The sequence below is a fragment of the Chelon labrosus genome (genome assembly GCF_963514085.1).
Source record: "Chelon labrosus genome assembly, chromosome: 15".
Classification (NCBI taxonomy): domain Eukaryota; kingdom Metazoa; phylum Chordata; class Actinopteri; order Mugiliformes; family Mugilidae; genus Chelon; species Chelon labrosus.
The window spans coordinates 27,180,785-27,252,873 of NC_140348.1; the positions used below are offsets into that span (position 1 = coordinate 27,180,785).

The 72,089-nt window shown below is 42.6% G+C and overlaps 1 protein-coding gene across 1 annotated transcript; it reads left to right on the top strand.

Moving 5' to 3' along the window:
• The first annotated feature begins 7,795 nt into the window (after nt 1-7,795).
• On the top strand, nt 7,796-52,548 carry hectd2 (HECT domain containing 2). The gene is made up of 22 exons (XM_084561358.1): nt 7,796-8,292; nt 14,812-14,947; nt 19,985-20,123; nt 20,213-20,315; nt 20,495-20,584; nt 21,705-21,769; nt 22,099-22,144; nt 25,296-25,405; nt 26,760-26,908; nt 27,005-27,128; nt 28,836-28,932; nt 29,030-29,137; nt 30,742-30,874; nt 34,380-34,468; nt 38,251-38,315; nt 38,545-38,638; nt 41,148-41,222; nt 43,131-43,218; nt 43,697-43,803; nt 48,499-48,614; nt 49,718-49,861; nt 50,322-52,548. The coding sequence occupies exons 1-22, from the start codon at nt 8,209-8,211 to the stop codon at nt 50,440-50,442; spliced, it is 2,283 nt and encodes a 760-aa protein (XP_084417484.1). The 5' UTR covers nt 7,796-8,208; the 3' UTR covers nt 50,443-52,548.
• Nucleotides 52,549-72,089: the final 19,541 nt, after the last annotated feature.

Sequence of the window (72,089 nt, forward strand, 5' to 3'; positions counted from 1 at the left end):
CATTCATCCTACAGCCTTATTCTAACCTCCATTAACTCCTGGACTAAATCTGTAGTCCTCAGCCTCAAGGTCTCACTGGAGCTCAGAGAAATACAATAGAAGAGGACACACACAGAGAGACAAACACCTACTGTGAAGCTGCATGTCTGGACTGAACTGGGTCACCACACACACACAAGATAAATGACTGGAGACACGTCAGGTGGAAACCTCGTGTCTCCACAGTGTCACCTTTTAGGATGACAGAGCAGGTCTGGGTTTATCCTCCTCTCTGGTCTTGTCACTTTCCATCAGCCTTAACATTTTTCTTTCCATCTTCAAAAAGATCCTTGATTGCAGATTAAGTCTTTCAGACATTTTAAGTTGGCACCCTGAGGAGGAAACGTGGCGTCTGAATGTCCTGGATTTACTGCAGAGATGTTGTTTCCTCTTGGAACCACCTCTCTACTGAATGTCTATGAGCTCATGCAGTCTTAATTTTATTTTATTTTTTTATTTTTTTATTTTTTGGCATCTTTTTACTTTTGCTAATTGAGTCCAGTCTCTGTCTGGCAATAGATCAGGGAAGGGAAATGGTCTGGTCACAGTAGCTCAGCTGCATGTAAAAAAATACTCTTGAATTAAAATAAATAAAATAAAATAAAATAAAATAACAAAAATAAAATAAAATAAAATAAAATAAAAAGTAAAATAAAATAAATGAAATGAAATATAATAAAAGTAAAAATCTAGCAAAATAAAATAAATAATATAAAATAAAATAACAAAATATAAAATAAAATAAAACAACAAACAACAAATAAAAAAAATAAAAATAAAAATAAAAATAAATGAAATGAAATGAAAATAAAAGTAAAAATCTAGCAAAATAAAATAATATAAGCAAAAAAATTACATAATTTGCATATGAACAAATGTACAAGAAATAGAGACAGAACTAAATATATATTATAAACACCTAATTTCCCCACGGGGATGAATAAAGTCTTATCTTATCTTATCTTATCTTAAAAAGATGCAATAATGTGCATTAACATTAAGTTATCTGTTACAGAAAGGTGAGCTGCTGTACGGCTGGAGAGAGTTTGGTATGAAAGACGTTTAAAAGAAAACGACTGAGACCAAACCACACCTCAAGAAAATATTTTCTTTTGGACGGGAATCCTGCGTGGATGGAGAAGGAGCAGCGACACAGAGAGCTTCGACAATTAAATGTAATCACAGTCCAACGTCCTCCACCCTGCAAAGAGCTGAGCAGGTCCTCAATCACAGCTCTAAGAGTCACAGAAGCAAAACCTGAAACATCTAAAACAGACTTTAAATGTCCCTGAGAGATCCAAAGAGTTTATTGTCACACACACACAGTAGAAACATGTTTCCCTGTGCAATGACATTCTTCTTCTGTCATCCACTTAAATAACTAACAATATAAAAAATGTTATAGAAATAGAATAAAAAAAGATGCATGTAATACAAAACAGAAAAGAACTAGTGCAGATATCCATGTAAACAATGAAAAGCATTGCACACTGCACAACATAAAAGAAAGTAAATATTATTTCATGAACTCCCTCGTCTTCCTCTGCAGCCTGGAGGAGAGTCAGACCACAGGGATTGTGGGTAAACAGCACCCTCGTGTGTTAGGAGCAGATATTACAAGAGACTTGAGTTAAACATTAATGACAGAGTAAGACAAAAAAAAAGCAGCAAGAAAAAGAGACTCTGTTTCACTCCGTTTAATTTTTACTGTGTTATTTTGTTCTTTACTTTTCTATTATTTATTTATTTATTGCATTAATAGACGGCTGTGCGTACAGTAAGTAATGTAGAGTCTAATCAGACTGTCCACTGTCTTGTAGACGTCCCTCTGTGTCCTCTGTCTCTTCATGTGATCTGGACCGTCTACTAACAGCTCTTACTCTTCGCTCTCTGTGATTGTGGCTGCATGTTTGAGGTCGTCGTCATGGAGACGGGTGATGGAGAAGAGCCTGAACACGTGCAGTGTTTGTCCTCTCCTTTTATTTCCTCCCTGCTCCTCAGACAGACTCCTGTGAAGCCGAGTGTTCAGACCGGATGCAGGAACACACCATCAGTGTGCAGGAAATGTGTGGACCATTCACCATTCACCCTCCTCCTCCTCCTCCTCCTCCTCCTCCTCTTCTTCTCTCTCACTTGAACTAGAGTAACCTCGCCCTGCTCCACTCTGGTTTTTGAGGAAAGTGTGTGTGTCGCTGCCAAAAAGAGGGGAGGGAGAAAAAAAGAGAGACTCTGCTCCTCTCGCTCGCTCGCTCTCCCAGATGTTCGTTCTGTTCTCTCTCTCTCCCACAGTTTTGAGGCGTTGCTATGAATCAAACCAAATATTCCTCCTGACGACGGACGCCTCTCCTCCCTCTCAGCTCCTCTGTGATCTCACATCAACAGACAGCGATGGGATGAACAGAGTGTCCCGAGAAAGTGGGTGTGTCCATCAGTTCACTTTGTTTACAGCACATGTGTCCATCTAAACTTTGCACATTTACAGAGTTCAGGTGGATTTAAAGGATTTAAATAAAGTTGCTGTGAGTTGATCTGATTTGTACACCAGCTATTATTGCCTAATGCAGCAACTTCTGGCTTAAGATAGATTACCATTGCTTTGAGCCATCTGGACCTTGTATAACCAGACTGCTGCACGCTAACTCAAGCATGTCTCTGACGGGTGTTGGACTCCATCAGGGTGAGGACGGTGTCCGTTGTGGGAACCCTCAGAATCACATCCCTGGTTCTTGTAGTTTTCATCAGATCGTGACCTTCATCACACGCTGGGATGGTTTGCAGCCGAGCGTGAAGTGGTTGGGACGAGAGTCAGAGCCTCAGAGTCAGAGCCCGCGGTGCTCTGCCTGAAAACGGTGGAGCGCTCCCTCTGAGATGGGGTTGAGTTCCTGCCCTGAGAGAAGGAGTTCAAGTATCTTGTGGTGTTGTTCATGAGTGATGGGAGAACGGAGCCAGAGATGGACAGGAGGTCTGCAGGCGATGTCGATCTACACTCCAACCCTCACAGCTAAGGCTCATTTAAGGTACTACGGGACATAGATGCCTTACCTTACATACGTAGCCTATGCTGGTGTGATCCGCTCGCTCTGTAACAACTTCACTCAAACACTAGTCGGCGCTGTGTCTTTTTTGCCAGTCAGGTTCATTTTTGTTTCTACTTCCTGCTTCACTTTGAACAATGGAGACTGAAAGACGAGTCGTACAAATGTTTGTGTCTCTGAACCTCCTCAGTTAACCTTTCCTCCATGTGTTCCATCTTTATTGATCCAAAACCATCAGTTTTGCAGAGAATTGCAAAATGTGGAGATGGAGAAGCAGCCGGAAATACTGAAGCGGAAACACACTACTACCAAGACGTGTACCATGACATGAAGCTACATTTCTGGGGAGGTGCACGTCAGGCTACTACAATTAGGGGTCTGACTACGGCGTCAAATTGACTCAGAGGTCTAAACTGCCTATTAGGGGTAGTGGCTTAAAGAATGGCATTGTGGATACAGGCAGCTGAAATAAGGTTCCTCCATAGACTGGCTAGATTTTAGAAATAGGGGGAGGAGCTCGGAAATCTGGAGGGAGTTCACGTTAGAGCTGCAAGTGATGGGGAGTTCGGCTCTTTTCTGAGAGCCGGCTCATTTGACACGACTCCCAAATAACAGCCCAACACAACAAATACATGTGGTTTGTGTGTTGATAAGCCCTTTTGCATTCAATGAGAAGCCTAATAATTTTGTCCATTTATTCTCTTACAAAAGCATTCTTACTTTTGTTTAAATCAATAAAACTTTAATTGAACAAAACTCAGTAAACAAACGGTATAAATGTCCTTAGTGCATACTGATTGAGAAAAATCCAATGCCTCAGCTTTGATGTGATTTCTTCTCTCCATGAGTATCTACCCTCTTCACCACTGTCTGCTGTCTTACTCAATCAGCCACAGCGTCTGTCCCCCTCTCTGCTTTCACATAATGGTATGATCCTCTCACATGTGATTGGCCACATGGCGTGCCCATCAAAACAAAGTTCTACCCTGTCCTCATAAAAGAAAACAAAATAGTGGGGAGCCGGCTCTCACTAGATCACAATCGACTCTTCTGATTCACTACCAAGCATCAGCTCTTAGAGACGGCTCGTTTACACATGACACATCACTAAGAGCTGCTTCTCCTTTGTGTTGAAAAAGGCCAACTGAGGTGGTTTGAGCTTCTGGAGAGGGTGGGAGTAGACCCCGGGGTAGACCCAGAATTCCCTGGCGGGATAATAAAGCTCACGTAGCCAGGGAACACCTACAGACACCCGGGAAGAACTGGAATGTGTTGCTGGGGAGAGGGATGTCTGAAATCCCCTGCTTAACCTGTTGATCTCGGATTCACAGAAGACAAAGGATCAATGGATGTTAAGTCAGAACTAATTATTTTCACAATAAATCATGTCATTTAGGTGAGAAATGTCCATTTTCTTGGCTGATGTTTCCATGCATCTGTTAACAGCTGCAGGTTAAGGAAAACTAATCTTAAAGGTTCAGGTTTTAATTTTAAACTCAAACATTTCAGACGTCTGAGCGTCTGCACTGTACAGGCCCTTCTTTAGGATCAGGGTGGAAAGGTTTCTACATTTGTTTTATTTTGTTTTGGGGAGGAGGTAATTTTCTCCAGAAGTGCCCGAGCTTTGAAAAGTTGTATAGGTCAGCAGCTCTGACGCTGGCGTGGGTTAAAAATACTGCACCGTTTCCTCTCTGCCAACTGGTCCCAGTCTGCACAGACGTATCCAGAGAACGGTTCTGAATGAGGCTGTGTGTCAGTCGCCAGTGGACGGGGTCTGCTGTTCTACTTCTGCAGAACCTTTTTAAAACTGGTCCAGAATGCTCAGAGTAAACATGATCAGGGACCTTTCACTTTCAGTTCACCTCAAACACACAGAGCTGCTCCTGTAAACGATTACAAGATGAGTTTATTTTAATCCTCCTGGCCTGGATCAAGCCTTTATAGCCTTTATTTTACTCACTTGTTCCACAGCAACACACGATTGTGCTCCTTCAAAGAGGTCTGAGGTCGACCACAGCGTTTGTGAAGGATCACCACCTTGCTCAAGAGCATCTGGACGAGAAGAGAGAATATCTCCACCCTTCAGTCTCTCAGTATACAGCCTCAACTGGGGTACACCCACGTGTCTGTGGTGGAAATCAAACTCGTCCAGTTGCTGTTTGAGCGACTCCTTCATTTATTTATTCACCTCCTCTCTCCTGTGTTCTCTCTCCGGCTATCGTGTCGTATCCTGGGCTCGTTTGCAGAAGAAGCCCGCAGCCCATAAATCTATGAGTCAGCCACCACCCAACTGCTCTTACGTAACACTCCCACAATGCAACAGCGCCTGGTGCCTCAGCGCGCTGCCTCGGCCCTGCAGACGATGAGCGTGCGGCTTTGAATCTCGGCTCAGAGAGAGTTCTGTTCTAACGGATCCTTGCAGCCGAACCTCAAACCCTCCGCAGGTTTCTGAGCCTCTACATCAGGTACACGCGACAGCAGAGAGGCTGGACTCCAGGTTTGAGGCCCAGGAGCCATGAAAACTCACAGCTGACGTAAAACACATCTGCTGTTACAGCAGCGCCGGGCGTCTGAGCTCCAGCAACAAGCAGAGCTCGAGCTGACGGCCGCACAGAGACGAGTTTAGAAAAGAAAACTCTACTCTTAGGTAAAAACATGAGATTCCTTTTTTATTGTCACTGCACGCTCCATACAAGGAAATTCATGTGCACTGCTTGAAACGGAGCTCAAGTATAAAAGAAGAAAGGAAATAAACATCTAAATCTGTTATGTTCTACCCTCATAGTTCTCCCTGTGTCTGCGTGGGTTCTCTCCAGGTTCTCCAGCTTCCTCCCACCGTCCAAAGACATGCTGGTTAGGTTCATTGGTGATTCTAAATTGGCCGTAGGTGTGAGTGTCTCTCTGTGTTAGCCCTGAGATAGACTGGAGACCTGTCCAGGGTGGACCCCCCCTCTAGACCAATGACAGCTGGGGTAGGCTCCAGCCCCCTCCTCTCTGACCCTCCAAAGACAAGCAGTTACAAAAGATGAATGAATGCATGAATATATCATCTCACTGCTGCATCTGCACACTTCTGCATCAGTGTGATATTTGCATAATATTTGCACATTCTGGCAGGTCCTGTTGCTGTGACAGTGTTGCACACTTTCTACAGTTAGAGTAATTTGTTTTCCTTTATTTTAGCTGAGCTTGTTTTAGTTGTGTGAAGGGAACTGGCAAAGTAACACCAACAAGGAACAGCGAAGGAATACGAGTAAGAGACAGGACTATATTTATACATGAAGGCTAACATAGTCCAGGTGAGACTACTGAGGTCAGGAGCACACAAGGAGAAAGAAAACACAGACAGGATCACAGAAAAGACTCAACAGCTCAATAGGACGACATTAATTAGTATTAATGAGGAGCCAGAGGTAAGGATGTAACACCAGGTGATTCTATGAAGTGGATTCAGTGCAGAGTTCATTGTCGTGACAACAAACCAGTTCTAGAAACCTCTTCCAGTCCTTTACCAGGCTGGATTTACTGGAGCTGAATGCATCCTTGAAAACACACATTAATCAGAAACGCTCACCCTGAAGCCCTGAAGCCCAGGTAGTCACAGGTACGGCGTCGTGTGACCCCTGAACAGTAACTCCTCAGCTTTGCTCCATGCAGAGATGTTTAACTTCATATTGGCCTTGAAACAAAAGTGAAGAAACAAAATGCAGAGCTGTCATTATGAGGATCCACGGTCTAAAAATGTGTTCAAGGCTTTTCCAGGACCTGCAGGAACACTGCTTTTAGAAAACCAGACGGAGAGCTGTTACCGAGAAACCACACACACACACACAGAGAGAGAGAGAGCTGCTACATGACTTTCTCTCTGTTCAGTGAGAGCTGGCCTGCAGCCTGGATCCTGTTTCTCACTAATTATGGACAGAAGTTAAATTGTGGCTGTGACGCAGAGTCTGCAGCAGCAGCAGGAGGAAGAGGAGGAGGACAGTCAAGAGAGGAGAAAACACAGCTTTAACTTCCTGTTGAAACCTTCAAAAGAAAGCTCCATGAACAGAGAGGAAGGAGTCCTAGAAATCTAAAATGAGTTCAGTTAAACGTTCATTAATAGAAATGATCCTCAGAGACTCAGAGGTGATTCATTCAGCCACTTTACTTTTTACACATCATCATAAATTCTGCAAAATTTGCACTGAGTAATGTAGAAATAAAGAAACTAAAGGTTAGCTATTATTAAGAGATGATCAAATAATGTCAAATTAAAATGCTCTGAGTCTTTTTTCATTTATTCTTATTTTTGGAAACATTTAATCTCACATTATTATTTCATTTTTTATTTTATTTCACTTTTTATTTATTGATTATAAATGTTTATATTTTTAAAATACATTTTTACATTTTATTTTATTTTATTTTATTTCATTTTATTTTATTACTTTTATTTTATTTTAAACTTTGCACGTTTTTCTTTCTTTCCATCTAACCTTTTACTGTGAATCCAGAAGCTCTTATTTCCTTTTTCCCGTTATGTGTGCGCCCCTGTGTGTGTCTGTGTGTGTGTGTGTGTGTGTGTGTGTGTGTGTGTGTGGTGTGTGTGTGTGTGTGTGTGTGTGTGACGCTGCTCTCTCCGAGCTCTGCTCTCCAGGCGCCTCCTCCTCCTCCTCCTCCTTCTCCAAACATGGCGCCGGCCCGTAGCTGTGCTGCCTCCCCGTCAGACGACGCAGCGAGGGAGAGAAAGAGGAGAAGACGAAGCGGCTAGAAACTCTCCCTGAACGTGTTTTAAAAACTCTTTTAAAACCAACAGAACTCGGCGCGCTCTGCGGGACCCGGCGGAGACTTTACGCGCAGCTTTTGGACACGTTTACGCGTCGGGTCTGTGCGCGTAACGGGAGAGCCCACCTGTCCCGACGAAGGTAGATTTCACTCCGTTTCTTTTAGGATGTGAATCTCCCAGATTTCTGTGACTTAACGGAGCAGACAGGCGGGAGACTCTGGGTCAGAGCTGGCTCTGGTACAAACATCAACAACAACAACAAACATCAAAAACATGTGCAGCCATCTGAGGAGCAGAAACACGGACTGAGTCTTTCCAGGGGAAGAAGAAAAAACAACAAGTTTTCCAGTCTTCCACGCAGAGAGGATGGATGGAGAACATTTTGCGCTGTCAGGAGTTGAGAGGGAGAGAGAGAAGCTTCCACCAATCTACAGCAGCTCCACTCCTGCTGTAAGAAAACCTTTTATTTGATCTTTAACAAACCGACCTGTGCAGAAAAACATGTTTTATGAGGTTTAAGGTGTTAATGATGGTGATGATCAAGTAAATAAAAAAAATAAAAAAATCATAATTGAACAAACACATTTTTAAAATCCTCTCTAAATATTGAGAATGAAGAAAACATAGTATATGAGAGATACATGATTCATGCAGATTCTTTTTTGAATCTTAAAAAATTAATAATAGGTAAAAAGAAAATGTAGATTTTTAGAAAACAATAATAATTAACTGAAGTCTTTTCTTTTATTCTTTTTCCTAATTTTACTGCAACTAAACTCTTCATTTATTTGATTTAACAGAATTTATTTGATTACCTGTTCGTGCATCTAATTTTGTTGCAGATTTCTCTTCAATCTAAATAATTTCTGAATTAATAAATCCGATTTCTGCAGGTTTTTTTTATAAACCCTAGACTCTCTCTGTTCTTGCAGCCAGACCAACAGAGATTTAAAACATAGGATTCACCAGAAACTACCAGAGGGTTTAGTGACAGGGAGCTAATAAAGAGACATCAGCTTTTACTGTTGTTTGGAAAAAGTGATGCCCTGTCTTACATAATGTCTCGTCAGCCTCCCATGATGTCATCGCTGTGTGTTTAAAGCAGAGCAGGAAGCTGTGGTGCTGTCCGACTTTTCTTTTTTTTTTCGTTTTAATTTTTCTGCCTGGGTTCTGTCGGAGCAGACCGTCGGGCTTCGTGGGCCCGCTCTCGGTTGATGTCACCTCCATTGTGTCAGGGAGCAGGAATGTGCAGATCAGACGGTTCTGACCAATAAACACTCTGTCGTTGCTCTGACCCACTCTGCCTGCGTCTGGAAATGCCATAAAGCGGCTGCATGAGTTTCCTCTCCGCAGCTCGACTGTCTTCAGACCCAGCTCTGAGTAAAGGCTGGATGAGAAGCTCCTCCAGACTGTGAGCTGGTACTGTTTTAATAAACCGATAAAGATGGAGAGATCAGGGAACTGAAAACTGTCCAGAGATGCTTGTTGAGATGTTTCTGTCAGTGTCCAGACTGTCTCCAGACCTTCACCGTGACACAATGCTCAGGTTACGTTGGGCTTTCTCAGGTGTAAAAGCTGCTTTTCTCTGTTTTATGTTGTTATCATTGAACATATTTTAGTTTGGAAAGTAGAGGCAATTCTGAAGAAATCGTCTTTGGACACGTGTTTTATTGGGAAGAGAATATCCTTCAAACATTTGCCGTCCTCTGATGTACGACCTGTAGACTCCATACAGATGAACACATTCAGGTTCCACCACAATCCTCCTGCTCAGCGTCACAGCTTTCATTTGTTGTCTTCTTTTCAATGATGGAAGTAGAATAAACCTTAAACCAACGCGTCATGTTGCTTCAATCTCTGCTGGCTGCCTTCTTTCAACTCGTCTTCGTGTCTTTTGTGTCTGACAGTTTGTGTGACTGAACAACTTCTGCTGCTAGATCATCAACCCTCAAATGATGATGGTAGATTTGTGATTCTCCTTGTCTGACTGATACAGATCCGTCTGATGCATCTGTGCACAGAGAGAAGTTTAAACTCTGCAGACAAGAGGCTTGGTTGTTGTTTTGTTGATTTCTGCCAAACAGAGAGTGTTGCAACTGAATCTCATCTGTCAGCTTGTTTTCTGATTCAAATAGACATGAATCCACATCGATTCATAAAACTCTCTATCGACGTTTCCTGCAGCCTCTCGTTAGAAATCTCTCTGCCGCCTCACTAGACTGGTTTTTCCGTGACAGACATCACGCGCGATGGAGATCCAGAACATGGCAGAAGCTCCAACTCTGAGAGCAGCGTCAGGACTGAAAGATTATTGGATTTAAGAAGTTCTGGCGATGACAGAGAGGAGCTGGACAAAAGCGAAGACGCATGAAAGATGAGAAACTGGAGGGAGAAGATTGTGGAGACACCACAAACCTCTGGAACCAACATTAGTTAGGGGGAAATCACTTCAAGAACTAAGTTTGGAAACTAAAATATCTCTAAATGAATCGACGCTGACTGGAATCAAAGCAGTGTCTCTTCTCGTTCTCATCTTCTTTCTGTCCATTCATCGGGCAGGTCCTCTCAGCTCTGTCCTCTCAGACATCTTCAGTTCTGTCTTGACGTCAGTCTGATTCCTTCATTCGCTCTGCTTCATTCTACCCTTTCATTCATCGCAGTCCCACATCCAGATAACCAACCCTGGCCTGAATCTGTCACAGCCCATCTCCAGACTCATTCCAGACGTGTGGTGAATGATCCACCATAAATGAGCTCAGACCTACTTTAGACGGATCCAATGAGCCGTCTTGGACCAAAAAAACGGGAGCTGATTTCTCAACCCAAATCTGCCAGACCTGAACCTGAGTCCAACTCGGCGACCGCATCGCAATCCAGCGTGGGCTCACATCTGGTCCCGCGCTGCCAGGACTCCGCCAACGCTCCAGCCATGCCCACTCAGAGCTGATGAGGGATAATGGCCGTGAAGAGAAGTTTGACCCAATTTAACAGGAGCGGAGCTGCACGTCGCTGATCGGCTGCAGCGGCATGAAACCATCCACTGAAATGTTCAACGTGAAACCATGAGATGAAGAAACGCTCCGTTCTCGCCCTGAGCTACCAGATGTGATTAGAGATGAACAGAGCAGTGTGTGTTTGTGGTGGGGGCTGTTTTTGGTGTGGTTTCTCTCTGGATGACAGCATTTCCTCTCAGACTGAGTGACTGAGCCGAGCTGGACAGAACCAAAACCCCAGACTCATTTAAAACAAAACAAAACAAAAAAATCTGCCGCTAAAACTGTTAATTGTTGCCAGATGTGAAGCAGCGAGTGTTTATCGGGAACAACTACGACCAGAGATGTTTGTGACGTACGGTTTGTGCTCAGAGCTCACCTGTCAGTCAGCCTGTGTGGGCGGCTCTGTGACGCTAGTAATGAAAGAGGGAGTTAGAGTGATGTGGCTTCACCCAGAGAGGAGTGTAATTATCCACACATCACTTATACAGGAGGTACCGTGGTGGCGATGGAGGAAACCAGCTTCAGATGAACGGAGCTTAAAGGCTGCAGCCGTGCTTGGGTTTCTGAGGTTTTTATTTTGGCACGGTGGTATTTTGAGCTAAATGCTAAATGCCAGCATGGCAGCGAGTTGATATATGGGACGTTCATCGGTGTGTGTTCCAAAGAACACGTCTGACCAAGTACAGTCCAGATACCTGGATGTGTTTCTGCCCTGCCCTTTTATTATCGAGGACACATTGGGAGTTAGCTTGTGCAGACTTGGTATCCCGGATTGAATTTTTCATCAAGTACGCTGTGTTTCAAATTCTTAAATGACTGTCCTACAGCCTCCAGAATCAAGTCCAAACTACAAAGTTTGCAAGTAATCAATAAACCAAAGCGTTTCAAAGAGCTTAACTAACACATGAACCTGATAAAAGTTATCAGATGAGGGTTTCTCACCAAATATTAATATGTTGAAAAACAATCATTTATGTAGCTTTATTAACAATACAGACATTCACATCTGAGGATGAATTCATCTTTTAATTCAACACAAACATCAGGTTAAATTGTGCATGTGTTTCCAGACTGATTCAGGTTTGTTAGGATCAGCTAGTCAGGCTAATTTGAACAAGACTGCTAGCTCTTCCCAACGTTTAGAATTTAACCATCCCTTATTTATGCTGCTATAGGCCTAGGCTGCTGGGGGGGCACCCGTCCTCTGGCCTCTGTCTCGACCTAAATCAGATGCCTCCCCCCCCCCATATGAGCTACTTGCTCAGAGAGTTTCAGGCTCTGGGTTCCGTAAAGCGTCAACGTATTAATATTTGTTGAGAAACCTGTAGTGGATTAATATCTGATAACATTTATCAGGTTGATTTCTTAGTCAACCTCTTTGCAACACTTTGATTTATGATGAATACAGAAAAACACACATTTTTATGCTAATTAGCATGCTAGCATGCTAAAGTAAGATGCTATTGGGCCTTTATCAATACCAAGTACGCAAATTTCCAACTTGTGTCTGTTGGTAGTTCGGATTAGACAAGTTTTGATTCAGAACTACAGATTCTGGAGAACGGGAGGACGGTCATTCATTAGCAGCGTTAAATGCATTCTGGGATATCAAGTCTGTGCAAGTTACCTCCCAGTGTATCCTCAATAAGAAAAGGTCAGGGCAAAAACACATCCAGGTCGACCAGGTAGAGACAGAGGACAGATGCTTAGTGAAGCGTGGGAAGCCCCCAGCAGCCTAGGCCTATAGCAGCATAGATGAGGGATGGTTAAAAGAGGGTCCTGGTAGCTGAACGCTCTACCCCCCCATTCTACTTTTGATCTATTGGGATGACATGGTGTATGAGGTGTTTGAGATAAGATGGAGGAGGATTCTGTTTCATTTTACAGGGAGCTAAACACTGGGAATCACAAGCTAGCTGATTAGCTGATCCTAACAAACCAGAATCAGTCTGGACACACATACATGTTTTAACCCGATGTTTGTGCTTAATTAAAAGATAAATTCATCCTGAGGGGAACGCCGACATCTGTGCTAAATGTCACGGCAAGACATTTTAATTAAAACTACAAATGTTAACGTCCTGGTTGAGCTAAGATGAAAAGTCAGAGGACGGACGGAGCCAGCAGGACTCAGGTCCTCTGAGTATCCTGAACTTTAATCATAATCCTGAAGAGACATTTGAGTGTGGACCAAAGACGCTTCTTCGCTGCCCTGCTCTTTAATTCCAGTCCTCTGCCACATGAATTTCATATGAACTCATTGTTGATGTCACAGCTGTGGTTCTCTTTTCTTTTTCATGCATATCGGTCTCGGTCCCGTCACAGTTTGTTTGATCCGACCTGAATGAGGAAGCCGTCGTATCTCATTAACGCTCTGCAGCGTCCGTCCAAAGAGACGAGATGAAAGCGATCCTGTGTTCCAGTGTGCTCATGTGTCCACGTCCAGGTTTTTAGTTTTTGTGTGTGTTGCAGAGCAGACGTGGACACGGACGCAGTGAAAATGTTCCTAATTAGTTTGAGCTGCAGATGAACCGTCCCCCTGCCCCTTTTTGAACCTCGGCCCCTGAACACAACACTGCTACTGTGTGTGGTCCTTTCTTTAAAGGACGTCCTGGTGGGGAGGGAGGGCAGTACTAACCTTTTTAAGGGTTTCAACCTGCTTGGACCTGGTTTTAGGGGAACGATGAGGGTTGGAGACGTTTAGTGTCGGGGGCTAGGGAGATAGAGACGTGAGTTTGGGTTTGTCATCTGTCAGAAGCGGCTGCTGAGCATCTGTTGGCCTCTCCACCTCCTCTTCCTTCCACCTCTCATCCCTCCTCTTCTCCTGTTCTCTCGACTCGTCAACTCTTTAATTTCCGTCTCTTCCCCCCACTTCCTGTCCTCTCTCTCGTCCAATCCTCCTCTGGGTTTTTCCTTTTATTCCTTATCTCACTTATCCCTGCTTTCCTGCTCTCTTCCCTCTCTTTATTTTCACATTCTTCCCCCTCCATCTTTATTCCCTCTTTCTCCATTTTCTCGTCTGCTGCTCTCAGGGACCTTAAACTCATCAGAGGAGCCGTGGGTGATTAATCACGGAGAACGTTTTCAGTAAATGTTATGTTCCTCTGTTCGGGTCCTGGTCGTGTTCTCATTGTCTGTTCATGCAGCTCAGAGCCTGGATTTATTTAACTCGCTTCCATTCTGCAGAGAAACCTCAACATCTGAGAGTGAGAGTTGGTTTTTAGTGAGTTTACTGGTCAGCTCTGGGAGATGGGTTTGTTTTCCAGGGAGGTGTTAATGTGTTTACTCACTCTGAACTACCATGGCTGAGTTTTAGCTCTACATTTATAGCTGCTCGTAATGTTTTCATATTTAAATTACCGTCAGTCATGATGCTGATCAGATATATTGTAGATAAGCTGGTGATAGTTTAGATGCTGCATCTTCATTTAACCTTTTATATTAATCAGTATAAAAACGTAATCACACTCTAAAGCAAATAAAATGATTAAGTATCAAATGATTAAGTCTGAATTTAAATTTAGAAAACAAAGTTGAAGCATCCGTTCTAGAAAAGTTTCTTCTGATGCACCAACGTTCACTTGGACTCAAAGATTAAATTGCTCGGGTTTTGATGAGCAAAGATCACAGTGAACTCATCTTGTTGCCATTAATTTATAATCTAATTATGACGTAACGTTGCACAAATATCTCCTGAGATAAAATGGTGATGTGATAAAGGTCCGAGATCAACTTCACTGCAACGTTCTGCAAATACAGTTGTGGAGAATCTAAAATATAAAACATCTTCTGGTTTTTCCTTTACTACATAATTCCATATGTGTCTTCAGTATTAATCTATGATGCAGAAGGTGTGTCCAAACTTCTGACTGCTACTGCTGGTGTCCATGTAAAGAAAAATAAATTAATAATAATCAAATAATAATCTAGACTACAGACAGAGAAGCTGAACGTCTTCTTCTCTGCTCCTCAGGGTTTGGGGCGAGGAGCCAAGCAGCCGTTTCCATCTCTGGGCACCTTCATCTCCACGCTGAGCCAGAGGAGGGACGCAGGGGGGCGGGGCTTAGCCGGCAGCTTCACCCTGAACAGCATGGCGGGGCTCCGACACGGTGAGTTCACAACCAGTAGCCTGTGACCAGGAGGGGAGGGGGGCAGTTTGAACGTAGCCGGGAAGTCGGGACAACTCTCTCTGCTGGGAACTGATTCTGCTCCAGCAAAGATCCAATCAGATCTTTTGGGGGCGGGGCTTAATGTGGTGATGAGTTGGTTGGTTGGTGGGTTATCCATTGATGCAGAGATATTTTATTTTCTGTATCGGTTGAAACACGTCCCAGACATCCCAGACATCCCAGACATAGCTGAGGTCAAGATTAGAGCTGTTGGACTGAGAGATTTACATAAAGAGAAACACTTTTAAATGATAAAGGTCAGATCTGGAATTAGCCAGGCCTGTTTGAAACCAATTGTTTTTCTTTTTTTGCACATCAAAAATGAGGAAAACTTCATTAAACTCCAAAATAACACAAGCTTCCTTTGACATTCAACTTTCAGGACTATTTTTCTGCCACTCCCTGTAAAATCTCCATTGAAACAACACCGGACTCAAACATTCTCACAGCAAAATGACTGCTCAAGGAACACATTTGAGCATTTTATGTTTCTCTAATAACTGAAACTTGCTTTGATGGATGTTGTACAAGGATTTGTTTGGCTCTAGAAGAAACTCTGTGGCCTCTGTCCAATAAAACCTCCTCATGTGTGCAGGTGAAAAAGTTTTGAGGCTGAAAACTGCAAGAAAGAGAAGTCGTTGCTGCTGAATCACCAAACCAGCTACGATCAGACTCCTTCTGCTCCGTCTCTGAGTCCGTTTTCGTTCATTTCCGAGCAGACGTTAGCTGTCGGGCGGCCTAGCGTTCCTGTCGGAGTTCATTGTCTGCCTTTGTTCTCTCAGAGTCTCCCTCCATCTCGTCTGCGATGTAATGATGTGTTACTTCCTCTGTTTACAGTACGCTGGATGTATGCGCTCAGTCTCTGTTTATGCTGCGCTGCGAGGAGACGACTCAGAAAACTCAGATCCAAAATGGAAGGTTTAGAAAAGAGGGGAGACGAGGGAAAGCTGTTCGTGACTGTTCATGGGTTTTTAGCTTTTAACAGGACGCAGGCAGTCTCCTGTCCTCTAATCAGACACTATCAGGCTCTGTTACGTGTCTGACTTTAAATCTGAATCTGATTCCAGGAGCTTAAAGTTCCTCACAGAAGAGAACAGCTCTGGAGAGGAGACGGTGAGGATGTTGTTTTGACATTAAAGCCTCTTCCCGTTAAAGGCGAGGTTATTTCTGACTGCCGTGAGAACAGAGACCCAGCGGAGCGCTCACCAGCCCACTTTGTCACCACGGCTACTGATGCCAGAATAATTATGCAAACCTCCACCCCAAATGAAAACCATATGAAAGCGAAAACACACACGCACACACACACACACACACATAGAGATACTGCAGCATTCCTCGGGCCCGTTACAGCCGTCCGGCCCGCTGGATAATCACCGCAATTTGCTGTTTCATCTGTAAAGTATTACAGGAGGTTTATATTTCCTTTTTAATATTGTCAAATATGGTTTGCTGTGCTGAGGCTGAGCTGAGAGGCCGAGTTTCTTTTCAGGATCAGAAAACTCTGACACCTTCTTTGGGAAAACTCTGGCAGGAAGGCGCAGGAAATAATTATTAATAACTTTATTAGCGCCAGCGGGGACGCGTGGTGCACGGCAGGTGGACATCGTGAACGGACGGGGTGTAGAAGACATCTTGTTTCTCCTTTAAAACATCTTCCACTTTTAAAACGTGGAGCATTAATTGAGTCGTCCCTTCACTCCTCATCAGAGGACATCAAAGAGAGCTGAAAGACAGAGGAGAGGAGGACGAAGGTGACTCTTGGGATTAAAGGGTGCCATGGCAACAGGTGATAATTAGGACGCTGTGGAGGGGGGGAGGGTGAAGTGAACATGGAAGGAGGAGGATCTCCTTTGATCAGCTGTTCTGTTCTTCTTTTGTTGTGTCAGTCGTGGAGGGTCTTCGGGTTGTCTCTCCATCCACACATATACGTTTTTTATTGTAGGAACTCATTAAGAGAACGTTCACTTGGACTCAGACTCAGGTTTTGGTTGAGAAAGGTCACAGTGAACTCATGAATTTATAGAATTTTGCACAAATGTCTGATAAAGAAAAAATGATGACTTCACTGTGAAATGTTCTGCAAAAACTATTTTATTCAAGGCCTGTACAGTAGAGACCTGCATGGCATGGTTAGCTCCCAACCAGCCTTCTGTGGCCCAGATGGGGACGTGGTCTTCAAACAGACCAGCTTCACTGGACCAGGATGTTATTTTTTGTGGGAAAGTTGGTCTGGAGTCTCTCTGTTGGGAACTGATTCTGCTACTACAAAGATCTGCTGGGCCAGTCAGATCGTTTGGGGGCGGGGCTTAATGTGGCGACGGACAGCCGCCATCTGGACATCGTGGAGTTGGATTAGTTCAATTCAATTCAATTCAATTCAATATTATTTATATGGCGTCAATAACAATACAAATCGTCTCAAGACGCTTTACAAAAACACACAGCAGTAAACATTCTACATAGTAATAGCACAGAATTGCATGACTAGTAGTAGATAGGAAATTAGAGGGCAAGAGCTCTGTGCCAGAGAAAAGAAAGTGGAGGATGCGAGAGAGTAGAGAGAAGAAAGAAGGAGGACATGTGCTCAGTGCATCGTCCCCCGGCAGCCTAGGCCTATAGCAGCATCACTAAGGGATGGTTTAGTCCAGCCCTAACTATAAGCCTGATCAAAAAGGAAAGTCTTAATCCTGACCTTAAAAATAGAGAGAGTGTCTGCCTCCCGAACCCAAACTGGGAGCTGGTTCCATAGGAGAGGAGCCTGATAGCTGAAAGCTCTACCTCCCATTCTACTTTTTGAAATTCTAGGAACCACAAGTAGGCCTGAGTTCACAACTAAGGGTGTATTCACACCTGCCTTGTTTAGTTCGATTAAAACGAACTCAAGTTCGTTTCCTTGCTTGGTTCGGACCTTTTTGACTGGTGTGAATACAATCACTCGAACTCTGGTGCGGACCAAACAAGCGGACCGAGACCCAGCTGAGGAGGTGGTCTCGGAGCGGTTCCTACCGAACCCTGGTGCGGTTCCTTTATGGTGTGAAAGCAGCCCGACCTCGATCCGACCCAAGTTGCAAAAATCTACCTTTTTGGATTTGACGAGCTCCCGTAGTTTCCCGTAGTTTTCGCGCATTATGGGAAATGTAGGATAGCCCAGTGACAAACACAACAGAGAGAGACACGTGAAGCAAACAAACGCAGGTAGGTTAGGTAGAGATGAGCCGTGGCTTAACCTGGAGCTCTGAGGAGACACGCTGCCTCCTAGATATCTGGGCAGATGTCCAGATATCTCAAATGCTGGAGAAAACACATAAAAATGCAGAAGTATATAAGATTTTTAGTAAACAAATGAGAGAGAGGGGATTCCAGCGCTCAGCTGAACAATGCCGTGTTAAAGTGAAAAAAAACGCAAAGTCTCCATTGTAGCCTATTTACGTGGGACATTTGGCTTCCTTCTTTACCCCGCCCATACGTTTACCAGCCAATGGCTGAACGACCTTAGCACATGTGTTTTTGTTTATAAATTCTGGTCCGGTTGCAATTAATCACAGTGTGAAAGCGAACCGCACTAAAAAAAAAATTGGTCCGGACCAAAGCAAGTGAACTAACGGACCTTCCTGGTGTGAATACGCCTTAAATGTCTCTGATTGGTTGGAGGACTATTTAAAAGACCATTTTAAAAATTGGATAGTTTTTACAGTGTGTTTCCACATGTAATTTTATTCATGTTCTTCAGTTACTATCTTGCAGCTATTAGATCTTAATTCCCATTGACAACAAGCGTTTTATGTGTATTTTAGGCAGTTTGAACTGGATAGACAACATTTCTACTTGTATTAAATTTCAACACTGATTCATATTCCATATTTTCTGAAAATTCTCGCTCCAGAGACTGATCTCCTTTAGTGTCTCTAGGACCTAGAGGACAGTCTTTTAAATGTTCAGCTGCTCTGCTGGCGGACGAGATGAGCGCTTGGCTTTCCTTGATATCACACCTGTTCCCGGCATCGTTCATCCGTCTGTCCGCCTCTGTGCTTTGTGTCCCCTTTTTTTTTTTTTTTTTTTATCTTCAGCTTGAGCAATCGGTCCACGCCTGCAGAATGAGCACCCACAATGCACCTGGGCCAGGCCCGCTGCAAGACTATTGTTACAGTGGGGACAGAGACAATAGGAGGCCAATTATTGAGAATGGATGGGTGGCCGGAAGAGTGGGTGGACGGATGAACGGGTGAATGTGTGCGTCTGCACCGCGGCGACGTGGTGCAGCCTGGACTCTGTGATTACACACTGATTGAGGTTAACAGCTGTTATTTGTATGAGTTTGTCTGGAAGCAACAATATCGGTGACGTCTCTTTCTCGGTTTGGCTGTCTTCTGTCATTATCTTCCAGTTTCCATATCTGTTTTTGCAGTTGCATAATTTTTTCCTCCATATATCGTTTAAAGCTCTGCTCAACTGCAGATCTGCAGACAGTCAACAGCAGTTTGATGTTTTTATAGATGTTCAAGGATCTTTGATTGTTCTACTAATGCAAGATTCAACATTCAAGTCTTGTGTCTTTGAGGGGAGGGGCCTCTGTGGATCATCCCACAGATACTTGATCAGTTTGGGATCTAGTGAATTTGGAGGCCAGGTCAACACCTTGTGCTGTTCTTCATGTTTTTTTTTTTAGTTGTTCCTAAAGTGTTTTTGTGTGTGTGTCTGTGTCAGGCTGCATCCTGCTGGGGATGGCTGCTGCCATCAAGGAGTGTCATTGCTATGGGGTGGGGGTGCCTGGTCTGGTCTAGGTGGGTGCTACATGTCTAAGTAACATCCACACCAATGAATGCCAGGTCCAGAAGTTTCCCAGCAGAAGATGGTCAATGTTATTTACTGCTCCTGTCAGTGGTCATAATGTTGTGGCTGATTCTGTTGTGCACTGTGCAGCTCTCCCCTGATTCCTCCTCCAGAGCTGACGGGGTGATTTCTGTTCTCATTCAGGGAGGGAGCTGCCACCGATCTGCAGCGATGTTCGTCAGAAGCAGCGGTTCTCCATCGACACTCTGCCCCCAGAGGTCAAAGCTCCGTTCCCCTCGGACCCCGTCATTCCCCTGCGTACCAAGACGACCAAAGAATTCCAGTGAGTCTCCGTCCCTGATCCTCAGATGATAAAACTAACAGTCTGTCAGATGAAACGTCCTGAAAACATGTGTGTTTGTGTCGCCTCAGGGAAGACGTGGAGCGTGCCATCCACTCAGGCGACTGGAGGGAGGTCCGGGAGTTTTACCTGACCACCTTTGACTCCTTCATAGAAATCAACGCTGCCTTCAAGGTACGACACGCAAACCCGAACACGCCGGCTCTCGGCCAAATTCCTGTTGTGTTTTAAATGCTGCTAAAATTTCACCAGACGCCATAACCGTTTTACGATGGGAAAGAACTTTTTCTCTGTTATTTTCTCTCACGCTCCCTCCTCGTGTTCCCCTCCTTCCATTTTCCCTCGTTTTCCAGCGAGAGGCGAATGGATTGTTCAACACAATAGAAGACTCGGGAGTCAACGCCAAGTTTGTCAACGCTGTTTATGACGCGCTGCTCAGCACAGTAAGCGAGATACTCACTCACAGAAGGATGTATTTAATATTTATCAGATTATTTTCAGAGACTTAAGTACCTTATTGTGACGTTAAGTCTGTAAATGAGTTTACAGCCTCTTTATGAGTTTACATACGTTATATAAAACTTAATGTACTGATTTGTTGAGCTGCCGTGTTCATTAATGATGAACTGAAAAGCAGCAGAGGATCTTTTAAACACAAAACAGCGTTCAGACCTAACATTAACATCCATCCTGAGAGATCTTATCTCTAGTGTCCAGGTTAAACAGGTCCAGGTGTGAACACTGATCTGGTGTCAGTCCACATGTGGAGGTGGTCTGGGACACATGTGACCTCCTTCCTTTGGTAGTGTGAACACACAATGAGTCCTGGGTCACATTAAAGACCAGCTACTCAACAGGGCTGATCTGAGGAAGAGGAGTTTAACTCATTCATTCAACCACAGCCAATCTTTCCATCTTGTTCCAACATCTGGATCATGTCTCCAAGTCAACCAGCAGCTGTTGATGGTTCTGATCCAGCGGTAGGTAGAGATCCATTAGAGACAGCAGCTGGTACAATATTCTACTGACCACATGATGGCGCTGCTGATTTACAGACACACAAACTGAGATCAGATCTCAAGTGCTGGCTGGGGACGCATGTCGAGACACGTTTTACTTGAAGAACTTGTATTTCTGGCGTGATTTCACCTTCTACCAAGGTGTGTGGAGGAGGAAAAGAAATATAAGAAGGTCACGTTTCCAGAAACTCCTGTAGTATATGGAACAACTTTATTAGACCGACACATTCCGGTTTGTGTCCTTAATCGGGTCATCGAGAAACAAACTGCAAACAACACTTTAAAAGAATGTATGAAGTAAACGCCATTTTAAATGGAAAAGAAAAGAGACACATTTGAATGCCAGGTGTGACCTCAGGTACTACAAGCTGGACAGATGTTAATGCGAGGTCTGACCGGGGCCAGACTGCCCTTGGTGGTGGGGTAAAGGTTGGATAAAAATGGCATCCCGTGCTTTCGTTTCTCTTTGCGGGTCACTGACATTCAGGGATGTTGATTCAACCTTCTGTTTTGGACACTGACCGTGTTTTGGTCGTGTGTTCAGCCACAGGACATCCAGAAGTCGGTGCTGAAAGGGATCATCAACAGCCTGCTGAGGGAGTGGAAAGGGTGAGACGAACTTCTGTGACACGCCCGTGAACTCTGCACAAACACAAAGTCGTGAGGATCACTCGTTAAAAGGATTCATAATGAAATGGATATGATTTCTAAGCTACGCTTGAGTCAATACAGTCGTTTAGCTTTAAGGAAGACTTTAGTGAATGTACTTGATCTTCTAGAGTTACATGAAGAAAGAATCTGAGTGTTTGTCCAGTACAGCTCCTGAATCCGTTTAATCTGGCCCGGCTCACTGAGTAGATCTCGTCTGGCTTGCTTTTGTTTTGTTTGTTTTGTAGTGTCTCATTGACTTTCTGGCTTTTGCTCTGTTTCGTTTTCAGGCCTCGGACAAAAGATGACCTGCGAGCGTATTTTATTCTTGTTCAGGTGAGATAAAAAAAAATCATAGACACAATTAAAATGTCAGTCATAACACAATGAGCTCACGTCTTAGATTAAGTGTGATTTGTCTTTATTTATCTCAGATCTCAAACAGAATATTCTCGTTTTAACTTTTCTTCTGTTTGAATAAAATGTGTTTTGGCCTCCATTTAAATATAGATGAAAAAACTGGGTTCATGTGGTTGGTCCCAGCTGCATTATGGGAAAATAAGAAGCTTATTGCACACATTTAAAGTAGGACCAGTACTGTATATGATGCAGGGACAAAGGGGAACAAACAAAGCATTTCTAGTTGCGTCTCATGATGTTTCAGTCTCATCTCATGTTAATGTTTCCAGTAGCATATTTTCTACATGTTGCTGTTTTGTTTTGGCATTCTGTCTTTATTGCATAATTTCCAGATCTAGTGCACACAGAAGCCTCCTGAGTTCAGCTACAATCTAAGCTTAACCCGTATGCTACTAGAGATACTTTAAAGCTTGTTGCAAAATATGGATCATCTCCATGTTTGTGGTTCTGATCCAACAGTAGGTGGAGATCCTCTAGAGCCGACAATAACTAACATCAGGGCGGAGATCAGTAAATGAATAATAACTTGATGTGTAAGAGTCTTTCCATCTTGTTCCAACATCTGGATCAAGTCAACCAGCTGTTCATGGTTCTGAACCAACAGTAAGTAGAGATCCATTAGAGACAGCAGCTAGTACAATATTCTACTACGACCATAAATTATGTTTTTTTACAGACTGAGATCAGATCTCAAGTGCTGGCTGGGGACACATGTGGAGACACATTTGAATTAAGACCAGGTGGAGACAAAGGGACTTAGAGATGGACAGTTATGATTGGATCAGATTGCCTAAGTTAAATAGGTCTTAATGTGGGGGGGGGGGGGGGGGGGGGGGGGGGTAAAGGTTGGATTAAAAATGGCATCCAGTGTTTTTGTTTCTCTTTGCGGGTCACTGACATTCAGGTATTCAACCTTCTGTTTTGGACACAGGACATGTTTTGGTTGTGTGTTCAGCCACAGGACGTCCAGAACGTTTGCCCCTTGTTAGCCCCGGCTGTGGAGCAGACGGTTTTAATCTAAAGCGACTCTGTCCGTGCTGCCGAACAGACGAATGCTGTCAGAATCAATATTTAAAGCTTCTGACTGCTTCTCGTTCATATCTGCGGTCCTCTATAGCTTCATGCTGTGCGTCCGACGTCGACCCGCTGAGTTAGAATAAGCCCAGGATCACAGGTGGCTTAGATTTGTGAAGCTGAATCTGATCCTAAATATTAACACGAGCCCGAATCTGCAGGTCAGCTCAGGACTTCTTCTCTTACCCTGACTTAACGGAGCGACTTTGCCTTTTTTGGCTTTTTTGTCTCTTCTGTCTCTTCTTATCAAGGCTTTCTCTTGCACCCTCTCTTCTCCTTCACTTGTCTTTTTCTGTTCCTTGGTCTCTTTATTTGATCCAGTTTCTCTTTTCTTTGTCTCTCTCCTTCTCCTTCTCCCTCCAGTCTGATTGCCATATATGGTTTTGGGAATTAGAATCAGATAAAGACAGGAATCTACAGTAGTTCCACTGTGGTTCCATGCTTCATCAGCGCACACACACACACACACACACACACACACACATATACATACATATATATATATATATATATATATATATAGGCCAGACAAATTTCCCATTTGAATGTGAGGACTCTTCTTCCAGCTCTCGTGAGAACAAACCGCACACACACAGAGACACACACTGGGTCTGGGTGAGGTCATGTTGTAGCTGAGGGCCGCTGGTTTCCTGTCTGATGACGACTCTCCCTCTTTTATTGGCTCTTCAAGCTACAGCTTCTTCTTCTTCTTTTCCTGCGTTAAACCTTTGCACAGCCTCAACAGAGCCCTTCTCACTAACTAGATCATTTGTTGTTACTTTTACTGCATCCCAGCTCATAGTGTCGAAGTGAAAGTGAGTCATGCTTGAGGAAAAAAATAAAACAACAACAAGCTTTTACATGTGGCTGCAGAGTTTCATCACTTTCTTAGGAACACTTGTAAACCTTGTGCCTGTCAAGGTTCTCAGTCATCCAGGTCACGGTTCAACCAAAGAAAACAAGTTGAAATCTGGACTTGTAGAGTTTCTTGAAGATGTGGTGAGGTGTTGGATTTAAAATAGGAACATTTGTGGGTGGTGTCCACCTGAAAGTCACATGACTAGTGTGTGTTAATGACCAGATAGTCACCTGGAGCTGGAAGAAACTGTTAGTGTACTCTAATGACCCGTTATCGGCCAGTGTGAACGTTCAGAGAGGGGTTTTCCAGTTTGACATGGATGTCTTCTTTTACTCTTCTTTCAAACCAAATGTCTTCTCTGGCCAAATTGTGGACATTGTTGTCCTCAAACTAGCGTCCTTTGTCCTTCAGCTGTAGGTGGACAGCTGAATCCTTTAATCCATCGTCTTCTTCCATGTGTCTCATACTAACTCCTAATTCCAACCGTCTGTTGAGCAGAGGGAGAAACCTCTCTCTGTGTACTCGAACATTAATTCAGGTTTATTTGAACTTTCGTCTTGTTTTCGTTGCGTTATCCGTCATTTCTCCCCGTTACAGCCTTCCACTCAGCGAGATAATTAATAAAGTTCTGAGAAAACACCAGGCCGTGATGAAGACCACCGGGGCTGCTTCAAACATTTGTTTTCATCCTCTCGTCCAAATAAATGTGCAGACGGGGTTTGTCGCTGGATTGTTGCAACCAGTCAAACTAATAATAACCCCAGATCAGACGTATTAGAGTCGAGTTGGAGAAATATAGAATTTAAATGAGATTTGAATTAGTTTGTAATTGTGTTTTTGTTAGGTTTATTGTTTTAATTGTTTTTATGGATGGATGGATGGAGGGAGGGATAGAAAGATGGAGATGCAGATATTATTATTAATTTCTGTAATGTTGATTTTCAAAGTGCTACAGAAATAAAGGTTATTATTTATTTCTTTATTTCTTTGTTTCTAAGTAGTCTTACAGCCCTGTGTGATGTTGATGGACACTATTTTTTTGTCACAAAAGAAACAAAGACAGTTCAGATGTGTCTTTTAAAGTCTGTCTCTAGACTAAATCTAGAAGTTTCTTTTTATTTTCTGTGTTTCCAGAACCCCCAGTATTCCAGCACCAGCACCTACGTGATCTACGCTCACCTGTTGAGGCAGATCGCTGCGCTGTCTGAGGCTGACCTCCACTTCCTGGTTCACTGGCTCAAAAGGTCAGTCTCTCATCTCTTCTCCGGTTGTACTTGTGACGTTGTTTGATTGTCTTTCACTGTTTTTGTGTATCTAACCTGGGTCTGAGGAGAGAGCACGTATGTTCAGCAGATTGTAAAGTCCTCTGTGGAGGAAAGAATACGATTTGAAGGTCTTTAAATAACTTTGCGACGTAGAGGCAGATTGGGCCTTGTCATCTGGTCTTTGCAGGAGGGTTAGCCAGTGATTGATAGTGGGATGAGAACATAAATTTGAAGCGTTTCCATCTCTGGCAGGAGACTTTCTCCTCTGGCTAACTTTTTTTTTCCTTCTAAATCTCACTCACAGCATCGAGACTTGATGAATCTCTCTTGTCATTCGGGCGGAAAAACCCCAAGATTCAGACAAAATGCAGCCGTTGCGTTCTTCTTTTTTTTTTTTTGCGACCAACTTGTTTTTCATCTGCATCTTTTGTTTTTGCTTCTCTGATGTGGCTTCACTCTGTTCAGTGTGCCAGCTCCTCCAGCCCGGAGTAAGAAGTGTCAGGTTTGAGCTCGTCTTTGGGCTCCGAGTAAAGAGACCGGTTCTTGGTCAAAGTTTTAATCTAATTCACTTGATTTTTACATGAATAACTTACACTAATCAGCCACAACATTGTGACCACCTAATATTGTGCCAAAAGTCCAAAAGTTTCCCAGCAGAACATTGAATTGTCACAAGATGGTCAATGTTGTTTACTTCTGCTGTCAGTAGTCATAATGTTGTGGCTGATTGGTGTATATCCCTTCTTTAGTCAATATAAATTGGAAGGCTAACTAATTAGCTCGCTAGAGTTTTAATAATGCACCACTGGGATTTTGTTATTGCCTGCACGCAATTGAGGTTTCTGTCCATCGCCATGTAAAGCCCCGCCCCCAAATGATTTGATTGGCCCTGCAGGTCTTTGCTGGAGCAGAATCAGTTCCCAACGGAGAGGCTCCAGACCAACTTTACGCCACAAACTCTCTGCTTTCCCTCAAAGCTAAAACACATTTCACAAAAAAAAAAAACAACTTAAGGTTAATCCGTTGTCCAGTCAGATTTATCTTCTTCTTCCTCAGCTTCTTAACGTCTCTCTCTCTCTCTTAGCCTGAATGAGGAGAATTTGGATTTGTGCTCTTTGTGGTTCTGATTTACGACCAAGCTGCTTCAAATTAGAAGTTCTGTCTAGTTCTGCTCAGATCCAGAAACCAAAACCTCTCCGTAAACACTGCTATTTTTTTTTAATCCTCTTACAGTGCGAGCGTCTATTCTTGTGCATGCAGTATATTTCAGGGTTTGTGGAGCTCACACTGTGCCAGGCTACCAGTATTAACTGTGTGTGTTTGTGTGTGCCAGGCTGTCAGCGAGGCGTTTCAGGCAGCTGGTAGAGCGCCTCCTGCAGTTCATCTCCACTCGCCTGTTCCCTGCCGAACCAGACGAACTTCCTCCTCTGGCCAAGTGCTCCTGGTGGATTCCTTCCGCCACTAAAGTGCTCAGCCTGTTCAGTGAGTCGCTTCAACAACTGGCAGCACATGTCTGTCTGCTGCACATGATTATTTCTTAATTTTTTTTGGCTTTCTCTGTCCCTTTCTTCTCCTCAGATGCAGCAAACAGCGTGTCCTCTCCTCCCATCATGCCTTTCACCGACTTCTACAACATCACCCTCGAGCACATTGATTTCATGGAGGAGTACAGGACCTGGCAGAACTACGGCAACTCCAATCGGTCAGATATTTGTCCTTTACCAGCTTTCTTAAAAGCTGTTGCTTGCAGGCTGCCGTCATGTTTTAGAAACAGTTAATTTGTGTGTGAATGGAAGCAAAGTGGACTTTTACATCTGGGAACCAAGAATTTATTTCATCCAAATTGAAAGTTAAAACATTTTAACTCTCAAAGAAGAGAATTTTCTTGGTTGAATTGTCGGCACAAACCACGAGACACTCAGATATAAAGATTCTGCTTCATTAAATACAAGAAAAGCTTCAAAAATCAGGGTTAGATGTTCTTAACTTTGCCAACGATATCAACTTTGAGTCCCAGAAATCTTTGCTGTGATAAATGTCCGTCAGGATGAAGTTAGAGGTGTGACTTGTCGAATGAGTTCAGAAATTTCAGTCAGTTCAACGTTTGGATTCTTTCGTTAGATTGCAAAACTGTACAGATCCTAAACTGACTGATTTCATGTCTCTGGTTTGAGTCTTCTTTGCTGCAGAAACCCCAGAGACTCATGGGTATTGTAGTATTTACAATCATTTGACATGCCTCTTGTTTCAGAAAATAAGTAGCCCACAATATTCCTGTTATAGTTAGGCTCCATTATCCAAACCAACGCGAATGATGAAATATAAACTATTGGTAGGAAATAAAAATAATTGATTTCAGTTTTGTTAATTAGTTGATTGTTTAATTTATGAATAAAGTAGGGATGCACCGAAAATGCACTGTTGGGCCATTTTCGGCCAAAAATTGCTGCAGTTGTTGCTTGCATCATCACAAAATCCTGTTTCGGCCGTGTTGTTTTAGCGATACATTTTCAGCCAAAAGTGCATTTTCGGTTTTCGGCCGAAACTTTCTGGTGCATCCTTTATGCATATTGTGGTAAGAAGGTAAAAAAAAAAGTTATATATAATATGCAGTATACACAAATATGAAAATATTGATTTATGGTATATAAGGATTTAATGATATGGGACAAAAAGGATAAATATAAGTACAATATAGAATGAACATGAGATATATTGTGTGTTTACGTGTAAATATATATCGGATATAAAGAGTTTTATACAAATATATAAAAAGGTAAGTGTATTAGAATATGTATAGAAATCTACAAGATTTATAGATACAGGTATAAAACGCTCACAAACCCACATAACATCTAGTTCAATAGAGTCCAGTTTTATATATAACAGAGAAAAGGCTAATTCTAATGTTTGGATAAAGTTTTCTTTCCGAATCAACTAAGCCACAAATAAATTCAGCTCTAAATAAGGAAAGTAAGAGTTAAGGAGTTGTTTTACTTCAAGACCAAGTGTCGGGTTAAGATTCCTGGAAGTCAGACTGAGTATCTGCTTCCGAGCAGAGATGAAGTTCCTGCTGCTGCCGTTTATCCGGAACCGTGGAAAGTCTCTCAGCAGAAGCCATGAAGTCCGTTTCACGCTGCGTCACGGCTCGTTAACGTCCGATAAAGAAAACCCATCCAGAGTTTACTGTTCAAACGTTGGCCTGGCTGCTGTGGTGAGCGATCGGGCTCATGAGGCTCCGAGGGTGGAGATTTGATTTCAGAACCTGTTCTTTTGGTTGAAACATATAATTTAATAAAAAAAAAAAAAACCCTGAGAGCTGGTCAGGAGCTGTTTTTTTTTTAGCTCTGAAGCAACAGATTAAAACCTTTCAGAACAATTAACTTCTCATATTTGTCTCCTCTCTCAGGTTTTCTTTCTGTCAGTTTCCCTTCATCCTGTCGACGGTGGTGAAGAAAGCCATCATCCAGAAAGACTCGGAGCAGCAGATGATCAGCCAGGCCAGGGTGAGATACAGACGAGCTTCTTTTTTTTTAAAGAACCCCTTGGAGAAGTGAGGACTGTCTTGTGTCTAATTGTGTGTGTGGTTGTGTTCCTCCACAGCAAAGCCTGGTCAGTAAAGTTTCTCGCAGGCAGAGAGTGGACATGAACCTCCTGTTCCTCAACATTAAAGTACGACGAGCTCAGCTCCTCAGCGACTCACTGGATGAGGTTAGTCCACAATCACAACCTGGTGCATCCTGCAGGTGCTCGGTGTCACAGCTAACGTTGGCACTGGGATTATTGAGCGTACGCAAGCATGCACAGGTGTAATTTAAAGACGTTTCTATGAGGATTTGTTTTATACTTCTACTCAGCATGCTATGTAACAGTTTGGATCAGACAGTGAGCTGAAGAAATTTAGTTTATCTGGAAGGAATTGATTTCTTCTATTGCGACTTACAGACTGATTCCCTCTCTCTACATCCTGATTATTGTACTGCAGTGTTCACACGCCTCGGCTAGCCAAATCTATCTCCCAGTTGTTAGCTTTCCTTCTCCGGCTGCCTGTCTGTTTAAGAGTTCATTTCAGTTTCATTCTTGACTTTTAAAAAGGAAGTCATTATTTGCCTGCTCATTAGTTACACTATCCCCTGGTCAAGGCCATAGGTGACGGGGATCTTGCTGTTAGGACTCCAACTGCAGACATCTTGACATGTACTGTATCTTTTGAAATGCATAAAATTAAAATTTTGCAAAAAAAAAAAAAGGAACCGACTGAAGGAATCCAAAAAGCTGGATTTGAACAACGTTTGATCAAAGCACTTTGTTCAGTTCTAAATGACTGGTGGGGGGCTGGAGTTTAAATAGGAGCATCTGTTGGTGATAGTTGGAAGAAAATGTATTGATCCTGTTTTCTATCTCCAATGAATGGTACTCTAGAAAAAAAAAACAGGATCAGTACATCCACAGATGTTCCTTTAGAACTGAGGAAGCTTCTCAGATGAAACATCTTAAAGAAACTCTACAAGTCAAGTTGCCCCTGTTTCTTTTTTTGGATATACCATTACCTAGATGACTGAGAACCTTCGCAGATACATTAACTGTTTTATTTATTTTAAGTATCAAAACAGTGACAGTATCTAAATACTTTTCTGAGGCAACTTTCTGTATCCATGGAGCACCAAGATGCCCTAGAGCTGAGACTGTTCACCCAATAAACAGAATTATCTGTGATCTAACCCACTGTGATGCTGGCCCAGTCTAACAACATTATCATTGTCTACGAGTACAAGCTTATACGAGGGAAACTGGAATGGTAGTTCCAAGTAACTGCTGAACGGTTGAGGAATGTAAGCTGATTCCTCAGAACAGAACCACTTCAGTTCTGAGATGTTGGTGAGTTTCCTCAGTTCTAAAGAACTGGAGCATCTGTGGGTGTTGCCCACATGAAAACCACGTGACGAGGAAAGGAACTCATCTCAGAGACGCACACAGATGTCTTGGGTGGAAATTGGAATTTTTTTAGGCCATACTAAGGAGCAATAGGGAACAATTTTTTAAATGTGTTGTCAGAGAGAGAATTTGTGGAGTGGTAACGCTGGGAGAGGCCGGTGAATATACAGAGAGCGTCTCATGAGGATTTACAAGTATTCTTTTAATGTTGTGCATTCATGTGTCAACCTCAAACGCTTCGTCTAACCTAAACCCAACCATCAACCATGTGTTAATGATGTCTCCAGTCTCTCTGTCCTTGTTATTTTCCAGTGTCCCGGATGTTTTTTTTTGCAATACTACATAGATCTGATTTCTTTTGTTTTTCACTCCATCTGTAGTTGACGAGGAAGCGGTGCGACCTGAAGAAGAAGCTGCGGGTGACGTTTGTCGGGGAGGCGGGGCTGGACATGGGCGGCCTGACGAAGGAGTGGTTCCTGCTGCTGGTCCGACAGATCTTCCACACAGACTACGGTGAGATAGGCTTTCATTTCTGGATGGAGTTGATTGTGTTTACAACTACCTGCATGCAGAGGTTGAAACACGTCCCACAATGAAATCAAAACGGCGTATAACCAGACTCATAGTCTAATAATAGAGTTAAGTCTGGCTACTCTACACGGAGCTCAAGCTGAGTCCATGAACCTTCAACGTTGAAAATGGAAAAGCTCTCCTTTCAACTGGTCTCTGAGGAGAATTTAGAAATAACAGATAACGTTGAGAATCTGGAGGGTAAATCCTGTTTGATGCAAAGTCAATGGAAAACGAAGCCGCGCTTTATTGAAAACAAGCGGAAAGAAAATCATATTTTTATTGGATGAAAGTGGAAGGTAGGGTTTTATTAGGCGGAGGCCTCGGTGGATGTGCTCCGCCAGGTTTCAGGTCAGTGAAGCTGCAGCAGCAATAAGTGTCAGATGGCTGAGAGAAGTGGCCGGTGTTGGTTTTGGACACTCAGAAATGAACTCTCCTTTCAGATTGGAGCGCTCTTTATTATGACTGTCTTTTTCTCTCAGTTTGTTTCTCCATTCCCTTTCTCCCTGTCCTGTCTTTACTGACTGTAATTATCTGTATATGTCAGTGTTTGTCCGTCTCCTTGTCGACTGTTCTGTCAGTGTTTCAAAATCCTTTATCCTGAGTGACACAATTTACGAGAAAACTAATGCGATTTCTTCTCAAGGTCCTACCTCTGCCAGTACTAAACACACCCACGTACTCTTTAGGGATTTCTCGTGTCCATTATTTCTTAAATACATTTATAAATCTCATTAAAAATTGCTCCATAATCAACTTGATGGAGATGTGGAGAAACACAGCATCCAACAGGAATATGAGAACTTAATCAGCAATACGAAGGTCCACCTTAAGATTTTGTTTTGTCTTGCACCAAAGTTATGTAGTAAAACAGCTGTCTCTTTTTTTATGGGTCAGCCGGCTGCTTCACTTAATCTTGTTGGGCATTAGATCACGGTGGAAACGTTTCTGCACATTCTGGACAGTTTTGCAACAAACTCAGGATAAGACTCAAAGTTCACAGCCCACTGGTTCCTGCTGTAAAGTCAGAGAGATTAGAGAGAGATTAAGGATTTTTGGCAGCATTTCTGCATAAAAATGACTCAAAACATCAACACAACTCCTGAAAGTAGACAAAGAGAACCCAATCTATCTAATGAAACGGAAATATTATACTTTGGTATTTATTTGTTTAAGAAAATGAATCATTTGTTCATATCTGGGAGTTGCAAAAGCAAGTGAACCCTTGTGTCCAGTATCTGCTGTGACCTCCTCGTCACTAAATGTTTCTGGTAACTGCTGATCAGTGGTCTACAGCAACTTGGAGGAATTTTAGCCCATTCCTCAGAACAGAACCACTTCAGTTCTGAGATGTTGGTGGGTTTCCTCACATCAACTGCTTGCTTCAGGTCCTTCCACAACATTTCTATTGGATTAAGGTCAGGACTTTGACTTGGCCGTTCCTAAACATTCATCTTGTTCTTCTTTAACCGTTCTTTTGTAGAACCACTTGTGTTCTTGGTTCTCGTTGTCTTGCTGCATGACCCAGTTTCTCTTCACATTCAGCTCATGGACAGATGTCCTGACATTTTCTTTTAGAGTTCACTGGTAGAATTCAGAATTCATTGGTCCATCAGTGATGACAAGCCGTCCTGGTCCAGATGCAGCAGAACAGGCCCAAACCAGGACATTAGCGCCCCCATGTTTGATGGAGGGATGAGGTTCTGATGCTGGAATGATGCAGTGTTGGTTCATCTCATTTAAACCAAACTATTCTACTTTGGTCTCATCTGTCCACTAAACATTGTCCCAATAGTCTTCTGTCTTGTCCACATGATGTTTAGAAATGTTCTTCTTGGAGAGCAGTGTCTTTGTCCATCACACCATGGTTGTTCAGTGGATTCATCAACATTAACATTAGCCAATGAGAGAGAGGCCTTTAGCTGCTTAGAAGTTCCCCTGGGTTCCTCTGGGACCTCCCAGACTATTATGGAGTGATCTTTGTTGGTGGACCACTCCTGTAGAGGGGAACAGTCGTCTTCAATCTGTCTGACTGTGGATTATTTGTGGGTTCCAAACTCTTCAGAGATGGTTCTGGAACCTTTTCCAGCCTGATGAGCAACAACAACTCTTTCTCTGAGCTCCTCAGAAAGCTCCTTTGTCCACAAACATGTGTTGTGAAGATCAGACTGAGACAAATCCCTGATTTATTGAAACTAAACCAGGAACTGAACCACACCTGAGTCTCATTACATTGATGGAAACACTTCTGAACACATGGACTCTGATTGGACCTTAAAATTAACTTTTAATCGTAGCGATGCACCTCACTGATATGTAATATTGGCTCACTTTCCTTAATAAACAAATACACAGCCATGATTTTTCTCTTTCATGTGTTTGATTGGGTTCTCTATCTCTACTTTCAAGACTTGTTTGAAAATCTGCTGATGGCTTGTATAATTTTCATGCAGAAAATTCAGAAGGGTACAAAAGGTTTTACCCGGCGCTAAAAATCCAAATTCAATTTAGATGAAATGTGAGGAAAAGGTTTCTCAATCAGTCTTTTTTATTCTGCAAGTGTGTTTCCATCACCATCCCTCCAATATTTCCTCCAACCACAAGAAACCTTCTCACATCATGTCGAGTTAAAATGCTTTTTCAAATATTTACACAAGTTTCTTTGAGATTAGCTGTTTCAGTTCAGCTGTCCCGGTTCAGTATAATACAATCTGCATACAAATACTTGAATGAAAGCCAAGCGAACATCAGCCTGTGCATCTGCGCCTCCTGCTCCGTCTCTTTCTCTCTTTCTCCTCCTGGTTGAGTTGTTCTTTCCACCGTCGTTCCATCTTTTCCGCGGTCGTCTGTGTTTTTCGGTGCCAGGGGACGTCGGCCCAAAGCAACACACTCAATGAAAGCTGTGTTCCCCTCATTAGCAGCGCAGGGAAAGCCCCGGCTCCGTCCCACAGTCGCTCTTTTATGCGTGGAGCGGTGTCGGTTTCTGAGCTCGGTGGATGTGAGCGGTCCAGATGTCAGAACAGACGGCTGCTGTTCCTCTCAGTCAGAGCTGGAAAAGCTGCTGTCGACTTCATTCCACTCAACAACCTGCTCGTTATCCGTTTTATCGCTCCGACAGTTTAACACACTGTGACCGTCAGTGAGGTGTTGACAGGTGATGTGGAGGGAAAACAAACAGCTGAGGCCGTTAAATGTTGTTCAGCAAAGATGAAGATTTTTAAATGATTGTTCTCATGAGAACTTCAGTGATCCACTGATCCCATCCTTCCAGTCTTTCATTTAGTTCCTTTTAAATCGTTTTTCCTGCATATCTTTAGTTTGACTTCTCTCTTGTTTTACTCCATTTCACCTTCATGTTCCTCTTGTGTCTTGTCTGTCCATCCATGTCTCTTTTTGTCCAGTCTTTTCTATCTGTGTCTAACTCAGAATACTTCTCTATATTTTTCAGGAATGTTCACCTACATGAAGGACTCTCGCTGCCATTGGTTCAGCAGTTGGAAGTGTGACAACTATTCAGAGTTCCAGTTGGTTGGGACTGTATCCTTTATAGAGAAAATAATAATCATAATAATAATAATAATAATAATAATAATAATAATGAAATAAACTCAATATTTATGTTGTTTTTGTATATCGTTAGTGTTAGATATAAATGCATATGGTAATTCAATCTCTAGGTATCTTTAATACACACAGTCAGGTGGTTTATTTGAGAAGAATGTGCTATGATTCACATTTTCTTAGGATGCACATTTACCAGTGTAGACTTTTATTATCCTTCACATCTTCAGGATCTTCTTGGGAATCTGCACTCTGCAGATGCCATATATATCAGAGAATATAAAAGTGCATGATCTGAAAGTGATTAATTTTTCCAAAACAAGACAGCCTCAGTGCTTTCTCTCATCAAACCCGTTAAATGACTGTAATACCAGATAACTAGACTGATTTTGTGTTTTTTAATGAAAACTCTCCTGAACTGAACTGTTTTATTCTTCTCCTTTAAATTTCTGGAATTAAAATAAAAACACTAGTAAATCTAAACCAGTGCCCTGCATGCTAGTAAAAATACTAATAATTTGTTAATGCACACAAACTGAAAGCAGCCGTTCTCTGCACAGACCGTGAATGGAGACAGGATGACAGTCTTTCATTCTGTCCTCTAGAGATCATGCTTGTGCCTGGGCTTTGTTTACAAGCCTCATGTTTTCCATCGAGGAAGGAGCTGGGGTTGGATGGTGGGAGCAGAGCCTGGGGATCATAGGTCCCATATGTAATTAGGTTGATTAGGTTAAAGCTGAACACGGTAAATTGAATATAGCGCAACAATATTTATGTGTTCAGTGCCTAAACTCTTAATGCTCTGGATGCTTTGAGTGGTTAGTTTGAGTAATGAGTAACATAATGATGGAGTAGCATCAATCTGCTAATAGTAGAATATACGCACAGTACTTTTGAAATATTATTGTGCCCCCTTTTTATGCAAAATATTTCTACATTTTTGCAAAAATTTCAAATATTTTGCAAAATTTTTAAAGAATGAAAGACTGTCATCCTAAATTTCTAAATTTTTGCATAAAAACTTTTTCACATCAACACAAGTCCTGAAAGTAGACAAAGAGAACCCGATCTATCTAATGAAACGGAAATATTATACTTAGGTATTTATTTGTTTATTTGTTTAAGAAAATGAATCATTTGTTCATATCTGGGAGTTGCAAAAGCAAGTGAACCCTTGTTTTCAGGATCTGGTGTGGTCCTCTTGTGCAGCAGTTACCTGGTAACTGCTGATCAGTGGTCTACAGCAGCTTCTCCTTAAGAGAACCCAATCAACTAAATGAAACACAGATATTATACTTGGTACAACAGTAAGTGTCTCCTTGTCTCCAGTATCTGCTGTGACCTCCTTGTAACTAAATGTTTCTGGTAACTGCTGATCAGTGGTCTACAGCAGCTTGGAGCAATTTTAGCCCATTCCTCAGAACAGAACCACTTCAGTTCTGAGATGTTGGTGGGTTTCCTCACATCAACTGCTTGCCTCAGGTCCTTCCACAACATTTCTATTGGATTAAGGTCAGGACTTTGACTTGGCCGTTCCTAAACATTCAAGATATTTATGCAGAAAATTCTGAGTGGCGCAAAATACTTCTAAGCAACAATGAATATGCATTGTCTTGTTAACAAGATTGCATCCCGCACCTTTTTGACCAAAGGCCACATATTACACCTCAAACAGCTGCACATTTTTCCACCTCTTGCTGCTTCCTTGAGCAGGAAATTGGCCTATTTTGACCAACACGTTTACTTGCTGCAGCGTGTGCACCTACGGCGAAGGACTAGAAGCAGCCCGTAATAGCCTGCCTTGCACCGGGACAACACTTTTTCGTGCAATTTTAGCCATGGCTCAATTCGCCGGGGTAAACAAGGAAGCGAGTCTCAGTGCGAACCTTGCGCATGCGCGCTGGCAGCGGAAGAGCCGGGACAACAACACTCGGAGCTAATGCTACAAACATGCTTGGAATGTGGACTTATTTAATTTTTTTCGGGACAATTACGCAATTTGGGGCTTCAGCACAAGACGGACATTACATACGAGCATCATGGAGGTATTTGGATGTTTTTTTGTGTGTGTTTTTTTACGAAGAGCTCTGGTGTCCCTTTACAACCGTTGCATTGAAATGCACTGCTACACCAAGACCCCCTGTAACTCAGAGAAGGGACGGAGGACTCTGAAACTTCTTCCAGCCCTTAGTCAACATGAGGGTGAGTAGATAATGAGCGAAATATCATTCTAGGGTGAACTATCCCTTTAACAAAGGAGTGGAGCGATGAGGAGAAACAAAAAACAAAAAAAAACAGAGATAATGTGAAACAGAGCGAGCATGAGAAGAGAGAGAGCGAGGGATAAAGAGATAAAAGACAGAGACGGCTTTATTCCTGTCTGTCTCATAAAGTGAAGAAATATGAACAAGGGCCTCTAAACGCTTTCAGGTCCTCTCTCTTTGATATCTGTGTGTTTGACTTCTTAATTACTGTAATGCTTGTGGTCTGTGAACACTTTGCATGTGTGTGTGTGTGTGTGTGTGTGTGTGTGTGTCGCCTTCAGACGCTAGAGAAGCAAATAAAAAAAACTGCAGGTGGACTTTCTTTACATGAACTCACCGTCACCCCCGACTAACACAACAAGCTCGTTATTCAGGCTGCGTTTAAGGACACGTGTGTGGTCACTGATCAGACAAAGAGCTGCTGCAAAGGTTCAGGGACAAAAACGGTTCGTTTTGTTAACACTCAACAAATATGTGAGCCATGAAGCTTGGCCACATGTTGATCCTGTTCCAGTATTTATTGTTGTTGAGATTCAAATGACTGGTGTAGTGAAAGAAAACAGGTGCCGGTGCGTCTTTAACGTCAAGTTAAGATTCTTGTTTGGCAAAATTGAAACCTCGTCGCCATAGTCTGTATATAAATATGGACACCACGTCTCCTCTTCCTCTCTTTGGCCAAACTGACTCTATGTTCCCGGGGATACGGGCGGCGCCATCTTGTGAGTTTGGATCCAGAGTCTGATCAGTACGGTCTGAGGGCGGAGCCATGTGGAGCCGTGATATTGATGCCCCGCCCACACTTCCTCCAGACTCACTCATGTTTTAGTACTACGCTCTGCTCTACCTCCACCTGTTACAAGGAGGTGTTTTATACACTATACCTTATTTATTTTTAAATTTTTCTCACGGCCCTACGGGACTGCTTTACAGAGCGGTTGGCATGGCAACTGGTAGTCACAATGATGTCACATCCTGTTTCTATAGCGTCAAATAACTAAAACAAAACTTATCCAAACACTTGAATATTCATCAACATTATATTAACGACCTAAAATGACACAAACCATCCTTGGGGGAAAAAAAAATTATTTGAGTGTATTTTAGTGTTTTAGTTTGACCCAAGTCCCGCCCACTAACATGAAGGGGGTGGAGCTTATGACCTATACTGCAGCCAGCCACCAGGGGGAGCTCTACTTGCTTTGGCTTCACTTTTGAGGAGCTGTTCCACCGTCCATCTTTACACAGCCTATGGTCTCCCGGTTCTAGTACAGGGACTGGTTTTGTCCGGTGGAAGAGCAGAACCAGGGACGTTTTAATTAGTTTTGCAATTTACTGTTTAAAATAAGTGTAGTAAAGACCTCTCATGTTAACACCTGGACTTTAAACTTAATTTTTATATTTTCATCCAAAGCTGAGGTTTTATTTTACTACTTTTATGAGCTGTTTAATAAATGTTTGTTTGTACAACGTGTGCATTCCTTAACTTGTCACCAGCTGATGGGCTTAGCAGTTTACAACAGCATCGCTCTGGACATCCACTTCCCCCTCTACTGTTACAGGTAGGTGTGTTTTAGTTCATCCCTACCCTGACTTTATTTACACAGAGGAACGAACAGCTACCAGAACAGGAATTACTTGGTGGTGTACGTTTTGAGACGTACACCACCAATGCTGCAAACTGAATCCCTCCTCTTGGTTCCCCTCTAATCTTCTGCATCAACAAATATTTCATGTGATGCTTTTGAATGTTTCAAAGAAAAATAACCTGGAATGTCTTCTGCTTTACAGGAAGCTCCTCACTCCGCCTACTGTACCATGTGACCAAAATGCCCTCGTCGGCATGGCAACCGCCACCCTGGACGACCTGCAGCAGATCATGCCGGTAGGTGTCCCGGCTCGTTCTGCTCTGGTTTAAGAGTTTATAACTGTAAAAAAAGGACGAGACACAATATCAAGAGTTAAATATCCATCTATCAAAAAATATCCATCTATCAGAGTCTTCAGATCACGTTTGGACCCTCAACTCTACCAAAGGCAACATGTTTAGTCCCAAACTGAAAGATGTCTTGTATTTCTGCTTGTCCGTCACTAGAGAGTGCCAGAGTTAAACTGTTGCGCTCCCTCTTCACCTCCACCCTTCTCCTTCCTCTGATCCTAGTCTTTGTAGAGTCTAAATTTAACATTACATCATATGTTCACCTTTGTAAACTTACTTTGTAAACACCTTAAATTTACTACATTTAGATAAGAACATTTAAATGTGACATCATACAGACTTTTTTAAAGAAATTTTAACGTTTATGATTTTCTTCTATCTGCAGTTTTTCGTCCTGCACAAATAATTGTTTTTGTCTGGGGTGTTTTGGTAAACGTCCCACATAGGACCATGCCGATGCAACAATGTGTTGTAAAGTTTAATTGGTTCCAGATGTGAGGCTAATTCAGCCACTCACGTCCCTCAGTTTCACTCACTCCCAGTCAGTTTTAGGCTCACGCACACTCACATATATTCTCTGACATAAGCTCTGCTGCCAATGCATACATCACATCTGCACATATTGTACTCACATTGTGTACTCCCTTGTTCTCAGAGCAGGACGCTGCAGCACAACGCTTTGCATCTTGATTTTGACAGTACAATAACATTTGCATCTGAATACGTTTAATATGAACTAGATAGCATTCTTTAAAACTGAAAGTAATTGAAAGCTCTGCAAAAAGAAATCCTGGAGCTCATTATGTTTTTAATAAATGACTATGACAAGGCTGCAGAGATCTGAGTAATTACTTTTTATGACAGACGATGAGGTTCTTGATGTGGCATCAACATTAAAACTCATCAGTCGTTGCATAGATACAGACAGGTTAAACAGGTCCAGGTGTAAACACTGATCTGGTCTCTAGTGTCCAGGTTAAACAGGTCCAGGTGTAAACACTGATCTGGTCTCTAGAGTCCAGGTGTAAACACTGATCTGGTCTCTAGTGTCCAAGTTAAACAGGTCCAGGTGTGAACACTGGTCTGGTCACTAGAGTCCAGGTTAAACAGGCCCAGGTGTGAACACTGATCCGGTCTCTAGAGTCCAGGTTAAACAGGTCCAGGTGTGAACACTGATCTGGTGTCAGTCCACATGTGGAGGTGGTCTGGGACACATGTGACCTCCTTCCTTTGGTAGTGTGAACACACAATGAGTCCTGGGTCACATTAAAGACCACCTACTCAACAGGGCTGATCTGAGGAAGAGGAGTTTAACTCATTCATTCAACCACTAGTAGAAATGATCACATGAATCAGTGATGTCTGTTCATTAGTAATGAGAGCCTTTTAAAAGATTCTGGTCTTGGAGCTGAGAACCAAACTAAACTAGAAACTAATCTGAACTAGAATCAACTCAGGAAACGATTGAACACGAGGAGGCTGAGTGGGATTGTGTCATTATTGTATCAGCCTGTGGTTAATTATTAATCTGATCATGTTGATATTTAAAGAGGCGTGTGGAGTTAGTTACATATTTCCTCTTTGTCTTTATTTCCCTTTATTACCAGAGATACGGTGGATATGGAAGCTTCTAAGACTCGAGTTATAACCTGAGTTTTGTGAAGGTGTAACTAACATCAGAGCAGAGATCAGTATATAATAACTTAACACGAGTGCCAATGTCATGACTCACACACAGCAAACAGCTGTTCATGGTTCTGAGTTCGCATGTAGAGACACATTTTAATACCAGGTGTAAACACAGGTACTGTAAAGTGGCCATTTGCCATCAGATTGCCCAGGATGGATGGAAACGCAAAGTCTAATCTGGGGCCTGAGAGAAAGGTCGTGAAAAGTCTCTTTGACAGTCGCTGGTAGTTACCTGATCCACAAGCTGCTCCACATCTGAAACCTTCCTCGCTGCGAAGGTCAAACACTCACTACACACACGCACACACACACATTTGGGGGATGCTATAACTGGCCTGTGGTTGTGTAACTGCAGGATATCAGATACGAGGCTGGCAGTTTCTGTTGGCATGGCCATGACTCTGGTGAGTCCACAGAAACAAACTTATTTGAAGACTTAAAGTCCATTCAGTAAAACCAGAAACACTGAAATTCATACATGCATTCATTAAGTAGATTAACCGAGCTTCCATGCCTGCTCGTGTCCTCTGAAGGTTATCTGAGTGTCCTTACATGTCCCTCATTCACATCAGATGTGCTTCATGGAGGTTAGTGGAGCTTCAGGTGAACTAAACTGTGATGCTGCGACACTTTGTCATCTTGGTTTGTGCCTGAAGAACAAGTGTTAGAAATGTTGTTTAGCCACCAATGCATGGATCAAACAAATGCTTTGACTTGCAGGAACAAGAGAAAGTGAATTAAATGTGAGCACGGTGTCCCTTTGCAGGAGCTGGCTCACGGTTTGGGAGAGCTGCTGAGCTACGAGGGAAACGTCGAGGAGGACTTCTACCTCACCTTCCAGGTAAAAGGCTTCACTTCAGAGCTTTGGTAAGAGGCTCGTCACTTATTCAAAGCAGCCCAGAGGCGGCATCCGTCACATTTGTTAACGACGTGAGAAAGACTCGACTGCGTATGAAACTCTCCGAGCAGCTATTGTTAGTGTGACCCGTTGACACATCGCAGATCCGGATTAAAGCGAGCGACGGTGTTGACGGACAGCTGTGACCACTGAGGGATTTCACTACAGATAATTTTAGACCTGGATCAGTTCCACTGGTGTCATTAAGGCGATTACTCAAATGTCAGACACAGAGGACCAAATGAATGAAGCCTGTAAAAGGATCATATGTAGGCTAGCTATCAAAGATCTTTTGGGGGGTAGTTCAGAGAATGTCTGAGGCACCGATCATCAAAAATAATCAAATCATGAAAGTTTGATAATATCAATAATAGTTTTTCTCTCATCATGTGTAGCTATTTGTATTTAACATTTAACAGTCAGCAACTATGATTACTGTTGCCTTTAATGTGTAGAATTTTAAATTCTTTTATCTAAACTGAAAGTTGAGTCACCCCCGCCTCGCCCGATGACGACTGGGATAGGTTCCAGCAGACCCCTGCGACCCTTAACAGGAATAAGCAGGTATAGAAGATGAACGAATGAATGAATGAAAAGTTGAGTCAAGTAATTTAATTGAGCTTCATTGAGCTCCATTTCCTGCAAGGAAGCGCTGCAGACTTCACAACTGAAAGCAAACCAGTAACACTCATCTTCCTGGTTAGACATCTGCTCTGATTATCAACCTCTGGTTAACACAGGAATGCTCACCAACCACTTTATCATTAAAAAAAAAATAAACAATCTTTTCCTGGAATTCATTGCCTAGTAAACGCGATTTTATCTCTGATTTCATTCGAAAATTTCTATTAATACATTTACTATCAACCACACGAAAGCTTACGCCTCTTCCTTCGCTTTCAGTTACTTCTGGTGAGCAGTTATTACTGAAATTCCATTTACATTACACGACATCAGCATGTTTCATGAAGCAGGCGGGTAATGGAATAGCTTAGGATCCAGCTGGAGCTTTAAATGAGAGTGGAACATGTTGGAAGGAGGATTGTGTAAAGGCGGAGTGGAGTGAGTGGAGGTGTTATTTTAACCCACAGTGTGAGCTCCCTGTGAGCTATAGGCTGCTCTCAGTCACCCCACTGTGGTGCAGAGCAACCCACTGACCTGCAGTACACTGGATCGCTCTCATTTCGGTCATTTCTGAACCTCTAACCTGCTATTTTTATACGTATCTATATCGATATGAATCCCTTTCACTGTACTTATGTTCTACGATGTATTTGCACTGCTGCACGATGAACCCACTAAATCTTAAATGCAAAACTTATATTTAAGTTTATTTATATCTCTAATGTGAAGTGTTACGGCTCAGTGGCGACTGAAAATGTAAGCGCCGTTAGTTTGGAATTAGTTTGTTTTGATTAGTGGGAGGCTTGTCCAGTTGATACAGAATAATTTTTTTCTCTGTATCAGTTGAAACACGCCTCATAATAAAATCCTAATGCAGTTTAACCAGACTCACGTCATGATAAGACCTGAGTGTGGCTACGCTAGGCTAGTAATTATGTGCTGGAACTATCTCTTGAGTTGGACTTCCTGGATCCTTGTCCTCACATGAAGGTCAATATTCTTTTATCTCAAACTCACCCAAAAAGTGAAAGAGACGTGTCAGAAAAAATAAACTTGAAGAACCAGACTGGTAAGACGAACATGTCACTTTGCTGAAGGAGTTAGTTAACTCATTTCATGAAGTCATCTCCGGCTGACGTGGCAGCATATTGACACAGCCAGAGGAGAAACGGTGTCACTAAAGTGTGGACGTTTGTTTATCGGGCATGCATATTGTGTGTTTTGCAGGTTTTCCAGGAGGAAATGGGCGTGGTCAGATCCTACAACCTGAAGCCTGGAGGGGACAGGATCCCCGTCACCAAGCAGAACAGGAAGGGTGAGCCCACGCTCAGGGTCACTTCATAGTTTGGCATCAGCCAAAGTCAAGAAATGATGAATACAGTGAACATTGTGAAGAAATAGTTTATTCTTTGGTAGAATAGCTGTTGCATAAAGACGACGAAAATACCAGCATTTGACCCAAGTTGCCCTTTGCACGGTAGTTTAAAGAGGCCTAGTATACTGCTACAGTCTGAAGACTATAATTCATAGGAACATCTCCAAAGCTGCTTCGGTGCTGTTTACCTTAATACCAGACTCAGAAAACCTGGCTCAGCTTGAACGTTGCTTTGTTCCTCCTTAGAGGACAAAGTCGAGCTGAGAACATCAACTTATTTTCTCTTATTAAAACTCATTTTCCATCCAGCGGCTCCTGTTGCCTTTCAGGTCGGCCTCTCTACCAGAGCAGCCAAGACTGGAGGGTTAGACGTTGTAATGGAATAATGAAAATCACACAGGTCTCCTTCTTTCCACAGAGTATGTCCAGCTCTATGTCGACTTCCTGCTGAATAAGTCCATCTATAAACAGTTTGCCGCCTTCTACCACGGCTTCCACAGTGTGTGTGCCTCGGACGCGCTCATGGTGAGTCCACAGTATGTCCATGAAACAGCTGGTTGCACAAACGCTATATATATGTATATATTCCATTAAATGGCCCTTCCACTTTCTAATTGTTGCAGGTAAAATCAGATTATCAGGTTTCTGTCCGCAGCCTCTGGCCTTTGCAGTGAACAAGTCAGGAAGTTGAATGTTCTTATGTAACTTAAAAATGCGTTGTGTGGTATCCATTAAGCATTAAGCTAGCAGTATCCTTTGACAAGGACAGAGCGCAGCACAGCAGCATAACCAAAGCCTGACGGGGATAATAACATCAGCAGTCCAGGCCAATATTCACTCAACCGCAACACATTATGCAACGTGCACCGTAACCATTTAGTTCCTTTTATTTCTGCACAGAACTGGTTCAGAAAAACATAAACATCATGAAGTTCTGGTTGCTCCCAGCAACTGATGAATGTAACTGTACATTTGTAGTTTTCCTCCACATCATTCTACTTTTTTTCCATCTCTTCTGTCCATTTTGTGTCCACTTTGATCTCACTGCTTCTACTGAGCAGCCTCCACTTTGATTCATTTTGCATTTTTAGCACTGGATCGTACTTTAGGCCAATCAGGAACATCATTAGGAGGTCTCCAGGTCTCAGCCTGGCCACAGCTGGATAGCATTAGAGACAATAATGTGAAACAGAAACTCTTTGATCATGTGAAAACCCTTTGTATACATACATTATTATTATTATTATAAGACTTAGTTTATATCAGAGCATGAGTCTGGTAACACGCCATCAGGATTTCATTATGAAGCGTGTTCCAATCGCTCAGATGACATGTATGACTACTGTTACGCTTCTGTCTATCTCCACATGAAGCCCCGCCCCCAAATGATCTGTATGTGCATCCAGTAACAGTGACCTAACAAAGTGCTAGGTCATCTAGAGAGATTATCTCCATCAGTCAGTCTGAAGTGCTTTACGAGTGAAAGACAAACGCACAGGATGGTACAAGTTTACCCAGATAGGGAAGAGTTTTGAGAAACGTTGAGAAAGTTGTTGGTATTTGTGTTGCACAGCTGCAGTGGAGAAACAGGAAATGTGGGGAAAAGAGAAGTTTCAGGGTGCGGCTGGGTGAGAGTCTACCTGGACACTCCTACTGTATAGTTAACCTGTTAAAGCCTCGGCCTCTTACTCAAACTGCTGCTCGGAAATCACATGTCCAAAATACATGGAATAGATCTGAACAGCTAAACAGAGTTTATTTGTCTCATAATGAAGGTAACACGTCTTAGTTGACTGAAGAGCTGTAATAATTGGAGTAAATTCAATTCAGTTCAGTTTTTTGATTGAATTTTATTCAGGTGCTCAGTGTGTCATCCCCCAGCAGCCTAGGCCTATAGCAGCGTGACTAAGAGATGGTTCAGAGGCACCTGAGTCAGCCCTAACTTTAAGCCTTGTCAAAAAGGAAAGTCTTAAGCTTACCTTAAAAGTAGAGAGGGTGTCTACCTCCCAAACCCAAACTAGGGATATCTGAAGGCTCTACCTCCCATTCTTCGTTTTGAAACTGTAAAAACCACTAGTAATCATGCACTTTGAAGCGATCTATTGCAGTGATATGGTACAATGTGGTCTTTAAGACGAGATGGAGCTCGGCCTTTCAGGACTTTGTATCTAAGGAGAAGGATCTACAGGGAGCCAAATGAGCTCAGATTGGAGTAATACGGGCTTTCTTGCTAATGACGGTCAGTGCTCTGGCTGCAGGATTTTGAAGCAGTCGGAGGCTTCATACAGATTTGTGAAACTTTATTTAGATGAAGATGGATCCTAGAAACATTATTTGCAGTGAGACTGATGTTTATAAAGATTTAGAAGAGGCCCTCTTTAGGTAAATTGGCTGTTATGGCTCATTCTGCAGTGTGTCAGTGCTCAGCTTCCTCCACTATCATGGCCGACAGGGTTCTGGGGCTAAAGTGAGTGAAAAATGTTCAATTAACAAAAAGTTACTGAAGATGCTGTGATCAGTCCGTCTGTCCAGATCTCACTTAATCCCTGTTTACTCTGTTCAGATATAACTCAAACGTCTTGATGTGCTTTGAAGACAAAACTCATCAGAATCCGTTAACATCAGTTTGACCTGAGCTGCTGAATGAATTCAGATCAAATACATTTCCTGGAACAACAACACTTCCGACCAGTATGCCAGTACTGTGGAATTCATCACTTCCTCTTTAGCAGCAGTGAAATTTCATAAGTTGAATCACTGTTTTAGCCGGAATTGAAAGATGCTGAAAGAATGCACACATTTATGAAGTGGACTTTGGAAACGTCTGGAATCACAGGTGGAGAGATCTTCCAAAAAAGTTTGTAAATTCTGTTTGTTTTCCTCCTCGGTCAAATGTTGACTCTGGCTGATAAAGAGCCGATGACTCACATCTGATCATGTTGTTGTTTGCTGAACTCGGGGGACCCTAAAGGGGAGGAGCCTAAATGGCCCCTGAGGGTCACCATGCATCTAATCCGCTCATCTATCCGTTTCTCATCTATAGCATACATCATTTTCTGATGAGTGTTTTAGAAAAATAAATAAATTACGTATATGACACCCACTGCTTAGAGTAGTGAACGTTAGCTGGTTGCCTGCGGGCCACATCCAGCCCACCAGAGCCTTCCACCCGGCCCTCAGAATATTACTGAATCCATGAATATGTTCCTATATTTATTTGTTGCTCTCAGTAAACATTTATTTTGTTTCACGTGCTCATTTGATCTAAAGTCCTTTTTCACAAATCTCCTTCCCTGGGCTTGTTTCCCCCACACAATAGCGTCTCAATAACAACTGTCAACATAACAGAGAAGAGCATGGTAAGAACAAGCGTGGCACATCAGCAAATTAATATTTAAAATATATTAAAAGACCAATTGACAGCCTCGCAAATACAAAGCCTAAAATATCGCAATCACCCCCTAGTGGCAGTACAGGGTAATAGGAGTCTGTTAACGCTGACAAAGGCTAAAAAATAATAAGTAATATATTCATTCATTCATTTATTTTCTGTAACCTCTTGTCCAGTGGGGGGGGGGGGGGGGACCCTGGGGGGGTCCCTGGGGGGGTCTCCAGTCTATCACAGGGCTAACACAGAGAGACGCTCACACCTACGGCCAATTTAGAATCACCAATGAACCAAACCAGCATGTCTTTGGACTTTGGGAGGAAGCTGGAGAACCTGGAGAGAAGTAGTATGCATTAATATAATATAATATAATATAATATAATATAATATACCGTGACTTCCTCTACCGGTCACTGTAACAGAAGAAAGACATTACTGTTTATCAAGACACATCTGGGTTACCTGTAGGATGATATTTGCAGCCTGATGTCACATGAACACGCCATGTTATGCTGCGTAGGTAGTACGCATTAAATAGTTTTGGCGTGTTATTTCATGCCTTCATGGCTCGGCGTAAGGCCGCCTACCTCCGTGCACAGCTCAGGCTGGAGACTGGATGTCAAATCATCTCTTCCTCTACATGAGCTTTAAAACACTTTAAACATCTCACCTGAAACCACAACAACCATAGAAAATGTATTTATTGTTGATTTATGTCAGCATGAACTGGTTTATTTGGACCTTAGATTAATTATTTCACTCAGTGTTTGCCTAAAGTCTATCTTGACTGAGTTAATATTATCAAACAGAGCAGATATTCTGTCTGTATTGGCCAATAGAAACAGGGGGAAACATGCACCGATCAGGCGTAACATTATGACCACCTTCCTAGTATTGTGTAGGTGAATCATCAGAGAATGGACATGGGCCTTCTGAGGGTGTCCTGTGGTGTTAGTGGGGGGGCCTTTGAGGGGAGGGGCCTCTGTGGATCATCCCACAGATACTTGACCAGTTCAGGATCTAGTGAATTTGGAGGCCAGGAGTCAACGTTTCTGTTTTTCACCCTACATGACTCCATCTCTTCAGACTGCAGTCGAGTACTCGGTCACGTCCGCATCGTCTGACGTCTTCGGATGTGATGAGACAGCCCTGTGGTTAATTCAGGGGGATGTGTGGTTTCCAGCCTCTCTCTCTCTCTCTGTGTGTGTGTGTGTGTGTGTGTGTGTGTGTTGGCTGTGAAGTAATTTCAGTTTCAAGGTCAAATTCCTTTTCTTCATTTAGAGTCTGGTGGTTTTTTTTTTTTCATATATACTAAATATGTTGAAGTGCATATTAGGTAGTTAAATCTCATCACCATTCTAAATGAAGAAACTTCAACTCCCGCTGATGTTGACGTTGTGACAGTTTGACACACATCCTCTGTTATCAGCCGCCGAGCTTCCTGTTTCTCCTCCTCATTTACTGGTCGCGCTTCACTTGCACCATTCGAGCGGCGGAAATGACTGTCGAGCTCGACCGCTGTTGTGTCTTAGTGGAAATTTCTGCAGAAATTCTGACGTTGCGCTTCATCTGGCTGTTTGATAATAATGTGCTTCGTCGGGGTGGATGTGGGTCAGTGGGTGGAGCCAGGGTGTGACGCTGCCAATCAAACAACACATGCACATCTCATCTCAGAATATATTAAAAGATATAGATGCTATTTACTGTTAGCGTTCAGCCAGTGAATGTTAGTTTCCTTTGTGTCGGCCATTAAACATTTCCTCCACAAGAAGGATAAACAGGAAAGCATGCATGAGGGCGTAACGAAGCTTTTTATTCTCTGCTCGTTGCAGTTGCTTCGGCCGGAGGAGGTGGAGATGTTGGTGTGTGGCAGTCCGGAGCTTGACATGAGCGCCCTGCAGAAAGCCGCTCAGTACGAAGGATACAGCAAGACGGACACCCCTGTCCGGTAAAAGACGCCTCCACTTCCTGTTTACCGAAACCAACAAACACTGCTACACAGGAAGTCCTCACATGCTTGACACCCAGTGAACCACTAAGCTTTGAATAGGCTGAGGTCACCCACTGACACACATATTTTTTTTTGTATGTATGTTTCTGATCTCACTCACAGTGACCTCAAATGACCTATGATGTGAGACTGAAAACTTAAATTATGTCCCAGTTTCATCTTCTCAGTGTTGGTTGACGTGACGTGAAAGTCAGCAGGTTCAGTTTGCAAATGTCTGCACAGGATTTAGTAGCAGCTCTCCCTCTCCTTCACTCAGACACACAGACACATTTGTCCCTTTGTTTCCGGCAGTCAGGGAGGAAAACAGGCCGACACTTGTCAGCCACAGAGAATGAAGCTCCGCACGGCGCTGACAGCTGACAACAAGCAGCTGCTGGCCTGTTACACAACCCTTCACTGAGGCCTGTCCAGGGCTCCGTTTAGAGCTCGCATTAACATTCGTCCGGGGCAAATCAGTTCCAAGTAGCCAGCTTTGAGTTCCTGTGTTCACACCTGGTATTAAAATGAGCCTGTACATGTGTGACCCCAGCCAGCACTTGAGATCTGATCTCAGTTTGACACTCTGTATGCGGATAAACACAGACGTAACACACATACATACAATTTCCCAACGAGGGATCAATAAAGGATTATTATTATTTTCATTTTTATTATTTTTTCTGTTATTATTATTACTATGTTGTATCAGCTGTTCATCTCTAATGAACCATGAACAGCTGTTTGTTGACTTGGGGACATGATCCGTTTAGTTATTGACGTCTGCCCTGACGAAACTTGAAACATACACACATCTTTAAACTTGATTCAAAGTTTTTTACTGACTTGACATTTTATAACTTCGTCCCCATTTCATTCATCTGATGCATTAGATTGCAGAGAGCACCAGTCAAAGGTGGTGGCAATGAGCCGAGACAATGCACGATTGCAGGGAGGACAGTTGAAGTTGATGTAGACAGAGCAGGCGGATCTTTTAGTCGTAGGGACGTGGACGTAAAATGCCTCCTGCCGTGGCCTTATGTGTTCTTAATGTGCTGTTACAGGAGTTTCTGGGACGTGGTGTTGGCGTTCCCACTGGAGCTGCAGAAGAAGCTGCTGCACTTTGCTACAGGAAGCGACCGCGTTCCCGTCGGAGGAATGGCCGACCTCAACTTCAAAATCTCCAAGATTGACGTCCCGACAGACTGGTACGTTCCAAAAGACTGACCAGAGTCAAAGAGAACCAAACACAGATTCTGCAGATTCAGGACGACCTTTAGTGCTCAGCCACGCGTCCACAGGCTGAAAGAGCTTGGATTAAAGTAGAATCAGAGACCTTGGTGCTAACTGAGCTGCAGGAGATAAGTCACGCTGTTGAACTTTAACAAACCTTGAATCTGGGTCAGAGAATCAACAGGCTGCCCTGCTGCTGCTCTTTCAGACACACACGCTGACTGTTTTTTCTTTTTGTCTGACACTGAATCCAGAGTATTGTTCTGGATATTATCCTATCAAGCACTTATTTAATTTTAGTCTTAAGTTTTATCACTGTAATCCCTTTAAATGCCAGGGTAAATACCAGCATTAGCTCCATAATGAGACAGCTGGATTAATCGTGACTAATGGGTCGATCTTCTTTCTTCTTCTGTCTACTTCCCGTCTCCCCAGGCTGCCGATCTCCCACACCTGCTTCAATCAGATCTGTTTGCCTCCGTATCGAACCAGGAAGGAGCTCAAACACAAACTCACCATAGCCATTTCCAACGCCGAGGGCTTTGGCCTGGAGTGACCGGCCTGCACACACACACACACACACACACACACACACACACCGTTAGCAATGCTAGCTACGTGCCTGTCCAGACTATCACAACATGCCTTTTAAATCTCCGTGGCCGTGGATCAAACTGTTGTAGATGGAATGAGTCGACGGGGGAGACACAAACACCACCGCGCTTATGACGCTGGACTCATTTTCAACTTTTTGCATCTGCAGCAGATACGATGGGAGCTCTGCCCAGAGACGACGGCTGCAGAGTGACGCTACGGATGCTTTTATTTGCACACTGACTGAAACTACAAAAAGAAGAAAAAAAAGAAAGATAGTTCTCATCTTTAGAAGAACAATGCTGTGCAGAGGTTTTAAGCACTTTACATAGACAGTGCTGCAGGGCAGTGATCCCAAACATCCAGGATATGAACTCCCTTCAGCCTCAAGAAGGAGAAGGAGCCTGTAGCAGATATCATGGAGTCATAAAGATACAGAAGGCCCTGAGAACAACTAATGAGTCAACCTGTGGAGGTGTAGCAAGGAGAGCTGTTTGAATTTATCGTATTATAACTTTCAGTGCCTAAAACATCTGCACAGTACTGTACAAGTCACATATGAAAAAAAAATATAACTTCATGAAATCCCCTGCCATCAGAAATCAGATCACATGCATTCTCTTAAATCATTAAAAGGTAACTGGTTTGCTCAGGAAGTTCTAATGACACGTTTTTAAATGACCAGGTATTCGGCCTTTGAGCATGAACCACATGCTTTATTTAAGGGAGGGGCAGGTAAACCTACAGGACCAAGGGTGATGTGTTTCACATTTAAATATTCGCAGGTGACGCGTCGTGTTGAGATGTATGAATTTAATATTCCCTGTCTTCTGTACATTTTTAGGGCTTTCTGAATATATTTTTATGAAATGTGACTCTCTCGGGTCGTTTGGCTTTGTTTGCAGCACACTGTCGGGATAGGGAGCTTTGCTGGGAGAAGAGCGCCGTCGCGTAGCGCGTGATTATGAGTAGTGTTGTAACTGTCGACATTGCTGCCCAGAGGCGGCAGCAGACGTGTTTTTATTTAGTTTTTTTAAGTGATGTTGATTGACGGGTCAGTGTTCGTATTGGTTCAGCTGTTTGGTGATGTTAACAGGGGAGGATGGGAGAACAAACCACCTTCCAAACTGGAGATAAGGCCAACGTGTCTGACGTGCAGCGCTCAAACGTTTAACAAGTGGACGTCTGCTCAGTCAAGAGCTAACTTTTAGTCTTTAAAGATTCAAATAAATGGAAGAAGAAAGAAAAGAGTATTGATAAAACGTACAGGATTCTAGTCGTCATGCACAGCTTTAGCCTGACGCAGCCATTTCTTCTGAGAGTCTGGTAATGAAGCATTTGCATTTCATCATGGTGCCGTTTAAGCGCCACAGTAACTTTCTTTCTCCCTCGCTGCTGCTGCTGCTGCTGCTGCTGCTGCTGCTGTCCCATTCCGGTCTGTCTTATGTAAGGTTGCCGTGGCAAAAAGTCGGGAAGACAAACGGAAGTAACCAGGCAACCGTGGAGCAGCCTCATCAGTCTAATCTGGGTCACTCATTTACTCGCCGAGCGTCTGACAAAGCTCCTCACACCACAGTGGACCCTTTCTGTCATTCAGCCCAGAGCAGCAGCATCTGTTTGAGACGGCCTCCATTCACATCACGTCCAACGAATCATGTCCTTGAACTGGGAGACGGCAGGAACTCAGAGGAACTTGGATAATGTCAGAAAAATGTTGTTGTTTTTTTTTGTTGTTTTTTATTTTGTGTTGACCCGGGTCTGTTGTGTGTGAATGGGACCAAACTGTGTCAGGTTATACAGTGGGACTGAAGCGTAAAGACCTTTGAGATGTAATTATTTTCAGGTTTCTTTGGTTGCGAGTAGAGAACAGTTGTGTGTTTGTTTTAATTTAATTGTTGTGAACCTTCGGGCTCGTCACATGTCGTGTGCTCTTGTTTCTGTCGGGTTTTTGACTTGAGCTGTTGATGCATGGCCCACTCTTTGAAACCTGTCCCGCTCTTCTGTTGTCCTATATAATGTACTGTGTATTTCCAGTAAAGGTTGACGAGGGGTCGTTCCTCTGCAGAGACACTTTTTGCTGACTGTTCTTTCTTGCACGTCTTCACATTGACACTGGGAGCTGAGCAGAACAACCTGCTGATTACCAGCGGGCAGAGTACAGTATTTGTTCATGACTTGCACCAGACGACCTGCAGACATGATAAACACAGAGGCACAGAATTATGTAACACAGCAAGAAGACAAACTATAACTATCCCCTCCAGACATAGTAAAGTAAAGAAGATAAGACCCTGGTGAGCAGAGGATGGAACAGAAAATGACAATGTATATATAAAAGAAATTTAGAAACAATAAGTGTTGACCAAAGTGCTGTGCAGAGTAGTGGTTGTACCCACTAGTGGACTTTACTGCTGAGCCATGACGCTTTAAACAGGAAGTCGACTAGTTGCCGATCACGTGACAATAACAACATGGACGCTTCCTAGAAGACAGGTGAGGAGTCCAGTGGGTCATTGGTTCATCAAGTGTGTGGAAATACTTCACTGAAGATGAAGCCCATACTACCGTGACATGTCAGTCCTGAAATACAACTAAAGTACTACTGCAATGCATCTGAAAAGGCTAACGCTCGCAGAGGAACGGTCCAAATCCTCTGGACAGCAGTCAGTTAACAACTTCACCAAACGTCCTGTGGTAACAGAGAGAAGGAAGCTGCACATCAACTATTTGATAAAGTTATTAGACCTTTAGCTGCTACACTATCCCATCTAACAACACGCTCGTGTTTATCTTCAGTTTTCAGTATTAGTTGCTGTGGTTGTAGAGTGTGTTGGTGTTTTTTTTTTCTGAGCAAAAGCCACAGAAGTGTCAAACTGATGGTGTTTGTGGTGTTGACGTGGTCTATGGTTGACAGTAGCTCGTGTTCAACCTTCAGTTACTTTGCAGAAAAGCCTCCGTAACTTCCTTTGTGTGAAATGCTGCAATATGAATTTAGGTGAAGAATATACGGTTCATTACTTTCTACTGTGGCTTTATGTGTGACGTCATCGACTAGTCGACTCGACTCAGCTTTCACCACATATTAGTCAACTTTAAAAAATCTGAAGTCGCTGAACCCCTGGTACAGAGTAGTCAAAGCACATACACAGACAGTTTAATACAAATACAGAGAAAAGATAGAGGTATAGAACATTCATTCATTCATCTTCTGTAACCGCTTGTCCTGTAAAGGGTTGTTTGGGGGGGGGAAGTAGTCTATCCCAGCTGTCATTGGTCTAGAGGTGGGGTCCACCCTGGACAGGTCTCCAGTCTATCACAGGAATCACCAATGAACCTAACCAGCATGTCTTTGGACGGTGGGAGGAAGCTGGAGAACCTGGAGAGAACCCACGCAGACACAGGGAGAACATGCAGACTACACACAGAAAGGAACCAATCGGCCCATGAGGTATATCCATCCATTTTCTATACCCGTTTAGTCCTGTTAAGGGTCACGGGGGTCTGCTGGAGCCTATCCCAGCTGTCATCGGGCGAGAGGCAGGGGTCCCATGAGGTATAAAACATGCTAAATTAAAAAGTGTTGGCTTAAAACGACAATGAAAAGAGCAGCTCTCAAACCGAATCAAACACCAAAGAGGTGAAGAGAGTTTGGAGCTGAGAAAGAACGATCTCCACTGAGCTTCAACCTTGGAGACAACCAGAGAACAGAAAGACATGTCAGAGCCGGACCATTAACACTAAGATCTTCAAATGAATCCTCAAACGTCCTGGGAGCCTGTGAAGGGAGGCCAGGACGGGTGTTCATGTGAAAAGCTAAGCTATGAACAGCTGTGCATCGATGTCAGCTGATTCATTTAATCACCGTCTTATCTGGAGATAACAGAGGTCTCATGATAACAGGAGCATTTATCTCCAGAAAGCAAAAGTGTTCCGCCATAATTATGGTCTGGAAGCGTCGAGTGTGTCTGAACCGGTGGAGGCATGGCTGCAGCAGTGGCATCGTTACAGCAGATCTAACTAAACTATCTTTAAATAATAGTAAATGAATTCACACATGATCTCATCTCAGACATTTTTTTGCATCGTTCCTCTTTGCAGCGAAGCAACAAACGCTCTTTGGTTCAGCTTTTTAAAGACACACGAGGCCTGCGTTGATGCAGAGCTTGCACAGTGACTGAAATGTGAACAAATGAATCTAGAAGTGGAGACACAGGAGGGTTGTAGAGAGGTGGTTTATCAGAGAGCAACACTTTTCATGTGTTCAGCTGCAGCAGGATTGAAGCTTCATGGATGTTCACCTTCACACAGATTCACTGCTGCAGACACCAATTAATTATTTTCTTTCCTCTCCTCTCTCTGTTTGTCTCTCTGTGGTGGCGAGGTGCCCTACTTCACTGCCGGGAGAGAGTGGGATCTTATCGTCTATTAAACAAACAGAAATATGTAGGCCATGGCCAGAGCCCCTTTGTCACTCAGTAACCGGCCATTATCTTTTTTAATAGGAGGGCAGACTGGCTGACTCTGCAAATATTTTTTTCCTCTCCTATTCATTTTCAAAATAATCACTGAGTAGTCGCCAAGTGTCGGGACGGTGGTGACCTTAGGCCAGCCTGTCTTGGTTGGTTGGTGTCTGCTGTGGTTTCAACGCGGTTTAAAACCTTTATATTTTATATTCAGCTCCAATCAATCAAACCCAGTCCATCCTCTCATTGATCTGCTGCTGCCGTGTCTAGATTTCTCCCCGGGGGGAGGAGTGGAGGGGGCGCTGCACTCATTGGTGGCTCGGTATTGACATGAACTCATTTTCAGAGTCTTTTTTTTTCTCTGTTGTTGTTTTGGAAATTTCCGTGGTTCTGCTCCATGCCTCATAGGGGTGGCACTGTGGAGTGGTGGTTAGCACTGTTAGCATTCACAGCCAGAAGGTTCTGGGTTCTAATCCATCATGGCCGACTGGTTCCTTTCTGTGTGTAGTCTGCATGTTCTCCCTGTGTCTGCGTGGGTTCTCTCCAGGTTCTCCAGCTTCCTCCCACCGTCCAAAGACATGCTGGTTAGGTTCATTGGTAATTCTAAATTGGCCGTAGGTGTGAGTGTCTCTCTGTGTTAGCCCTGTGATAGACTGAAGACCTGTCCAGGGTGGACCCCACCTCTAGACCAATGTCACCTGGGATAGGCTGAAGCCCCCCCAATGACCCTCCAGAGGACAAGTGTTTAGAGTAGACGAATGAATGGTCAGAGTCTTTAACACTGTCATTTTCTTTTCATAGTCCAGTCCATATCTAAAGTTCTCTTCTAGATTTAATTGCTGTTTTATTTGGAAAGATGAGACATGTTGGGTTATTCAGATGTGATCAGATCTTTGATGATACATATTTCTCTCAGTTCGTTTTGGAAGTTCTTGTCATTTTCACACAAACTAAATAATGAACATTTTCATTCAGTCACATCTTCTGTTTGTTGCAGCCTCAGATATTTAGAGATCTTTACTTCTATTAGTGTGAGGTGGTCAGATCTTAATATCCCGTCCAGTTGTAACTCCTCATTTATCTTTAATGGACAACGAGCAGCAGATGCTTGGATTCCTGACACCAGGAACAGAGCAGCGTAGATGACTACCTCCCAATGAAAATGGCGGCTGGCTGTTACATAACGTAAGTCCTGTTTCAACCGTAACTTGGCAAAATATGTTTTTGAAAGTTTTAACTTTAGCACGTCAATGGCTCTTCACCCACAGCTCTGTGGAATCACAGAAACTTTGATCAGTGTAGATATCAGAGCAAATATGAACCAGGTAAACAGAGTTTGCATCATCCAAACATGTGGACAAACGAGGGAAAGGTGAAATCATTCTTTTAAATTCATTGACCTTGTCCTGTGTTGGTCAGTGAAACTCCCCGGCCCCGTTCAGACCCCACACTGACATCCGTCCTGTTCAAGCTGATCACACCTGTCCAGCTTCAAGTTCCTGTCCAGGTTTGTGATTTAGATGTGTGCAGATAAACCTCCAGTAGATCTATCACTGGATCAGAACCATGAACAGCTGTTTTTATGTCTCGGGGAGATGATCCATATTTTGGAACAAGCTGTAAAGTCTCTCACAGTCACTGAAAACTCATGCATTCGGTTACACTTGTGCTCCAAGATGGTCACTTTAGATCAGACTGCCCAGGACAGAGGTTAATGTGTTGCTTCAGTCATGTTATGCTCAAGTGCATTTAACTGTAACTGGACAGATGGTCTCTAAATATCTGCAAAATAACCGAATGTGTACATCCAGTCATCCTGTTCATCCCTAAAGATGTCTGGATGGGATTTTCTTGTCACGACCGAACGGTGTACACATACATAGTACTCAATAATTAACATATATAACACAAGGCCTTTTGTTAAATTGAATACAAGTCAAACTTATCCTCAACATCCTGGATTTTATTAAATAGTTATGGTGAGTGATAAACATTCCACTATCAGAAGAACGGAAGTAGATTTTAAGATAATCTGTGTAAAAAGATTCAAACGTTCAAGAAGGTAGATTGTTCTCAGGTTGCTCTGCAGGATGAGCTGCAGGTGAGACATCTTGACTGATTTGTGATGGTGAACAGGTGCAGGTATTCTCTGGGAGCTGATTGGCTGCAGGTTTTAAAGTCTGGCTTCACTCCTCTTCACCAGCCTCTATGACACAGGTGTCAAACTGATCCGTGAAAGGGCCGCTGTGGCTGCAGGTTTTCATTCCAACCATGCAGCAGCACACCTGACACACCCAGTCAATCAACTGAACTGCCTTCACGCAGTCATTTCAGGTGTCCTCTTGCTTGATTGGAACAAAAACTTGCCAGCCACACCCACTGCATGGGTGCTGCATGGGTGCTGCATGGTTGGAATGAAAACCTGCAGCCACAGCGGCCCTTTCACGGATCAGTTTGACACCCCTGCTCTATGATTTACCTCATGTGTTTGAAATGCTGCAGAGAGAGGGACCTTGTTAACAACAGAAGACCTGTTGTGTCCTCGTTTTCTTCTTATTTAAACTCAGTTTGGTTTGGTGAACTGAAAGTGGGTCACCTCCTTTACTCAGACTCTAAAATAATAAAATTCCTATAATAATAATAAAAGAAGAAGAAATTTTGCCACTACAAAGAGTTTACTGTAGAGAAGGAGACTCTTTACGTGGTGCCAGGTTTCCTCCAGGCCTGGGAATGAGATGAGTAAATCTAACGCAGGCCTGGACATGAGCAGGAACCACAGTCTGCATGTTATGAAATGATCAGAGGCAGCTGATTGTTCAGTATAAAACTCAAATACTTTCCACAACATTAAGTCATTCACTTTATACGCTAGAATTGTGTTTTGGAAGAAGTTTGCTTCCAAAAAAAAAAAAAAATTCCCATTATGAAACCTCCTCTAGATCAATAATATAATCAAACTCAAATTAAACGCTGTTCAAAGGGTCAAAGTCAGGACCAGTGGAAAAATCAAAGAATGAGCTCAGAGGTCGATCGATCGATCAACGGCAGCGCCCACAGACCCAGTAACCCAACAACCTAGAAACGCTCCACAAGACAGGAAATAATAGATATATCTATATGTTTATAGATCTATAGATATAAATCTATATCTTACTACAATTTAACTGTTGTTTCAGGAGTGGTTTTGGTTTGTCTGGGAAGTCTTGGTCACATTATTATTATTTTCTTTTTTAAAACTATTCATTTTGACAAAGATCCAAAAAGTGTGTGCGTGAAATAATAAGGTTCATGGATTGTTGACATTGGTGGGACTCCATCAGCACTGACATAACTATCAAACCTGTTTCATCATATTTTTATTTATTCCACACAAGCAAGTCAGGATTGATGGGATTTTGAGTTTAGTTGAATTTGAATTCTTATGTAAATTTAGCCACAACTGATCTAATATCAGGGCTCTCAAGTCTCACGCATTGGGCGTGAGACACACGCATTTCAACCCGTTCACACGCTCACACGCCACACTTTGTATTTCTCACGCAGATAAATTACCAGGATAACGCGCACCAAGCTGCGCCGCTATTTTTTGAAACAATAGAATATGTCTTAATCAAACGCGTTCCCGTAGAGTTCAGAGGCGCCTTAACGCACCAGCCAATCAAATAAAAAGAATATAGCTCCTAAACTAAATAAAAGATAAAATATAACATAATAGAATTGCTGTATCCTGGCAAGATTTAGATTTTCCTGCTTCAGACGCTCGCTGAGAAAAGGACCGTCACATCGCTCGAGTCACAAAAAAAAAAAAATATTCCCAATCTGAGCTCTGTCTCTAGCCTCGCGATAACTGTACACCTCTTGTACACTTGGCCTAAAATGTAAGGCAGGGTGCTCATTACGTCGATTGCGATCGACTGGTAGATCGCGATGACAGTACGGGTAGATCGCGTGCCATTTATTTATTTATTTATTTATTTATTTATTTATTTATTTAAGATTTTAGTCTGAAACATTTATCCATTTCAACTCCAAAACAAACAGCAAGACAACGGTTTTTCTTTATTTATTTTTACTTTACATTTGCAATACCCTCAGTTTAGCGGCACACATCCACAGCCACGCACAACTTCAACAGCTCAAGAGACTACCGTCTTTCTTAAAGAGACAGCGCTTTTGTAAAGGCACAGTGCACAAGTTTTTCTTGATAAAATTAAAAACAAAGATGGATAGAGATTTTAACACTGTAGCAACAATTAATATGACAAAAATAAATAAATATATGTACACATATATATATATATATATATATATATATATATATATATATATACGGATAGATCACTTTGACTTGGTCATTGTAAAAGTAGCCCGCAAGTGAAAAAAGTGTTGGAACCTGTATAGTGGAGCTTGGTTGGAGTGGTGGGATGGAAAATCAACTTCTAAGGAAGGGCATTATCAACGTAAGATAGAAGAAAAAAACTGAGCTTTGGAGCTTTGCTTGAAGGCTCATGCAGGAGCTAGCTAGCATTCACCTCCCTCCATGATGAGTGCTCAGTGCTGCACTTAGTTGCAGAAATATCTTTCCTAGGGGGCTAAATTGTGTAATACCATATAATTGATAAGCAATTTATGTCATTTATCAGATGAACCCACCCCCCGCCCCCAACCTGACATCGCCGCCAAAATCTCACTCTGAACTCAGTTCAAAACTTGAGAGCCCTGTAATATGTTTTTTTTATTAAAGTTTGTGATGAATGTTGGTGTTACATAAGGAGACCCACCATATCTGGGTCAGTATTGACTTGTTGTTTAAACAGCAAACATTAAACTTTTGTCACCTTTAGTCCGACTGACTCTGATTCGACAAGCCTCTGGGTGACTAAACCCAGTTGGACTAACAACTGTGAAGACCAACACTGAGACTAAACGGAAAACGTACGTGTTGACTTTTTCTTATTGTCTGAGATCTCAGACACTCCCGTCACTGTGTCAGGCAGCAAACCACATACCTGATACCCAGCCATGTGAAACAAACTATAACTTATTTCTCAATCTAGGTTGACTCAGGTGTTTGAAAGCAGGCAGGGCAGGTAGTGACTGAAACACACAGCGTTAACATTCAGCCTCAGTGATGATTCAGTTAAATATTTACAGTCAAACAGTCTGAGGTGTGTGGTGTCAGATTCATCTCTTCCTGTAAACCTTCTCCAGTCTTGCGTCAGGGCCTGATGTTGTCACTCATGGTGTAGGCATGTCCTGGTCTGAATTAATTTTGGATGAATCTCTCTTTTTTTATGAGGTTATTATGCTACAATTATATATTTTTGGTGCGTATCCCGTGTTGTGGATGAAGTAAGTCTTATTTTTCAGTCAAAGCGAGAACATTTTATTGGACCTCCAAGTGTGTCTCAGGCTGCATGCTGAGATTCATCACATTTAAGGTTTATACATTTAATGGTGCAAACACTTCCTGCTATTGAACTCAGTAACTATGGTTTAGTGACATTTAAATGGAAAATAAATCATGGTAAGGTGGCAGGTTCATGTCCATGGCTGAGGAGCCTTGAGCAAACACCCAAGGCCCAACCCAAGTGGTGGATGGATAATGGAATAGAATAGAATAGAATATAGAATAGATTTTGTTCAGTAGGGCCGACACAGTGGTGTGGTGGTTAGTACTGATGCCTCACAGCCGGAAGGTTCTGGGTTCTAATCCATGGGCCGACTGGGTCCTTTCTGTGTGTAGTCTGCATGTTCTCCCTGTGTCTGCGTGGGTTCTCTCCAGGTTCTCCAGCTTCCTCCCACCGTCCAAAGACATGCTGGTTAGGTTCATTGGTAATTCTAAATTGGCCGTAGGTGTGAGTGTCTCTCTGTGTTAGCCCTGTGATAGACTGGAGACCTGTCCAGGGTAAATTCTCTTTTATTGATCCAGAGATCTAACCACCAACCCTCTGGTTTGCACATTTTTTAAACCAGAAATGAGCCCTAACTTTAAACTGAATCAGAGCCTGGTCCTTGGTACTGAACTGAGCCTGAACTAAACTTTAGCAAAATTAAAAACATGTACAAAGATACTGAACGCTGTGTCTTTACTCTTTTAAAGTCGTCTGTTGTGAATGTGCAGCAATAAACCTTCACGAGGTCTCACGTTTAGAGCGTGTGGGTGTGGTCGAGTTACAGTCGAGGTGTTGATCACTTTCCCATGATGACAGTGATGATGATAAAGTTGGAGGTTGATAAAAGAATCGAGAGTGTTTATTGTCAATATGAGAACATAACGAAATTCCTGTCTTAAGAGTCACATATATAAATAACACAACATTTAAATAAAAGTGACTGAACATGACTTTTGGTCCAGTATAAAAAGTTTTTTCTGGTCCTTCTCACAGCCGTGTCCTAATGTTGAAAAGCTGTTTGCAGGAAGAAGGACAAAGACTCAGGGCCTTCGGGATAAATTTAAAAAGTTCTTTTCCTTCTAGAAGCCGTATCCAGCTCCTCCTCCTCCTCCGCCAGCACCAACACCCTCGGCAGCTGTGAGTGCGAAGTAAATCTTCCTGCTGCAGGCTGCCGTCCTTAAATGAACCTGGAGGCTTCTCTCTTCATCCTCTGCTCCATAAACCAGAGTGTGAAAATAAACCAGATCATTAACGGGGCCGTCTGCAGAGGATCACACTGAGATGTTTACTGTGGATAAACATAGAAACACATGCACATGGTGTGTATTTGCATTTCAGGCATAATGCATGCACACAACCACACGGCTGGTTTGATACCGAAGATGTATTTGTTTTTTAAATATATGCAAAAAAAAAAAAAAAAAAGCTGTAATATTAAGAAATGTGACCTGAATTGTGGCTTCTGAAGCTTTAAAATGTTGCTTAAAGTAAACTTCTTCTATTTTAATCTGTAAAAAGCTGAATAAATAGATTAATTTTAGATTAGATTATCATTTTCTTCAGATGCATCGATGCAGAAAAAAAGAAAAAAGACAGGAATGTAAAACAGTCTGAGAGCCATTCTTACAAACAGCCACAGCCCCGCGGGCTCTGGGTGTCTCTGCTCCATATGTGGAAAAGAAGAAGAGTTTGTGTTCAGCAGAGTCTTGGTACCAGTCGGGGCTTGGAGGAGTTTCATAGTCTGACTCGACAGATTCTCACACTTGGAGAGTTTTGGTTGGGTGGAGGAAAAAACCAGACTTGGCACAGAGTGAGAGCCGTTATACAAGCAGCTATTTCAGCTTTGTCACTGCTTCCTGATCACAGCGAGGAGAGAGGAAAACCTGCAAACAGACTAGTCGCTGCAGAAATTTCCAGAAGACATAAGAGTATGCAACAAACGATCTGAGTACGGTTCACACTCTTGTCGAGCCTGGCCTAAGTAAAGTCCTTCATGTGTGCCATTGTTTTTATGCAGCTACCACGCTAGTAGCACTTTTAGCTAGCATGCCATGCACCCTTCAGTGCGTATCCTCTGGGGGTGCTGGAGTCTGTCCCAGGAAGGGTACACCATGGACAGGTTCCCCGTCTCTCTCAAACAAGCGTTCACATTCTCACCAGTTAACCCAGCAGGCATGTCTTTGGTTATGGGAGGAGTCCATTCAGGCACAGGGAGAACTTGTAAACGCTGCAAGGCGTAGGTGCTACACCACAACCCCTCCGGGCTGCTATGCAAAACGCTTGATGATAAATGTCCCAGTAATGACAGTGTGCTACACATACTTTGCAAGTGAATTGGCAGAAACCACTTTATATCACACAAAAGGATTCCATCACAACCCACGACACAGAACCTCCTGCAGAACAGAGTAAACAACAGTAAATACCAGAGCAGACGGCGGCATGCTAGTTGTATTTTCTTGCAGAAGATAAAGAGTTTTGACAATCTGCAACAAGTTTTCCTCCAAGTCAGTGAAACTACTCTTATACTCCTCACTCCAAGTGGCAATTACCGTCCTCCTTTCTAATCCTGCTGCTTTCAAGTAATGATTTACCAAAGTGACGCCTGCAGCAGCTTTTAAAAAGGCGAATTAAAACCTGTAAAAGCCTGTGGTAGAGGATCAAAGTCTGGGTAGGCTCATCGTTTAAGCTAAAACTGGCCACAGAGCTCAGACCCTCAGCCCAGGAACTCTTTACGAAGCTCTGCTGAAGACCTCTCGTCTCTTTTGTAATAATTCGCTGGTCAAATGCCACGAAATGTGCATCCTGGCCACCAAGCCTGCTCAGCCTGTACACAAGCGGTATGTCGGTCTGTCTCACGCCAGGAGAAAGTCATCTGACCCACTTCCCCTCCCCATGTAAACATCATTAAGCATGGGCCAGTTATGCAGCAGTAAACACAAGATGGCCAGCAGTGGCGTCCGGACTCTGAGGAAGCTGGGTGATTTAAAAAAAGGAACATATTCCTGATAGTGAGGAGCAAGGTCGTTCCACTGTGTGGGAAGGGTTGCTTCTCTTTGTCATTTAGCATCATGGCAGTGACGATGACGGCCAATCAGAAGCATCGCAAAAGCTCAAAACATTGTCAGTTATAAATGAGTTTCAGGGAGGAATGAGCTTGGATCAGGTTAATGCTAGAGAACAAAAAGTGTTTAAATAAAAGATGCACATATAGCAGAAGAAATTAAAGGTTGGATTACGTTCATACATGATGCTTATGTCACCAAATTGCTAAGTGGAGTCCAGGTAGAGATTTGCCTGTTTTGTTTTTTTGTCTGTGGTGTTTCATGTTGAGAAAGAGGACTCTGCAAACTCTGGCGGAAGTTTGAGTTTTCCTGAATTCTCTGATCAGGGCCTTGGGGTTGTTGGATGGAAAGCCAGAAACTAGTTGTGCAAGCTTCTGGTCCGTCCAGTATGGCTTCTTTCACTGTGTTATTGTTATCATGTACTTTTATTTCGTTTGACAATAAATCCAGTTTGCTGTCGACAGAAATGAGGAACTTCTTTAGTCTGAGCATCGTTGCTGTCAGTGGATGACGTCTTTTTCCATTAGTTTGTGTTGGGAGGAGTTGTTGTGTTTGCTGCGTCCCGTCTGCAGTGGTTGTAGCAGGTCTACGGCCTCGTTTACACGTACATGGTTATTTTGAAAAATGGAGACATTTACCTTCGTTTGAGCCCTTCGTTTACACGCAAACGGAGAATTCGCCTCTGAAAACGATGCTTTCTAAAAACTCCGGCCAGAGTGGATATTTTGGAAAACTTCAGTTGCACGTTTGCATGTAAACTGACAAAAACGAAGGTTTAGTCAGCTGACGTCACAGTATGCGCCAGCATGTGCACCTGCATGCTCCAAAAGTGCGACCTATGTTTATGTTTATTCGTCGCTTGCTTTCTATTTTCAGGATTCTGATTGGCTAACGTGGGCTTGAGCTTCTCGTTACACTGCCACCTACAGGGTTGGCATGCTCTTGACGGCATATATACACGGGTTCGTGTAAACGAAAACTTTTCTGAAAACTGATAGGTGTGCACGATGTTATTTTTGAAAACGGAAAGGGTGAAATGTCCGTTTATGAAAATAACCGGCCACGTGCAAACGTAGTCTACGTCTGACTGGAGGAGGTCTAGTGTTTAGGTCAATGGTTCGATCCCTTCAATGTGTGGATGGCTCAAGACACCAGTGTCTTTGTAGGGAGTTGTTGCAATCACCAGAAAGATCCTCAAGCAAATGCATGTGTACGTACTCTATATAGATGGCAGCTTATTTGATTGATTGAGTTCCTCAGCGTTCACACAGTATGTTCAGGTAATTGTCTGCAGCTTGAGAAGTAGCTTAAAGTTTTGCGTGATTTGTTATTTGTCCAAAAAGTCACCAGCACATGTCCTTAATGTTGAATCTGATACCCCAGAGTCCTCCTCTCTCCTCCAGTCTCTTAAAAGTCTCTCAAAAACTGAAAATGCAAACATAATGTTGAGAGAAGCTGGAGTTTGTGGAATAAAAGAGTTTCACCTTGTCGCAGTGAATCTTTGTCATAAACTTACCAAGTGGTACGTTTGCTGAAACCACTGTTCCTCTCATTGTTCTTGGAAGGACAATGAGTCAAAATGACTGAATAAGGAAGTCACTGCAGAGCAACAAACTCTTCTGTAAAGTCTGTAAATGTGAGTTTATATTAAACCTCTTGAAGCTTAAAGGGCATCTCTCTCAGAGCCTGCTCAGCAGTAACTAAATAAACTGAGGATATCTCAGCAGCTACAAGGTCTACTTGTATGCAGAGGCCTTTGAATCTGTATTATACTGATACTGTTAGTCTAAACACTGATGCACCGGTCTCTCTCTAGTCTGCTTATTTGTTGAACTATTTTCAAAACGAGCAGATCAAATGAAATTAAGCAAGGACACAGAAAAACAGTTTATTGGTTTAGTATCTTATGAGATTTATTTCCAACAATTAAATAAACAATAAAAAGATCTCTGCTCCTGCTACGAATCTCTCTCTTTCCCCCTCCCCTGTCTTGTTTTTTTTTTTTTTTTTTTTTTTTTTGCAGGAGTTGATTGCACAAATAGTTTCCACCTGTGAAGTCTGGTAGTACCTGCTAATTGGCTGATTGAACCCTAGATTGTCCAATCACCGCCCAGGGCCGTCATGAAAAAGGAGCCCAGCCAGAGGATAGTTAGTCACAGCTAGTCTCTGCTCTTTACGCTGGTTGTTGTTCTCCTGCCTTGTGTTGACCTGAGTGATCTGTTAGTGTTGATAGGTGTGGTTAGAAGTGAGACTTACACACATTAGGATTATTGGTTGATGCCACCTGTGTATTGTTGGCTACACCTTCTTGGTCTTTTGTTTGATATTTTGTTCATTATTCAGGTTTTTTGTCGTATTGCTTTCATTCATTTGGCGCTGCCACATGGTCCCGTCATCCACCCACAGTTATTGTGTAAAGCCACTTTTAGGAAGTAAAAAATAAATTTGTAAAAAGTTTTCCTTACGTCCCTAAACCCCCCTACGTACGGGACGCAACGACGCCTAAAACATATAACGAGCCTGCAGGTGTGACGTGTTAGAGGAGCTCACCTGAGTTCATGTCCAGCTCTGTCACAGCATGTTCTGATGGGATGAGGACAAAACCAACATCAGAAAGTACAATCTGGAGAGAATCTGATCTACATGACCCCCCCACCCAACCCCATCAATAGGCAGCTCTCACCCTGTGCTTGGTGTCCACTTGCAGGGTCACTGAGCTCCGATCAAACAGAGACTTGGTGTTCCTCCATGAGGACTCCGTGTTCTTCCTGTGTGTTTATTTTTTATCTTCAGCGAGAAGGACGACCTTCAGTAAAGGACCAAATGAGAGCGCTCAGCTGAGAACGATGGAGCACATTTCGTTCAGCAATGAGTGACACTGAATATCTAACTTTTTAAAAGCTGTCAGTGTCAGATGCACAAAGAAAGATGCAAAACTATCGGGATAAAGATTCCAAGATGCTGAAATATCTTTCTCAGGTGGGAATTTATGGCTTCCTTGAGCTGAGACAAAAGAGAAGTGAGAGATTCTTCCACATACATCTCCATTCTTGCACCTTCTGTGAAGCCTCTCTTTGTCTTTGACCTCATGTAAAGAGTCATGGAAGGAACATTTTCATGCACCTGACATCAGCACACGCCACCCTCTGATTCAGAAGGACCTGTTCTCATAAGGAATGCAGCTGTCACTTAGTTTAACTGGAGCAGGTGCTTCTGTGGAGACAACATTTTAAAGTTGCATCATTCACCGTCACCCGGCCCTACAGAGTCACTTCAGAGAAACAAAACATTACAACTTCCTCTAGATTTCCTTTCGTTTTATGTAACTGCTTCTACTTTTCTGCTGAAACCCATGAACTCATTTAGTGACGGCTTGAACACCTGTTCTTCTTTTAGAAAAAGTATAGTGTGTGTGTGTCATGACTTGGGGAGATGATCCCGATTTTGGAACAAGCTGTAAAGTCTCTCTCACATGTTAAGATCTAATTTATTTTAGAGACAAAGGCTCAGATTAGAAAAGAACCTTGGATGGAAGCTTCTTCCATCGTCAGAGGAATCAAGTCACTGCTGAGAAATAAAGACACGGGTCATTACTGAGGAGATAACTGGTTTAACTCATGTTAGGAACCAGACTCCAGTCTCAAGGTTTAAATGTTTCGGGGGCAGATTATATCTCAGTCCCGTGTTCAGTGATCTGTCTTCTCTGGATAAAACTGAACTTGAATTAAATTATTTTCAAGATGGAGATGGAGAGCTGAGCTGTAAGGTCGCTGTTCGGTGGAGTGAGGATGATTGGATTCCACTTGAAGTTTGACTACCTGGATTATTTTGTTCTTCACGTTGACATTTTCTGCTTGTGATTCATGATGTCTCTGCTGCTCTGTTGCTTCTCTCCACCTCTTCACCTCAAAATCTTTACTTCCTGCTACAAATACAAACATTTGATAGCTGCAGCTTTTTAGTAAGTTGAGTATGTACGATTAAGTGTCCTGTTTTTAACTTTTTATTACCAAAAGTGCCCAAACACTTTGATGTCTCAGCATTATCTGTGAGTTCTGAGCTTCTCTCTGGGCACAGAACAAAACAGAGGTCGTTCAACAAGGTGAACTCAAGGTCAAAATCTCACAATCTGTGTTTTTACTCTCAGGTCCATCGCAATTGATTTTGTTACTATTTTTTTCTGCAATTTTGCAACAGGTGTCACTGAAGTTCACGGGTATTCAGAAGGTGTTTCTTTGCTTTGTTTGTATCTGGCCCCCCACCAACGCAAAGACTACTCTGTAGTTACCAAATCAATAAAAACACAGAGTGTCTACGTGCTCGTTTGATGTTGCGCTGACTTGCCGTCGCCGCCCATTTCTCCATCGTCAGTTTTAACATTGCAACACTCGGACTTGTGCAATTTATGCTTTATTGCCGTGGAGCAGATAAACAGGACAAGGCATGAAGAAAAGTCAGGTGACACAAACCGAAAGCCGTAGCAGCACCGCAGCATTACCACACACCAGCCGAGAGTTTTCACACAGCTGATGCAGCTTCCGTATGCCATCTTTAATCCTCTTTGTTCTTAGTGCGCCAACGCATCTATTTTACATTTAATAAGGTGATATTTAATGCATCTGCAGAACAAAAACCTGAGCACGACAAGCTGAGATATTTTTCTTTCCTTGGACAATTTAAAATCTTAACATTTGCAGGAAACTTTTGCACAGTTTGAGACTTTCAGCTCCGTATATTCATCACCAGTTAGCTGACAGGTGCTCACTTTATGAGGTTTGTTATAGGCGTCTTTCTTTTTGGAGACTCTGTTTGGATGTGATGTTTCAAAAAAAGTCCTTTTCCACAGTAAACTTGTCCTGGAGACTTGTCCTTGTCATTTGGAGATAAACTGCATTTCAGTCAGTTTAAGGAAGATGCAAAACGCACAGAACCTCCTCCAGAAATACTACATTTTCTAAATTGTTTCATTGTTAAGAGACCAAAACATAAGAACGTGAAAAGGCTCATAGCTTGGCTTGTCATAAATTGATGTGTATATTCGATGCTGACAAAAACCACAAATGAAAGTCTGCACATGCTACAGATGATGCAGTATTTGTGACTGAGTGTGGGGTCACTCTAAAACATGAAGGACGCTCTTGTCTTCCTCTGGTGATGCTGATCCTCTGAGGCGAGGGTGAGGTGAATAATCAGTGAGAATATGACTATCTGACGATGACTGTGCATTTCTGTGTTGCACAATTACAGGCATACTGCCTGGCAGGCTGAGTCTTGTCCTATCTTTAACTGACAGTAATCAGGTCAGTAGAAGTTTGCTGTGTTAGTCAGAGTTATTCTACATTTCGATGCTGAATCTCTTCTGTGATGTGACGCCTGTATTTCCGTTACGTTTCCGGATGTGTTCACATGTGGAGGAGGATTTGGTTACAGAGAAGAAGGAAGTTGCAGTTTTTCGAAATTAGTCAAGGGAGTGAATAATGCCACCATCCCTAGATGTAATAAACCTGGGGTACGACATCAAGTACATGATGAGAATACTAGACTAGGACACAACGTAGTAGAAATATGCAACCATAAGAGGTCCTGAGTATCATCCATCTACAGAGCTATAGTGGTAAACAACACCTAACACAAATCAAGACCTTGCAATAGACTCGTGTATAAAATACATCCAAAAAAGGAGAATGTGGAGCCAGTCGAGCCCGTGAGACGTTTGCAAAGACTGATGTATTTATTTAGCAGAGTCATAGTTTGTGTCTTGTGGCTTCTACTGAAATATTTCCCGCTGACACACCACACATGAACAAAAAACATGAATATCTGGGATGTCCTGTTCATCAAAGAGTTGTGTCATGGTGCATTCTTATTGGTTTGTTGGTAGATGAAGGTCATAGCAGGTCACAGTTTGAGACGTTCGGTCATGATTTTGTCCCGTCTTCTCTTTGGTCTCCTTTGAAATGAACCATCAGCAGAACTGATCCACACTTAGCTAAAAGCTAGCTGAGTATTACAGCAGCTCTACAGCTTTGTCATGGTTAGTTGTCCAAACTGGTCCTGGCAGTATATGTGGGCAGTATTGTCGTTAAATGAGAAGCCATCAATCATTGGTTTCTGTCTGGTAGCAGCATCATTACTGACAGGGTTTGGTTCCAGGTTGGAGCTTTACACACAACACACTGTGAACTCTGTTTATAGACAACAATAGTTGTGTTATTGTCACATCAGCACATTTTAAATATTGTGAGGAGGCATGATACACATTTACTGAGACTTTGGTGATGGAGGCTATGCCAAAAAAAAAAAAAAAAAAGCAGTTTTTGTATCTTTTAAAGTGGTTTTAAACAATTTAAAAAGAAAAATAATCAATTGTTGTAGTTTTACTCTAACTGTTAAATGTTTAGTTCTGTTTTAGTTGTTGTTTATGGATATCTAGCTGGAAAGCCAGACCCACTTTGGAGTCTGGAGTCTCTCCATTGGGAACTGATTCTGCTCCTGAAGAGATAAAAATCTAATCGTTTGGGCGGGGCTTAATGTGGCGATGGACAAAAGAGTAACAGTGCTGTAGTCATATACGTCATGTGAGCGCCGTGGAGTTGAATTTGTATATATATATATTAAAAAAAATGTCTGCCATCTGAGCAGCCACCTAAAATATCCTCCAAGCTGCTGTAGACCACTGATCAGCAGTTACCAGAAATGTTTAGTTACAAGGAGGTCACAGCAGATACTGGAGACAAGGCTTCATTTACTTTTGCAACTCACAGATATGAAGAAATGCAGCACACTTGGAATATTTTCGTTTCATTCGTGATAATCCAGAGTTTTGAGTCATTTTGATGCAAAAATGTGGCACAAAAACTTTAAAGTGGTGCTGTATGTATATACAGTATGTAACATTATCTAGTCAAACTTCAAATGTCTTTATTTTAGATGCTTTAACTCTGTGCAGAGTTCTGTCAACAAATAATAACATGATCAGCATACATAGATATTCCTCAAACTTCTCCTTCTACATCTGCATTGATTTATTTATACAGTGATTCAGTCCACGTTTAAGTTTTGTTTCAGAAGCTGTAGGTGAAGGACTCGTCTGACCTCCCTGCACGTCTTAGGCTCTAAAGGATTTCAAAATGATCTGTGCTAGCGTTTCCTTCATCAGCTACAAGTTGAAGCTTGATCATTTGACATTTTTTACTGAACGTTTTTAGGTAAATTATGTAAAGTCACTCAGCTGCAGTTCTGTAATCTTCATCTCCTGAATCTCCTCAGATCTGATTTATTATTTTGTTTGGATCCAGGTTCACCTTCACTCTTTCAGGCCTCTCTGAAATTATTTCCACTCACTCACTCACTCATCTCCTCTCACCTCATATATCCTCACCCTCTCTGCGGTGGCATATAGAGTGTTTGAACTTTACCTCGTGTCCTCGCGTCCACCTGTTTGATTTGATATGTCTGAAGGTGGGGGGGTGGGGGATTCATCACCTCTTGGCAGCAAAGACATTCTGAACATTCTGTGTATGCACTGAACATTTCATCTGTGCTATTTGAGTTTATCTCAGTTTACTTTAAAGCCTGAAACTACATCTAATGTCATGCTGCAGGATGTTGGAGATTTTAGTTTGACGTTGAACAACAGATTCCCTGCGGACTGAAAGAAATAAAGCTTGCCCCCCAGATTAGAATTTACAGTTGGTGTTGAAAATGAAACAAAGAGGAGTCATTTAGGTCTTAAAGTGATTAAAGTTATTTTTATTGGCTGATACTGACTGAAATGGGTTTGGCCGTGTTTCATTCCGTTTCCTTTGCAGCCATGTGAGGCTTCCTGTTACAGTTTGTCCTGGACTTGTGTGTCAGCGCTGCGTTGTGTGACTTTCAACGCCGTTTAATCAAGTCGGCCTCTTGCTGCTGCACCTGCCGAGCTTGGAGAATAGAAACCTCGGCCTCAAATGTCCTCTATACTACCACCAGCATCCGTTCAGTCTGAGCTGCTGGGAATAAGTTTGAATCTTTTAGATGTTAATGCATGACACAGCTGCACTTTGAGTTTTTAAGCAAAGCCAATTTAAACACATCCCATTCCTACATTTTCTGCATTTACATGAACATTATTTCTTCACATCAAGATAGCTTAATGAACAGAGACAGCAGCCTCATTAGAGGGTTAACTGTTCACTACACTCATACAGTATGAAAGGGCCTCACAGCAGCCTCATTAGTTCACATAGTTTGGACAGAAGTCAAACAGACCTCCTATTAATCATCTGAACCTTTGACCTCAGATTGTTTTTTTTTTTTATGCCCTAAACCCTGCGACAGTGTTGACAGATGGAGCTTTTTTAGCTCTTTAGAAAAGCAGCATAAGCATGTTTATTATTAAATTAACATTAAAAAAAAAAATTTAATTAGAAAAACCACCAAAATTATCCTGAACTCTATTTTCACCCACAAAGTAAAGTTTGAAATGCTGCAATTGTGCGTGAAACTGGCAAACGCTGGAAGCCAACAAATATGTTGTGTTGGAAAGTTGTTCTGGAAACTGATTCTGCTCCTGCATAGATCTGCTGGACCAATCACATCATGTGGGCGGGGCTTTATGTGGTCATTGGACAGAAGAGTGACAGTAAAAAAAAAAGGACTGCCATCGGAGAAGTGAGCTAAAATTACTCCACTGTAGCCGCTGTA

What these genes read in the sequence shown, in the direction of transcription:
- hectd2 (XM_084561358.1), top strand. Translation starts at nt 8,209, where the DNA reads ATGGATGGAGAACATTTTGCGCTGTCAGGAGTTGAGAGGGAGAGAGAG. An exon ending in GATCTTCCACACAGACTACG is followed by an intron (nt 30,875 to 34,379) that starts GTGAGATAGGCT and finishes TATATTTTTCAG; the next exon opens with GAATGTTCACCTACATGAAG. An exon ending in ACCTGCAGCAGATCATGCCG is followed by an intron (nt 38,639 to 41,147) that starts GTAGGTGTCCCG and finishes GTCCCTTTGCAG; the next exon opens with GAGCTGGCTCACGGTTTGGG.